This window comes from Seriola aureovittata, chromosome 16 (assembly GCF_021018895.1).
Source record: "Seriola aureovittata isolate HTS-2021-v1 ecotype China chromosome 16, ASM2101889v1, whole genome shotgun sequence".
Classification (NCBI taxonomy): domain Eukaryota; kingdom Metazoa; phylum Chordata; class Actinopteri; order Carangiformes; family Carangidae; genus Seriola; species Seriola aureovittata.
Genome location: NC_079379.1, coordinates 23,106,108 through 23,177,787, shown reverse-complemented (window position 1 = coordinate 23,177,787; position 71,680 = coordinate 23,106,108). Strand labels below are relative to the sequence as shown.

General features: G+C 42.4%; 4 protein-coding genes across 6 annotated transcripts in view; 3 read left to right on the top strand and 1 right to left on the bottom strand.

The window, feature by feature from the left end:
* Positions 1-11,604, bottom strand: part of pkib (protein kinase (cAMP-dependent, catalytic) inhibitor beta) — a 20,569-nt gene extending 8,965 nt beyond the window's left edge. The window contains exon 1 of one of the 2 annotated variants that reach the window (XM_056398489.1): positions 11,186-11,604. The gene's annotated coding sequence lies outside the window, so the exon portion shown is untranslated. Of the gene's footprint in view, positions 1-1,148; positions 1,213-11,185 lie in introns of those variants that run through there. The other variant, XM_056398490.1, reaches the window with a different exon arrangement.
* A 2,913-nt stretch (positions 11,605-14,517) lies between these two features.
* Positions 14,518-22,629, top strand: serinc2 (serine incorporator 2). The gene is made up of 10 exons (XM_056399934.1): positions 14,518-14,663; positions 16,656-16,817; positions 17,200-17,387; positions 17,546-17,625; positions 18,463-18,600; positions 19,002-19,171; positions 20,685-20,775; positions 20,968-21,121; positions 21,450-21,665; positions 21,766-22,629. Exons 1-9 carry the CDS (start codon positions 14,625-14,627, stop codon positions 21,574-21,576), a joined length of 1,149 nt encoding a protein of 382 aa, XP_056255909.1. The 5' UTR covers positions 14,518-14,624; the 3' UTR covers positions 21,577-21,665; positions 21,766-22,629.
* A 3,401-nt stretch (positions 22,630-26,030) lies between these two features.
* On the top strand, positions 26,031-61,667 carry hivep3a (HIVEP zinc finger 3a). 2 transcript variants are annotated; one of them, XM_056399753.1, is made up of 7 exons: positions 26,031-26,095; positions 47,511-51,718; positions 52,208-52,395; positions 54,711-54,880; positions 54,967-55,041; positions 56,842-57,449; positions 60,230-61,667. In XM_056399753.1, exons 2-7 carry the CDS (start codon positions 47,858-47,860, stop codon positions 60,770-60,772), a joined length of 5,445 nt encoding a protein of 1,814 aa, XP_056255728.1. In that variant the 5' UTR covers positions 26,031-26,095; positions 47,511-47,857; the 3' UTR covers positions 60,773-61,667. The 2 variants fall into 2 exon arrangements, with proteins under 2 accessions (XP_056255728.1, XP_056255727.1); XM_056399752.1 differs by lacking the exon at positions 26,031-26,095 and adding an exon at positions 42,887-43,135.
* Positions 61,668-69,405: 7,738 nt separating this feature from the next.
* Positions 69,406-71,680, top strand: part of edn2 (endothelin 2) — a 2,631-nt gene continuing 356 nt past the window's right edge. Inside the window, exons 1-5 of the mRNA XM_056399399.1 lie at positions 69,406-69,602; positions 70,211-70,364; positions 70,471-70,584; positions 71,191-71,274; positions 71,395-71,680. The exon at positions 71,395-71,680 is cut by the window's right edge and continues 356 nt beyond it. Of these exons, the coding sequence (XP_056255374.1) occupies positions 69,536-69,602; positions 70,211-70,364; positions 70,471-70,584; positions 71,191-71,274; positions 71,395-71,494 (519 nt within the window). The 5' untranslated portion in view covers positions 69,406-69,535 and the 3' untranslated portion in view covers positions 71,495-71,680. The remainder of the gene's footprint in view (positions 69,603-70,210; positions 70,365-70,470; positions 70,585-71,190; positions 71,275-71,394) is intronic.

Sequence of the window (71,680 nt, the reverse complement as noted above, 5' to 3'; positions counted from 1 at the left end):
GAGAGAGAGAGAGAGACGTCCACACACTACAGCTCCACTACAGTCCATACAGCACAAACCAGCGCAGATAACACGTGAACCGGCAACCGTTAGATTAAACACTGTCACTTTTTCTGGCGATTTGTGACATGATTTTCAGAGATGTTTAATTACAGATTGGCGAGTTGTCTCATGTTTTGTCTAAATGCTTTTCCTCACCAGACAGTCCGGCAACAGCAAATCCAAACCGTATACATCCATCTGTGGTCTGTGTGTGTTGTCTTTTTGCTGCGACTCCCCCCCCCCCCTCCTATAGTCATGGCATTAGTCAGTCATTAAGACTGGGGCGGGGGTTTAGGTCAGAAAACTGCCTTCCCACCCAAAGAGGAACTGAAGAAATCATGTTTACACAGCTGGCGCAGACACGATAAGTTTTAGATGAATAAATAATGCCTGGGATTAAGTCCCTTGCTATTTTTAGTCCCTCAAACCCTGTGATTATTCCCTGTCCTTCTCCCCACTTTTTTTCACTGTTATCCTAAAGCTTAACATGACTCTAGCTGCCATGGAAACTGCACCATTGTTATAAAGGCAGCTATATAGTGGAGGAGGGGAGCCAAAGGCGATGCAGGACTATCTTTATGCTGCTTTGGTTCTTTTTTCTGCTCACGGAGATGTCTCGATATGTTAACATCTGATTTGATGTTAACATTAAGTGGTGGATTGTTACTGCAGGTAAGCAATGGAAATAATACAGGAGCACAATAAAAAGAGGTTGAGAAAGTGGTTCGCAGGAAGGTATAACGCGAAATAACTGTTCATAACTGTTGAAAAGGATTAAATAGAAAAAAAGGAAATGCATGAGATGAGATGAATTCGGTGCAAAACTATCAAGCTCTATGCAAAATTTAACACCTGAGTAAGAAGTGTGAGGAAAGGAACAGGGCTTCACTCATCATATTCACATTAACAGGTGCACAGAAGGTTAAGCATATGCACAAAAGCTAGAAGGCGAAGTAAGGCTCTGATATCAGAGGCTGATCCCCCCCCCCCAAAAAAAAGCTGTGTTTCTCTTCCTAAGCACTCGCAGAGGAGAGAGAAGCAGAGAGGTGAGACTGATCTAATGAGACAGCGCGATCACAGCCTCCCTTCAGATCTCACAAACATACCAGGCAGATCTTCTCTCGTCTTCCCTCCGCTGATCTGCGCAGATCTTCCCCTCACTATGGCTGCCTGCTTTCATGTTTCAGAAGCCAGGACTTGCAAGACAAAAACACATCGGTGTAGGCTTTTTACTTTGTAGATAATTTGCTGGGTTGAAGGGGAAGGGAGGGGTGTTAAGAGACAGGTCTGGGCATGTACAGTACAAGCCGAAATGTTTGAAAATGAAAGTCTCTTTACTGGAAATCACCAGTTAACATCGGCCCTTTTCTCACAGAATCTGCCTGGTGTGTCTGGTGGAGGTCTAAATTCTGTTTTAAAGGATTTCCAACAAAATAATAATTAAATTCTGGGGGAATCATTCAATTGATTGTTTGCTAAACCAAACTGTCCAATCATGGCGTAGCAACTGTAAACTAAGCACGGCAGGTCGTCTCAAACCAAAGCACCAGGAGAGTTGTCTACTGTCTGTTCCAAAAGTTAGGGTGATGTATTTATCTTTAACTTTTCCAAAAGCAAAAACACATGAGCTAACGTGTGAGAAGGACGCATTGTATTTGCTCTGACTCGAGCTGCAAACGTTAGCATGCCTGGCTAACTTTCTTGCTCGTACTAGTGTTGTTTCCAAGGAACGCTTCATATGTTAACATCGTTCTCCTTGTGCTAACGTAGGTAGAAAAGATATGTTTGAAGAGGTTGTGTTATGTTGGAATCGAACAGTCAAGACCAGAACATCCACGAGTTAAGCTACCGTTAGCAATTTGGTCCCGTTCCTCATTTGGTTTGACAAAGTTGACGCTGCAGCAAATAATGAAACATCAATGTGTTTTTTTTTTTATCCAGGTGTTTCACAATTCAACAATCAATTCACAGTCACATTATAGTTTAATATTACATACGGAGCCATCCGTAGCTCTAAACATTAAGCTGTCAGCTGGAGTTAGCATTAATTAGCTAGCTAGCTACAGCTGATGCAGCAAAATTGATGGTGATCAGCTACAAATGAGAAACATGCTTTTCTTTATTACATGTGAATGTTTTGGTTTTTGTTTTAAATCTGCCACGTTATCACTACAAACAGCATATGTGACCTTCTGCATTAGTTTGAACAGATTAGCAAGTTTAGCGAGGGGCCAGTCTTTCTCTTTTATTTTCAATAGTCTAAATAACAATGAAAAAGATAACAAATATAAATATCGCAGTTGAAAAGTCTCAATCTGCTGAATACTGCGCATTGTTATTGAATTTCGAAAACAGTTTCAGAAACTACCCACAAACAGTAAGAGGAAGTCACAAGCACTCACTGATATCATTCAGCTATATTGTTTACTGGCACAAAGGTCCAAAGGGCACCTCCTGCTACAGTCCTTCGAATAGCATCTGAAAGCAAACCGCCCACTCTGTAATTAACTGCATTTAATGTGCAATAACAACAACAAGCCATTATACGAAATTAGGACGACTGAGTGGCCTCCGCGTTGCCAAATATGAGACAGATTGAGCGGCTTGTCATAAGGGTCAATCACAACAACAAAGCACCCAGCTATTCACAACAATTAGCACACTTGACAGAGACCCGTAAAGAACGGCTGGCAGGCAGCGCTGGCGGAGGCCTCAGGGACGGTCTGAAGCACAGAACATGTGAAGTAAGAACTGTTTTTGGGGCATGTACGACTTTCACACTTCACGTTCTGATTCAACACTGACTATTAACTAATCCTGACCACGAGTGGCTCTCCAGTTCATTCCATAACAAAGGGCAAACATGACAAAATCGCATTGTCCGATAAAGGATGTCCTATTTTTTGCCTGGTGGCGGCTACACACGTGTTGCCATTGATGTAGCTCTACTCTGAGTCTAATTAGATTTAGAGGCTAATTAGATTGATGGCCTTTGTCCACCTTAACTTGTTTGGTTTGAGTCCAGTACTTTACAGAGGACTTCCATAGATGTTACGCATGAATGCAATGTTACTAGTCAATAGAGGCACCGCTCAGCCGGTGGAAACGGCTGCGTAATGTCTTCACTGAGCTTCATTAAGTCAGATAAAATAACCCTGGTGATGTCATCAGGTTGTCTCGGCAACAGTAAAATTTACAACAGAAAACCCAGCCAGTGAGCGTGTAACAACATGACACTATTGAACTGCATTATGGGAAGAGTAGGAAAGTAAAAGTCAAAACTCAAAGTCAGGTTATCTGTCTGTTATCTGCAGTTTGACTGGACTAATAAACTGTTGAGATCAGCACAACTATATTAAACTGTTGTAAAAAGGGAAGTTGTCACTAGCAAGTAAGTATGACACATGTGTGAAGTGTTTCTGTGATGTTGCATGCTGTATTTATCATTTAATAATCAACCAGTTATCTAAATGGGGGGCACTTGACCTTAATTTAATTTAATCAAATTTTATTTCACGAAAATTCACATAAGTATGCATGAGGGGCATGTAATATTAATACAGTTATTTTGAGAAGTTTTCATTCTATGAAAAGGTTTAAACTGCTTTCTAAACTTCTAATAAAAAATCCTCTCTGGTGGAAACAATCAATACTTTTATTCATTGTAAACCTTTTCCACATGAAAGTCTTGAAAATATTGAAACTCAGTTCACAAAAGTTTCAGTCTAGGGCGTAAAAGTTCATATGATACCGAAGTTCAGGCACCGATACAGAATTGACAGTTTTTTAGATATATTACTTCAGATGTTTTCAAACTGTGAGGCTCGCCTCCCCGGGGGGGCGAGCCTCACCAAGAGCTTCAACCACCGTTGTGTTTATAAGACAAGAGGTTATAATACACCCTCCGAGCAGACCGGACACTACAGTGACTCGGTATCGGAAAGTGGTGACATAGGCTGACTGGGCTGGAACTAGCTGGTTAGCATGCTAACTTCAGTAGAAAGAAAAGAAATGATAGAAATAAAGGCAGAACAAGAGGGTCTGTAGAAAGCTCCTGGTGAATAAGGAAATTAAGTTTGATGCTGAACTGAACAGCTGTTAGTGCTAACGTTTATTATGTATATATATATATATATATATATATATATATATATATATATATACATATATATGTATATATATATATATATATATATATACATATATATGTATATATATATATATATATATATATATGTAGCAATGGCGAAACTTTAACATAAAATTGCTGCTTTAAATCTCCTTTAGCATCAAAGTAATCCACTGATTGATGTACATTCTTGGGAGCTTTCAAAGCAGGAACAGCTAATAGCTAATAGCTTTAATAGTGCCTTTGATGCAGTGTCTGACTTTGAAAACCTCAGCATTACTTTGAAAAACAGAAGAATAAACATATTTTCATATTATATATTATATATATATATTATGAATGAGGTTATCAAAGAATAAGATTTACCAAACTGACACACATTCATTGCCAGCTTTTGGGTAATTCACAGTTTGCAATAGACACATTTCCTTGAGCACCAAAAAAAGGAATAAAAAAGTATGGAGCTTTCACAGCCGTCCACTGGGCTGCAAGTAACAATTATTTTCATCACCAATTTATCTGACAATCATTTGGTCTAAGAATATGTCAAAAGATGATGAAAAACACCCATCAGGCTTTCACCTGAGCCCAGAGTGACATCTTCAAAGTGTCTGACCAACTGTCCAAAACACAAAGTTGTTGAATTCATCTTGATATGAAACTGAGAAAAAGCTTAACTTTTCAAATTAGGGAATGTTTGTCATTTTTCTCTTTATAAATGACTGAAAAATGTATTTTAATGTATTCAATTCAGTGCTAGTATCAGTATCAGTAGTATCAGCCTTCGGAGGCCATATATCAGTTGCACCCTTGCAGCAGCCGTAAGGCCAAGAGAATAAATCTACTTTATGCGTCACACATGTCCAATACATGTGTGACACCAGGAGGACAGTGTGTGCTGCCGTCACATCAATATTTCAGCACAAAGCCCGTTGTTTTGAAGAGTGTAACCAAGGCCGTCCTCCACCCCGGGCGCTCTCCGAACTAGACCATCATGTCAACAGCGATGCGGCCGGGGTGGCTGCGGCTGCACGTGCTGCTCCTGCACGCTGGCTACCACCCTTGGGCCTCTGGCACTCTCCGACAACAACCCTGGTAAATGGGACATCGGCTGAAATACACACACACACACACACAAATAAATAAAAAAATAAAAATTCTGCAAAGCCAACATACACACTGCCACCCTGCATCAACAGAAGTGTCAAGCTCTTGTGTTTGTGTTTGTGATTGTGATTAAAGCTGCGCTCAGCAACGGGGATAAAAGAAGAGCCGCGACAGACGAGGATTTCATCTCCACCAGTAGAAACCCTGGGATTTCCACTTATCTATCCATCCTGGTATTTCTCAAGTCCAAACTCAACACAGAAGGAGTGACATCCATTTCCTTTGACGTTTTTCCTCCAGCTCTTCGTGGGAAATCCCAAGTTGTTCAGGGAGGATGCTGATTGATCAGACGCCACATCCACCTCAATTAGCTCCATAGGAGGCAAAAGAAGTAGGAAGAAGGGAACCTGTGATGTTGCCCAAAAATATTCCACTGTAGTTAACGTTCTATTCTCCATCCCCAAATATGAGAACAAATGCCTCATACAAAGACAATTAAACTCACCGACATCAGATCTTCAATTACTCTCTTGATTGATCAATCAATTGATTAATCATTTGGTCCAAAAGATGTAAGACAATCGTGTGTAACGTCACAATTTCCTCACACCCAAGACAACGGCATCAAATCGCTTGTTTTGTCCGACCAACACAAGACTTACAGATATAAGCTTTATCACATAAAACAAAAAATAGCTGCAACCAGAAAATATTTGGCATTTTTGCTTAAAAAAATTAATTGATCACAAATTGTTGCAGTTTATTTTTCTGTCTGCTAATAAATACATTATTAATGTTTATTTCAGCCATAATTCTATAACCATCATGCACCTTTAAAGATGAACTCATTGATTGGGGGTTATTTAGTGGAACAAGCTCAACATTTCACACATTATTATCATGTAAAGTTGCCATGGCGAATGTGTTAGCAAACAGCTAACGGCGGACGCAGAACATCCCCATTCTCGTTTACAGCTGTGTTTCCGGTCAAACCGATGAATTCAAGTCCAACGAAACCGAAAACAATTTGTCGATATAAGACGTGTAAAAGTCGGCGGGTGCAGCTGCTGTAAAGAGACGCTTCCTTCAGTGGAAACCAGCTCGTTGCAAAACGCAATTCAAAACAGCGTCTGCACCTCTCAACCCTCTCACAGCCTCTTCACTTGCACAACGGGCAGGACTGAGCTCTTCACATGGCGGATGTCTGACCGAACGTTTTTTCGAGATGCCGTGCCTGTTTCTGGGGCAGACGGAATTCCACGCGGTAATTATGAGTGGAGGGGGAGAGAGAGAGGAAAGGAAGCAGCTGATTCCATTGTGTTGTCTGATACACTGAAAAAGGTCACTGATCTGTGGACTGAATAGATGCCTTGGGGAATTACAATAAACCCTTTGTCTCTGCAGAGTAACCCTCCCGTCTCACCTACTGTCCCCTTCCCGTCTAATCAGTATTGAGAGGCTGTGGCAGCAGGAGAGATGACATTGGCGAACCACGGTCCTTTTTCCCATAGAGCCGGCGCTTAGGCATGCTGGGGGCTGGGGGGGGGGCATCTACTGAGTTATGCCGCCACCCCCTTTTGGCTCTCGTCAGGCTGTGCTGCTGGGAAAATGGGCACAGAGAGGTTGAGGTCGGGGGAATCTAACGCAGCTTCTGTTCCCCATTATCATCCTCCGTCCTCTATGTCTCTGCTAAACATGTCCGCCGTCTTACACGTCCTCCAGAAACCAGGTGGGGAGGAACTGACTGACATGTTTTAATGGCATAAAGATAAAAGTAGCTGTACCCAAATGGCAGCCAGCTATAGGTGACAGAAAAGGGCAACGGACTTTACAGAAGCACCGGCTCAGAGTAAACGCTTATAGGTCACTGGTCAATACAGCGGCATGATGAAGGGCTAGCTCTTAGCCTGGCAAATTACTGTTTCCATCCTCAAAGTGGCAAGGTCCCCAATCAATGGGAATTGAATTGGGCGCCGGGTGGTAAAAGTGTGACAGGCGACCCTTGGCTGTCATTTATCTCGCCGCAGAGAGGCACATTTCAGAGGTGAGTAGGAGCACTTTCCTTTCCTTCATTGGCGATTTTACAGCGGACAGAAGGTCAAATCAGCGTGTTTTCATCTCAAACACTTCACCGCTCCACCTGACTTCCACGCATATAAATGTGGTTTTCCTCGTCTGAAAACAAGCTGCCGTACGAGACACCTCACTGAAATAAAATGCAGTCAGCCATTTTTTCTTTGTTCCGGTTGACAGGAAACCCGTGGTAGCAGTTGCTGGTAGCAGCTAACTCTGGTTGAAGAATTGGTTGCTAGCTTACAGTAGCCTTTAAAGCAACCACACGCTCATCCAGCAATGAGGGCATTTTGTTTGTCTGGGTTTGTTTAGGTCAGCTGTATATGATTTATTTACATATATTCTTTTTTTTTTTGGATGATTCAGTGGAAGCTGTCAGTACCAGGTGCTACTGTTTTGTTGCTTATTTTTTTTGGATCCTGCAGCTGTAAATGGGAAACGTAGCTCTAAACACCAGACTTATTAAATTAGCTCTGGAAAACTCTGAAATCAGGCAAGAAAAATTTGGATTTACAGTAGAAAACCATCACATTTGCCTTCAGTACTTGACAGTTTTTGATACTGTGTCCGTCAAAACCATCCAAATGAACAGAATCAGAATTTTAATATAAATATTTTTATTTTATTTTAGACAATTACTTAATTAAACTTATGGTTATGCCTTTAAATTGCTCTACAGGCGTGTTTAGACCGAACGTGGAGCAAACTTGAGAGATGAAAGTCAATGTAAAGACATGGATGGACGTAAACTGATGCATAATTGAACCTATGAAAATTGAAAATATTTTTACTTGAGCAAAACATTTGCAGACAATCTCCTCAAGCCTCGAACACAAGGTTGGCGCGTAAATTGCTAACTAGCTACAGCTAACCTCTGTGCTGTCGGCACAATGGATGTTTGAGGTGAACAAACACAAATTCATCCCGATAACGCGAAGAGAAAATCTGCTTTCTGGTTGTTCCAAACCCCCGAAGATATTAGTTGCTGTTTAGGATTTTTACTCATTGAGGTACGTTATTTGATACTGAAGCACTTGAGTGATGATATTTGAATATAAAAATATCAGCCTGTGTACACAGTGGTCAAACTCGACTGGAACAGGCCTGCACCCTGTTTATGTGTCCATCATGGCGTCCTAATGAGGGAAAGTGTGAGATAGGGATGAAGATAAGCTGCTCAGTGTCGAGGCCACTGAAGATTAAACAGATTTTATAGGTAAAGCATTTACCTGTTTACTGATTACAGTGGCAGCCTTTGTTCCCTGTTCAATCTGAAGATAAGGCTGACTTAGGCAGTTCAGGAGGTTAGTGATAAAGGATTGAGCAGCCCGCCACGTCTGGCACCTCTGGGACTCCAGAATAAGAATGGGTGGGCAGGAGGGCGGGTGGAGGGTTGGGGGGGGGGCACAGGGTGCGATGTCATCATCTGTCTGCCATCATCTGTGTTAACGCACAGAGACACGAAGCCTGATTTTCCAAGAAAGAGCAGGATGCGGAAGGAGAGCAGATGATAGGATGTCAGATGATTCACCCGGCGATGACAGAACAGAGCAGGCTGCCTGCGACGGCGGCGTGAGCGACGTACCTTCACGTCCCATGACTAAATATTAACTAAGGGAGTTTAAACATGACTAGAAGTGACTGTAATGCCAAGAATAAAACGCTGCTGTTCCCCCAGGTGCACCATAAAAACTGTTTCACAGGCACATTGGAGAGATTTGTTTCTTTTTTGCTCCTCTCAGAGCTGTTTGTATTTTATTAGCTCAACTTAAAGTTGCACTAACTATTAATTTTGTTAACAATTAATTACTCAGGTCTACAAAACTGTAAGTTATTGATTTGGTTTTCCTTCCCACAAATTTACCATGACATTGCTAATGCTCTCATTAGCCTCGTTAGCTGCAGCAGGCTGCTTCTGCTAAAATAAAAAGGCTAATAAACCAACTGTGCCCTACCTGACTGCTGACCGCACTTTAGCATTTAGCAGCTAAAGAGCCGGATATTTTTCTCTGGGGTTGGTGGAGACAAAATCAGGAGCAAAGTAAATCTGAATATCGGGCTAACACGACTTCTAATGCACGTTAATGTTGCCACGTGCGTCCAGGAATAAGCAGCTGTCTGCGAACACATCCAGCATAACGACCGTGTGAGGGGATCAAACATACGTCAGTGTCGTTGTTCCGCTGCAATCAGGTGACCAAGAGAAATCTTTTACTGCAGCTTTAAAGTAATAAACAACATATTTTTATATATAGATGTAAAACATTGATGGTTGAACCTATAATCAGTTTTATATTTATGTTTCTAGAAGTGTTTTCCAGTAGGTTCGTCCTTAGACGAATCACAGGAAGAAGAACTTGGTAGTTATCATGATCAGAGAGAGTCATCATGGCTGAACAGAAGGACACACTAATCTCAGCTGCAGGAAAAATTAAAAAAGGCCTGGTATTGACCACGCCGTCATATTGACAGGTGATCACTGTGTCCCAGTCGCATCACAGCAGCCAGACCAAGAAATGAGACTGAGCCAACCATGACCTCATGCACATGTAATTAACACAGGATGAGATCATAGAATTTAAAAAGGACGGGCAGAGGAAAAAAAAAAACTACCAGGACAGAGACCCAGGCCTCATTTTCCTCACTTGGCAATAATGATTCACTATAGAGCACGTTCAAGAAGACAAGACCACACACACACACACACACACACACACACACACTGCTTGAAATTCGTTCACCAAAGCAGAAAGACTGCACGCACGCCTTTGCACACATGTGGAACTGGCCTGACTCGTCTGAATGTGAATACACGTTGTCCTCAGGATGATGACATGAAGGGGCTACAACACACACACACACACACAACACACACACACACACACACACACACACACACGTTACATATACATTTAGCACATTTGTATAGACGTTGTAGTCCGGGTTATGAAATATTAGTTCCACAGTAGTTTTCAGCATCTCATTATAACCTAAGTGGTAAATTACGTCTATTTTTAGGAGGATTTCAGGTCCCTTTTAAAACACTGCACACTGGTGCACAAAATGGCCCTCAGCTTTGGCCCTCAGAAACTGACAATGCCTGGACCTGGACTGAACTAAACTACTTCTCAACTGCATTCTGAAAAGTCCTCTGGGTCTTTTAAGGTGAAACCCCCTCCCCCCTCAAAAACAAAACCATATGCTTTCACAGATTCTTCTTGACGGTTTTTTAAGGTTTCACATGTTTGATGCTGGCTTCAGACTGATTGATTTTGACCGTGGTTTCATTTCACACTTCACCATATCACCAGCTGCATCTGAAGGTCACGGTTTACGCACCTTTTTAATAAATCAAGGGAGATAATCCAGCTGCCATCGACCTGATAGGCACACCTCCATATGGAGGTGACAGGCTGCTGGAGTTGACTGGAGATTACTGTCGGCCTGTATTTGACATTTGCTATAGAACACTGTTAAATATTAACAAGCCTGCAGCTGAAGCCTCAGATGATTGATGTTGGCAAGATAAGTTGATCCGGAGGATTTGTTGTTTAAGCTCCTAATGTTGTTGTTTAGATTGTTTTTTATCTTATTTTATTTATCATGTCAGTTTCTGTGCGGATAATGGCTCCAGCATGCCTCATTGACTCTCCCCTGCATGCTCTATATCGCAACCAGCAGCTTCTTCTCCAGCAATCACTCCCCTGTCTGTGTTGGAGGCTGCTCGCTGTGTTAGCGCGCGGCGGCGGCAGCAGCAGCAGCAGAAGCCAGTCTGATGTCCTACCTGTGGAGCAGAACAGGTGACAGTGTATGTGCGCAACGACGGACACTCACCAACTGATTTCAGTGCGCTTCGCCGAGGGGGGGGAGGAAGGAAAAAAAAAAAACAAAAAAAACAACAAAAATAACAAAAAAAAAAAAAAAAAACCACCAAGGACTGGAGTCCGAAGTTGGAACTAGCCGCCAGACACCATCTTCTTCAGCAGGGGCGAAGAGGGGAAAGTGCGGCGTGTCGGGGAGCCCGTCCGGTGCGACACATTACACGGCCTCATCACAGCTGACACGCTGGACCCGCGGCATAGCGGACTGAACAGCGGCGACAGCACACGAACAGCCGAGCGCTTCACTGTGCGCTCGCTCCCGGGCAGCAACAGGGAGGAGCGTCAAGGCGCACGCACTCAGCGCGGAGGATACAGGAAGAGCGGGGATCTGGCCTTCAAAGTAAAAGCTGTCGAGAAAAGCTTTTAGTTATATCCACGAGGAAAATTGAATCATTGCAGAAAAACAAACAAATGCTATAAGGACATGCAGAGAACACAAAATATAAATAAATATATTACATCCCAAGTTATATTGATATATAATCATAAATTAGACTATGTTTATATTTTATACCGCAAATGGCAATCACAACTTAAAGAAAAGAAAATAATCTAATATGTCTGTGAAAGATGAAAGTACTTTTGCCCAAACCTATACATAATATATGGATTTCAAAATAAATTACCTTGACAAAGTTCAATATAATAAATTGTATTGTATGCTGCTCTGTAGGTGTAAAAGATTATATAATTGAATTAATGGATTTTCTATCTGACTTGAAGCTCTGTCTCTCTATATATAATGTGACATTAATATTAATGCCATAGCTAAATAGAACATAAGGTTTTCTATTTTTTCAGCTGGAAATACCGTTTGTATAAGAGGCTACAATTCAGTAAATGTGATATATTTGACCTATTTTTTTTTTCTTTTTTATATACAATGTAATTCCAATTATCTGATAGCTTTTTGGAGTCAACTTTGAAGTCCAATCATTACTATTATTGTTGCCATTAGTAGCATTAGCTATAGTGAAGTAGCCTATAATTTCTATTCATTTTGAGCATTTTCTTTTATTTTGAAGTCATACTGGTACCGTTTCCCGTGTGATTCCCGCCAAACGTGTCTGTTGTGTTTTGCCACTGCTGCTAGAAAGGTTTGTACCATTGTCTTTTTAGTGAGGGTGTGCACCTTGTCTACACAGTCAGATATTCAGAGATGGAATCGCCTTTTCACCTGTCGATAGATCGATTTCAATCACTCAGTCGTTTGTCCCCAGTCCCAAGTTACATGGACAAAGTATTATATCAATCCTTATCTCATTATTGCTGGATGGATAATAAACTAATGCACATGTATTGCAGATAGGCTACTACCACCTTAAAATAGTAACAGAGGATCAGAGCTCCTGTTACAGCAAAGTCAACTGTGTTTTCACCAAAGGCTGTTTGTTCCAATCAACAGGCTCTTTTACATTATCAATATTCTGTGTTCTTCAACCCATTTAGTGTTGTCGAACGACGAAGTACCATTAAGGCACTGATAAATGTGTGAAATGCATGACCATGAACTCACTGCTACCAACAGGCTCAAGAGCCACAGGACATTAACAGTACTCACTACTGAACTGCACATGAACAGAATGAGGTCATTTTAGAAAAATCAAAGATTAGGAACAGAATCACGCCAACATCAGTACCTGGAGGAATATTTGAACACTGACATAATGTAATGAGGCTGTTACCTGATTAACATCAAATCATCTTTTAACCCACTGGAACCGAGATTCTGAAGTCTTTTGAGGATATTATAAATCTGTTGCTCTTTGGATTGTGGGGAAATAAAGACGTGGAGAAGTGGAGGCTCTATTTTTGCACTGAAATCGTTTACTCACAGGAGAAACACCTTCACTGTGTTTCTGAAGGTTAGACACAGACAGATGGCGGTTCGCCCCCTATTGCTTTAAACTCACTGTCTGACCTTCACTGTCGTTCCTGTTTGCTCACTGTGTGCTACCTCTGGTGAAACAAAATCATTATTATTCCTATTTTGCTCCAAGGTGGCAATAAAATGTGGCTAACCAGTGATCTTATTGTGGACGTGGGCTAGAAATGCAATGTATTTGTCATATTGTAGAAAAGCTTATTATTCACGGACTATTAAAAGAGTTTGTTTGGCTGCATTGTAAACAGATACACCAGTTGATCCTCTGACCATTTCAATGACTGTTTGAGGCCAAAGGTCAAATTATCCAACATTTCATAACAAGCAAAGGTTAGACAAAAGTCCAAAAAATAGATATAAATTTGAATATAAACAAACTAATTGTATATAAAGTAGTTAAAACTAGCTCCTCTGGTAGCTACAACAGTAAAAGGCTGCTTATACTTTTATATATTCAAATTAATAATTGCACAGTGCAATAATAATAATATATTTTTGCTATAGTATGGTTACACTGTGGTTTACTTAAGTGAAAGATGTGAATATTACTTCCCCCAGAGGTGTTGGAGCAGGTGGGAAGTGTAACGATGAGGAATAATTGGAAACGCTGCTGAACACTGATCGCTGCTGGACAGGGTGGGAACGGCAGGTTCTGCAATGGCACCACAGGTTCATGACTGGTAGACTGTCAACAGAGCAAAAGACACAAAAAAAAAACTTATGCATTGGCCGTCACCATGACATCTTGTGTTTCCTATTTGTAAACACAGAGAGGATTTCTCCCAGAGACCGAGTCCTCTTTTAGAGGACAAGCAGTAGCCTATTTGTGAATCAGTGTATGAATATTTATTACTGGTGGGAATAAAAGTGGAAATAACATTTTTTACACTAACATGAGTAATAGACAAAATCAATGTCAATATGATTGTTCTTACCATTGTTTACAGCAGATATACCACACATCATAATATTTTATATACATGTGGGGTTTTTTTTCCCTTTTGTTGATTGTTTAAAATTAATATCTTATGTTTTCTTTCAATAGGTGACATTGGTCTACAACAGGCAAAATAAAGGCTCCTGATTGTTAACAGCAACGCCCTGTGTTAACTGAACTCACAGATGTATTTTGTGCAAATTTTACCCAAAAAGTGTCGGAAGTTGAGTGAATTTTCCATTAAAATAAAACTGAGAGCGTCAACACAGACGTTGTCTACAAAGAAAACAACATTTAATCCAAACGCTCCGTGGATTATTTGTATTCCATATTGATATTTAGTCCAAAATGCATAATCAAACAATCTGAAACAACTGACATCACATTAGGATGTATGTCACAAGCAAGTAGTGTACGTAGATACATGCGTTACGTGTTTTATTTTGAAGGGCAAAGACGGATATCCGTCTATTGTGTTTAACTGACTTAACGTCACTATTTTTTAACTTGGTTTCTTCCTGGACTTTTCAAGCGTTTGCGACTTTTATCGGAGTTTTGAATTGAATCAACATGGGTGCTTGTTTGGCACTGAGTTCCCTTGCCAGTTGTGTAAGTATACTTTTATTTTACACGGTTACTTCACGTAATACGTAGACTCGTCATTTTCACACTTTCTTGGTTAGTTTGTGCGTTGTTTTAGCCAAGACATTAGCTTGTTTTGGTTTCGATGGCATGACGTCACGTGAAACTAGCTTAAAAACGGCTAACTATCGGTAAATGTTTGTACACGCCTCGATTGACACAAGATTTTATGATGAATACGTGAATGCTAGTTATAGTTCATTACTGTTAAATGAACAACGTTACACATTCCGTGAAGTTGCTGTAAAGTTTTATAGTTTGTTAACCGTCCTCCCTTCGTTCAACGTAGTGAAATGAAGCGTCCTTTCAACGTTTAAAGTTGACAAACCTCTTTTGAGACATTTAACGTGTAACATTATCAACATGTGAGACGGCAGTGAGTTGCCAGATTTCTGATGACAATGGTTTGGTGTGACAGAAGGGACGTCTCCCTGTTTTTTGTTTTCTTTTTTACAGTTACCTTAAAAGGCAGTTTGTCGATTAAAGTTTCAGAGATTCTTACAGTCAACAAGTAGCTAGGTTAATATGAACAGACTTTAAGACTTCACGCGCTAGATCTGCAAAGTGCTCTCGTGAAGGCGCCATTTCCGGGTTTTACTCAGTATCTTACGCCATGCCTTTGAAAAGGGCGTCACTGTGTTTGTTGTTCTTAACTTGATCTGTCCATTGTAATCATTCTTACCTCGATTTATATTATATGATTTAAATGATTCTTATGTGTCGTGTTTAACTCCATTGGACTGTTTCTCTTTTTATATTTTACAGCATAGAATCACAGTATAAATACATAGTGTATATATATATATATATATATATATATATGAGATTTTTGACTGTGATAAAATGAATCTAAATTAAGAACTAATGAAAAACACATAAAAGCAGTTAGTATTAAAAGTATGGAACAGCTGCAAGAAGAGCTAAGTCAAATTGATTGATAAAGATTATTTTTCATTTTGATATTTTCTGTTTATCCACTATCCACTACTGCAATTCAGTATTAGAGCTGGGCATAAGTTGCAATTTTTTGGTACCAGTGCCATTACAATACCTTTGTTTTAGTACCACAACTAAGACAGTTACTCTTTTTGATTCCTTACTTTGAGGAGTATAAATATGTGTTGCTACAAAGCTTGTTTTGTCTAGCAAGATTTTTTTCAAATGTTAATCGGTGCTTAAACACAAGGAGTTATTGTACAAACTGGCAGAATTCTGACATGAATCACTCACATTTCAGTCTGTACCAGAATAGTACTGAGGTTTAATACCCAGCCCTTTTTCAGTGTTGTGAAATAAAACTTGTGAACAAGCTCTTTATATCGGGCACTGTAATTTTGAACACCCACCGTTATCACTATGAGCTCATTGTTTTATTCTTAACTAAAGTTATTTGTATTTGTGTAGTTTAAGATTAGAGTTTATTGTTGCCAAGGCAGGATGGCAGAGGCCAGCCTGAACCATGGAAACTGGATTCTTCTCGTCAGGGATGCAGTGTTTACACCAGAGGCCTGTGTAGTCACATACTGATGTTTAGTGAAGGATGGCTGATCTCAGCTACAGTCTCTGCCTCAGTGCTTCACACACCTCTCAGCAGTCTGCATCTGAATCATGCAGGAATCCTCTGTGATCCTGTTCGCAGCTCTGGATAAGAAACAGAGAGAGGGAGAGATTTGTTATAGCGGAAGCTCTAATCACAGGCCTGATTACTGCCACTGTGAATCATCATTTATATCTGCTTTTTCTAGAAGCATGCGGAAGGAGGACGATGGTTGCTCCGACAGCAGACACAGTGTTATTTGTTCTGTATTTTTTTTTTTTTTTCCTCCTTCATCCACAGTCATTGCAAGCCATGCATGCATTATGCTGATTATCCCACAACCCAGAGCCCTGTCTCTGAATTTCATAAAATATGAATCAGTACGAACACCCTGCTAATTCTTTCCCTCGCTTCATCTTCAGGCGTCCTGTTTGTGCGGCTCGGCCCCCTGCCTCCTGTCATCATGCTGCCCTTCAACGTACAACTCCACCGTGAGCCGCCTGGCCTTCTCCTTCCTGCTGCTGCTCGGGACTTTTGTGTCTATTATTATGATTCTGCCGGGCATGGAAGAACATCTTAAAAAGGTATATTAGATGAGACTAGATTAGATCAAATTTAATTATCCACATGGGGATGCGGGACTGCTGCATCAGGTACCATTAATCATATCATAAGACCTAAGTTCTATTAAATCTTCTGAACTCGTATATCATTCCCAAATCAAGTAAATACAGGAGAATAATTCAAATTGCATTCATGTGGCTGTAAGCCAGAGAGAGTGATATGGTAGCAGCTGGACTGGATGCTTGGATTATGTGTTTGTTGTTTTTCTACCAGATGTCCAACGGGAATCTTTTTTTTTTTTTTTTTTTTTTAAAGCTATTCCCAAACTACTAAGCTTTCTAGATGAGCCACTGTAATCCTGGCCTGCCCCTTTATTTCCTTTGTATGCTTTCACATTGTCAGATTCCAGGTTTCTGCATGGGTGGGTCAACCATACCTGGCATAGAGAACAAGGTCAACTGTGACATCATCGTGGGCTACAAGTCAGTGTACCGCATGTGCTTCGCCATGGCCTGCTTCTTCTTCCTCTTCTCCATCATCATGATCCGAGTGCGCAGCAGCAAGGACCCCCGAGCTGCCCTCCAAAATGGGTTCGTGCTGCTGCTTCAGTACTTCTTCAGCACAGCGTTGCATGATGAGAGAATGATGCACTCTGGTGGCCAAACATTGGAACTGCACTTCTAAAGATTGTGTTTACACTGAGTAAAAAGTTCCTTTCATTCATACTTGGAATAACTTTCCTTCTCAGTTTCTGGTTCTTCAAATTCCTCATGCTGGTTGGCATAACTGTGGGAGCTTTCTTCATTCCTGATGGCATCTTTACTACAGGTATGAAGCCCGGACATATATTAGAGTTTTTGCCAGTCTGAAGCCAAATATGTTGTTGTATGTTTTTTTTTTTTATTGCCAGATTTGATTTCACTTAAATCCTCCCGCAGCTCACACACCTTTGACAAATAAGATACTTCACTGCTTGTTTCAAGTTCAAATCTTAAGTCAAAATTAGAGCTTGATATGGTTCAACATAAAGTGTGTTTGGGCCAAGTATCAAGCGGTGGCTATGGCTCAGGGGGTAGAGGGGGTCGTCCGCTAATCATCAGTGGTTTGATCGCAGGCTTTTCCAGTCTGCATGTCAAAGTTTTGGGCAAGAAACTGAACCTCAAATTGCCCCTGATGTATCATCAGTTTGTGAAGGCATGGCACAAGCACTATGTGCATGTGTGAGTGAGCGGGTGAAAGTGGCTTGTATTGTAAAGCGCTTTGAGTGGTTGAAGAGACTAGATAGACGCTATCAAAAACTGTTGATACCCAGACCTTGTCACAGTAAGTCTTCAACCAGTTTTTGAGGCTCAATACTTTTGCCCATTTTGAGGGGGGAGGTGAAGGAGGGTGGTCTATGTGTTCTGTGTTCATGGTAAATAACCACTTGTAACCTTCAAGTAAAGACTCACTCCATGTGATTTATAGCAGTGTTGAAGAATTTAAGTCAATTCTGATGTTTGTTATTTTTAAATAAGCTAAACACCAGTTTTTATAAGCAGAACTGATTTGAACTATGATGCTGCGTTCTGTACTGAGGATCCCTCAGCTTTAAGATTGGTGTTGAAAACTGATGCCTCTGGCACTGGATAGTAACTTTGTAAAGATTTTTCCGTCTGCCCTCAGTGTGGTATTACTTCGGCATGGGGGGCTCTTTCATCTTCATCATCATCCAGCTCATCCTGCTGGTGGACTTCGCCCACTCCTGGAACCAGTCTTGGCTGGATAAGGCAGAGAACGGAAACACCAAGTGTTGGTTTGCAGGTAAAAAGGCAACATACTCTCCCTGTAACAATAAACCTGCAAGTTCAAAACTTAAGGTTTTTTGTTTAGGGGCTGCCAGTAAATATTCTCCCCAATTTTTATTACAAAATAACATCCCCTTGCAGTTTTATCACATTACAAGAACCGTTCAGCCTCCAAAACTTAATTATACTGTAAATGAATTATATCCATCTTTGTATGACTGGGCCATTTTGTGCTAGTGTGGTACTGAAAAATTATACAGCAGATATATCATTAATAAAACTACATGAAATAAGCCACATCTGAATTTTCATTGTCTGAAGTGACTTTTTTGGAAACCGTCTGATGCTGTGATCTAACTAACAGTTTCACCCTCAGGTTTCAGCGTGTAGTGATTTTGCTCTTTGCTCGTGTTGCAGCTCTGCTGTCTTTCACCTTCATCAACTATGCCTTGGCTTTCACTGCCGTCGTGCTCTTCTATGTGTTTTACATCCAACCTGACGACTGCACGGAGCACAAGGTCTTCATCAGCCTCAACTTCATTTTCTGCATCATTGTGTCCATCGTGGCCATTCTTCCCAAAGTTCAGGTAATGTAGACTGAAGGTACTAAATGTTGATATTCTGTTCTCTTATCCTTCATGTATAAAGTCCGCCTGTGATGTATGGACTGTACACAACAGCAGGGAGTACACACTATATCAAAATCACTTAAATGTTAAGTAATTACTAATTTAACATGAGTTTATTAGTTTCAGCCAAAACTCAAGTAAAATGAATCAAAGTAATTTGAAAAACAGAAATGACAAATGAAAAGAACAAACTGCTATCAAAGTCAGTCCACCCCTTTATTAGTGAGATTCCACTCTTTTATTTTTGTTTTATATTTTGTGTGTCCGCCATTATTCTTAATGACGGATTAAATCCTCCTGTACATGGATGGTCCCAGTCTTGCACAAATCTGTGGAGAGATGTTCTGTCGTTCTTCACAGAAGATTCTTTTCAGCTGCTCTTTCCTGGAGCAGTTTTCTTGCTCTATGTTCTGTGTTAAAATACTCCAGAGCTGTTCTGTTCTCAGGTCAGGGGACATACTTGGCAAGGTCGTAACTTTCACTTTGACAAACTCTTGTGTCATATCAGCACACTCCCACCTCCATGTTTCACGGTCCGCTCTACGGAGTCACTCTGTTAGTCCTGGCCAGGTCCATGTCAGAAATGCTGGCCACCATCTGATCCAAACAAATTTATTTTGGTTTCATCTGACCAAAGAATGTGCTGCCAGCATTCATCAAGCTTCTTTTCATGTTCTTTGGCAAAGTTTAAACTTGCAGTTTTGTGCCGTTTTTTGAGCAATCATGTTTTTCTTGGACGCCGTCCATAGAGTTCGATTTCATGCAATGTCCTTTAGAACTGTCTGATCAGTCAGTGAAGCACCAGTTTCCACAGAAAAGTCAGAAGCACGTACCGTCTGTTTTTTAATGCAAGGCCGAGTTAACAGAAGATTGTGCCTGGTGTTATTCTGAGGACAGCCACTGCTAACTCTGTTATTAGCAGTATGTCACTTCCTGTACCTCTCAACCACTGCTGCACCTGTGTTTCAGCTTATGCTCAGTCACCGCATCTTTGTGAAGCCGCACAATCTGGTGTCTGACTTGCTGACTGTTGCATTAGATACAACCCAGGTCTAAACCGAGGAGGCTGTGGTGCTCGCAGGTTATTTTATAACCTTGTTCATGCAATTGGCCTGAAATGGAAATCACAGGTGTGATCCCTTTAGTTGCATTGAGGTTTTCAGTGTAACTTAATCTAACCTGTTTGTTTTTGAGTTGACATAGAATCACATACCTCAAACTTAAACTTCATTTAACGACTCATTAAACATTTTAGTGAGATTCTACAGTGAACTCAGTTTCATTGTATACACACCTGCTGTTTAAATTCTAAATGTAGAAGACAAGCTGATAATAAATGATCATTTTGTACCAGCTGTGACCTTTTGTTATCTGTGAGTGGGAACAAAATTAATGAACCTGCAAAGAAAGTTTTGTTTTACTGGCACAAACCTTTTTCTTTTCCAACTCCTCCCACGCCGTGTCTCCACAGGAGGCTCAGCCCAGCTCAGGCCTGCTCCAGGCCTCCCTCATCTCCCTCTACACCATGTACATCACCTGGTCAGCCATGACCAACAACCCCAGTAAGTCTAATCAATCTGAGTCACAACACAACTGCATGTTATTCACAGCTTGAACCAGATTAACTGACTTTAAGAAGGAGTACAAAGGAAACGGTTAAAGGTTAAAACTGTGATTAGAACTGCAAGCTGCTGCTGCTTTAATCACTTGTCATATTGTCAACTGTCTACTTTGTTTTCTGTTTCCAACTTCAGACCGGCAGTGTAACCCGAGTCTGTTGAGTTTGGTCCAGCGCGCCAGTCCAACTCCACCACCGGGACCTGCTCCTGCCCCTGGAAACGTCCAGTGGTGGGACGCGCAAGGCATCGTGGGATTGATGATTTTCTTGTTCTGCACTCTTTATGCCAGGTATTTCATCATCACCGTGGGTGTTTTCTCGTTATCATGACTTGATTTTACAAGAAGTAGACTTGTTTAGAAAGTCAAAACACTTTTAGGTTATGGATACTTCACTGAATGCAAGTTGCATCTTTTTCCTGTTGTCAGAGACCTCACATTACCAGCAGAAGAGTGTGAGTTTTAGTTTAGTATGCAGATTTTGTCGGTGCAGGAAGACTGCAAAAGAAAAGCTTATTTGGAAATGATGTTGCTCAACTTCTGCAACATTAAATACAAATGTCTGAAGCAGATATTTCAGATATGTATTGAATTCCTGTGCTCTCCACCACCACCACAGTATCCGCTCCTCCAACAACACCCAGGTGAACAAGCTAATGCAGACTGAGGAGGGCCAGGGTCTGACCGCTGACGAGGAGGCCGCCACAGGGGAGGACGGAGTCCGACGGGCTGTGGACAACGAATAGGAGGCCGTCACCTACAGCTACTCCTTCTTCCACTTCAGCCTCTTTCTGGCCTCCCTCTACATCATGATGACCCTCACCAACTGGTACAAGTAAGTATCAGTTATTTGTTATTCTTGACTAACTCCTTCAGACCAGGCCGACTTTCCTCCGACACTGACCTTCCCTCTGACTCCGCTCCTGGCTCACCAGGCCCGAGAGCGACTACCAGGCCATGCAGACCACCATGCCGGCCGTCTGGGTGAAGATCGGCTCCAGCTGGCTCGGCTTGGCCCTCTACCTGTGGACCCTGGTGGCTCCGCTGGTGCTCCCCGACAGAGACTTCAACTGAAAACGGTAGAGTCTCTCCACATTGGTCGATAGCCTCTTGCTGTTTGCACCTTAAGGGAAGATAGCTTTAGCTTCAAATCATCCAGCTTGAAATGTTTGATTTTACTCACAACTCCACATTTAAAGTTGCAAACTGAAATGTTAATGTGCTTTTGTTTTTGACCCTAAGCCATTGCACAATTCACAGTTAACGTTAATGTGGGTTCTTGTCTCGATTAAATTTTCATTTTTGCAGAGGCTTAGTTGAGCTTTAATCACACACTGTTTTTTGCCTCAGGTTATTTTTCTATTTTTCTTCCACAGTTACAAATATGAGAATTGAGAGCACTACATGCCTTTATACAACAAGACCAAATCAATCTTAAATTATCTCTGTGGGAAATTCATGTTGTGACTGCGTTCACTACATTTACATTGTATTTGTACTTTAAAAAAAAAAAAAAAAAATCATTGCCTTTAAATCAGTTTAATTTTATGGAAATGTTCTGTCTGAATTATGAGATATACTTTTCTACTTTTGCATTTTTATTGCACAGCTTTGTTTTAGTTCCCCGTTTTATAACAAGAGTGCATTATTATATTATGTACACACAAATTATTCACAGGGACCATTTTTGATATATTTTAAAGTAGTTATGTTCACTTTTCAGTGTAAAGTGTCTTCACCAACATATGTTCACTTTTCTTTATAATCAATAAAGTTGACATTCTGTTTAATGTCTTTAATCAGAGTGTAAACAGTGGTTCTGTCCAGCAGGTGGGTCTGTTGTCCATCAAGTCAGATTTCATTATATACAGTTGATTCTAACATTCAGTATGTGGTGTAAGATTTCTAAACCTCTTGTTTTTTTTTAATATATTCGACCATGTGAATTGGTTTGTTTTCTTCAGAGACGGCAAAGAAAATGTCATCAAGTCTGGTCAGTGTATATTTCCAAGTGCCTCACTGCCCTCCCTCCATGAATCACATGATCCTGCTAAAATGTGATTTATTGTGTTCCCTCTATGCAGGATTCCCCAGTGCAGCAGACACACACACACACACACACACACACACACACACACACACACACACACACACACACACACACACACACACACACTTACACACTTGGCAAGTAATGTAGAGGGAATGTGCTTTACCCCTATCACAAGATCAGCATGAGCGGGGGGGGGGGGGGGGGGACTGGCTGAACACAACACTGTATTATACTTAACAAAATTCATTCAGGGCTTGTGTTGGGGAAGAACGATAAATGGCCAGTGTCTGAAGTCTGACGTCTGAAAGCAAATCCCAGACAACATTACTGTGCACACCTTCACCCACACAGTAACATTAACATTTTTCCTCCTGTTACTTGTGCCTTTCACATTACGAATAAAAACCAGTTTGCCTTCATCACAGTACAACCAGTCCCTTCAGGCGCACAGATAATGTGTTAATATATGCATCCGATGTGTTAATGCAGTTAATTATGTCTTGGCCTTAAGACTGAAATGTATTTGCAATACATCTAATGCACCACATAACAGTCATATTGATGGATTAAACCGATGCTCCAGAAACTCTTCTATACAGTTTGGAGACGCACATGTTGAAATATAAATCATTATAGGGTTAGTCCTTAGTGTGGGTCAAACTCCCAAAACACTAGATCCTACATTTTCTCTGATGACATTATTAAGGGTTTATTTTTTGAGATTTACCCTTTTAGATTTATCTTGATAATCAGTCTGAATCCTCATTTAACTTCATTATACTTTTTGATCACTGTCAATAAAAACGGATCCATCCAAAACATACAGTCCAGACAAAGAAGGTTTTTGGGTGTGAAATTTTCTAATAAACAACGATGAAAATTATTCTTTTTTTACCTTGATCACTGCTTATTTATTCATGAATATATCATGCTATGAAAAACAATAATGAAAAACAAATTAAATGACCTTATTTTTATATTTTTAATTGAGTCCAATTTCTTCAATTTGATTTTTTTTTTATAATAACAGAGAGTTAAAAGTTAAAAGTCCACATTAGCAAGCAATAAGAGCCTCTATGCTGTGACAGGTTTGTTGACATACAGAACATTGTTATGTTAGTAATCTGTCATTGGTCTAATTAATCATGCATGACAAACTTTTTAGTGGCTACTGACATTAGATACAGAGACTCTGACAATCCTGCCGGACTTTGACGCCGTCTCCACCCACTCACACATCATCTATAAAACACTATATTCCTGCCTGAGCTTGTGATTTCGGCCCATATTGCTGTGGGTGACGGGGACAGTGGTAGAACCTGGCTCAGCTGTGAGCAGCAGACTGACCTAACGCTGTTATATAATCCTGAATGAGTCTCTGATCAGTTGCATAAGCAAGTTATCGGGGGCTCACCTCGCTCCGCTTCCTGTTGTGGCTTGTTTATTCTGGGCCCTGCCCGGGGAGACCTGCACATTCGTCATCCTCATCACCATCATCATCAACAGCGATGACACGCCTCCTCCCTGGAGGGGTTTTCAAAACACCTGGCAACCCAGGTGAAAAAAAAAAAAAAACAAGCTAAATGTAGCCCTGCCACATGGAGGGCTTTAATGGGCAGCCCCAATAGTCTTCATTAGATGACTGTATTTTTCACAGCTTTGAGTGTGTGAGGACAAATATTGTCAGGATACATCCCATATTCCTGGAGTATGACGACGGTGTGATTCGAAGGAATGTTTCACGTTTTAAAATTTATTCAAATCAATAAGATATTTTATACAATCAAATATTTGTTGAATAATTGATGAGTACAACTCTCCTGATTTTGAAACCACATTAAGAATGAGATCATGTTCAGCTGATGAAAATAAAAAAAACCCCAAAAACTGTTATTACGATTCATCCTCTACTTGTGCTGCATCTGTCACATATTAATTTTTATGTTTCATTAGATCATTTTACACTGCTAAAACTCTAAATATATGAAATAACTGAAAATAATACTATGAAAAACAATAAAGAACATAATAGTAATAATATTAATAGCAATAAAATGCGTCAATGACTTAAGAAGATACAAAAATACCTGTTAAAGTCTTAAATTCCCCTACAGATTTTGGGGTTTTATATTTATCTTTATTTCTAATGTTACTGTAAGGGGGCGGGGTTTCGCGGTAGTGCGAGATGGTTTGAGGCACCAGCGTGTTTGTCTCGCGCTCCAGCTGTGGCGGGATGCTGACAGTAGTCAAGTTCATATGAATAAGACACATACAAACCGGAAGCTCCTTTGACTTTACCTTCAGAATAATTGCGCAGAAATGTGACAAAAGACACGTTCAGCCATTTTTTAAAATATTAAACAGTATTTTTCATGATTCCTCACATTGTGTATAAAAATAATTAATTTAAGTGAGAAAGCTGACCCGAGTTCTCTAACACGTAAAGATTTTCTGTCATTGTCATGTCTCCCATTTTGTTTAAAACCAACACACTTGACCAAAAATGCTTCCTTTTTTCAGCTCAACAATTGAACGCTACGTAATTAGATTCATTGGTTTAAAAAAAAAAAAAAAAAGTTGTGCCCGGAAATGCTACGTGTTGTGTTTCCCGGGTATTGACAGTGGTGGTGATGATAGCGCTGTGGTAAATTGCGGCATCAACTTTCAGGAGGATTCATTCCCTGTCGCTGCCACCAGAGCATCTGGACCGGACCACTCACGTTATGACCTGGTAACAACTGGACTATTTAAGCAGAAAGCTACAGTGATTGACAGGTTAGGAAGCCAGATATCAGCAGCTAGAGGTGTTATAATATATTAGTATAATTATTATTAACTTGTGTGCTGTATGAGGTGTTGCTGAAGATGATTTTTTTTTTATCAAGCTAGCTTGAATGAAATACGGCGTTTCCGGTCAAAAATGTAACGTGAATAAAGTTCTGATCGAAAACAGTTGAAGCAGCAGTTAAAGCTACATATAAGTTTACAAGTTAACTCAAAGACAGGAATGTATAGTGTATATTGCTTCAGTATTTATTTATTTTTAGCTCCGCTACAAATTTGTCAACATCTAAAGGCTGGTACTTTTCCGCTTTTATTTTGAAGGCCACATTTGAACATTTCCTGCCTGTCGTTAAGGAACCTAGTGTGACTTGACGAAGCTCGTGAAGCCGTGGCCGCACCGCAGAGAAGTGAAGTTGAGCATCCTGCAGGTAATGTAAGCTCATACGTGCTGTCAGCGAAGCGTTGTTGGACATATTATCGCGTATTGTGTGGCTGTGTTTTACTGTGACATTTTACACGGGGGCGGCCTCACGGCTGTTATTATTTAACGTGTTTTTTCTTGTCGCTATTTGATCATAATGGGAAGGTAAAAAAAAAATTGCAGTTAACGTGAAGGTGAACCGGGGCTGAGAGGGGATGTTGTCCTGATTTCTGTACTGCTTTTTGGCTAAAATATTAGACGGGTGTTGGGCTACCTGGAGGGGTCCTGGGCTTGTCCGTTACCCCCCAAACTGGCTTCATTCATTGTCTGTGAGAGGGAGGAGGTGGTGGTGAGCTGCGGCAAGTGAGCCAGAATTGGACATAACGACACAGGAAGTGAAATGATTTAAGGTTTTTAAAATTAAACGCATTGAATTTGTCTTATTGCGTATAAAATAATGAAGTAATTGGACGCGTGGAAGAGCTGATGTGATGTTAAAATATCGCAGTTAAAATACGGAGCGGAACTGTGGCTGAAACACTGGCAGGAGTAGAATTACTCGGTCTTGTGATGCAGTTTTATTTTGAAAACGGCGTACGTGGAGGCTTTGTTATTCCCTGCAGCTTGACGTTGATTGTAGTAGCACAACTGTGAGGTTCAGACTGTGGCTTTATGTAGAACAACTGTAGTAGCCTGCTTCTACTTTACACGAGTGATCTGTTCATCAATACCGTCCGTTACTGTTACTGCTGTGGCTTGAAAACTACGGGGGGGGTGCATGTGTTTTGTGTCTCGGGGTAACAGCAGCTAACGCCTGTTATCCAGTTACTCCATTTTAAAATCCCCAATTTTTTTATTTATTTTTATTTTTTACACAGGTGTATAGGCTATCATCTTTTATTTTTATTTCCGTCGTTGTGTTGTGTTATATTATGTGGCACCGGGCTACATCAGCGCTATGCGACCCGTTTGTAGGAAAAAAAAAAACAGCCTCCATTCAAAAAAATCTGACACTTTAATATTTATTAATTCGCCTGCAAGCGCGCATGCCCGTTAACAACACGGCTCAAGACGTTTTTTTTTTTAAACATAATTTTCAGGCAAATCCACCCTCCACCAACACTATAATTTTCTATTATCCCCATTTTTCACTTCTTGTTAGGTGGGAGATCATTTTGAGAATCGGTGCTAAATGTCGATATTTACTCAATTTACGGATGCCGAACGTACACCCAGTACGTAACTAGACAATGCTGTTATCGGTGTTTTAAAAATATATCACTTAAAACACATTGAGACTAAAATGTGTGATTCTTTGAACGGACTTTGGCGTTGTCGTTCTCCACGCGCAACAGAAAGCGAAACCCATCGGCTCCAGCTCTGCCCCGCACAACAACGCCTTCCTGCTGCTCGGACATTTCTGCGTAACCTGCTTGTAAGGAATCCAACATGACATCATGCGTGAGAAACAGTCCCGTTCAGGGCGTTTTTTTTTTTTTTGTATTTGTTGTTTGGATCAAATCGCCGAGAATATTATATAATCACAACTCAGCTTAAATTGGAGGGGTTGATTTGGATGTCAGTGTAGTGGCCAAAGTGGATAAAAGCTTGAGCGTCCCATGCTGTAGCGGATTTCGGTTAAAAAAAAAATGGTTGTTTTTTCCTATTTGTGTCCCAGTTTAAATAAAATAAAATAAAATAAAAATAATATGAATGAGATGAGGATGTGGCTGCAAAGAGCAAGAAAAACGAGCGCCTGTGCAGATCAACTCTGCAGAAACACTCCTCTTTGCAATGATGCCCGCTGGATTAGAGGGCATCTGAGGACAGCTGTGGCTTGCAACATTGCTCTGCTGCAAAACACTTGATACAAGGCTTTTTTTTTTTTCTCATTTCCCTCAGTGGGAATGCAGCTGATTTATCATGAGATTTAGAATAAGAATAATAGAATAATTCTCCAATGGCACATAACGTTTATGAGCACAAAGTGGTGCAATGACTGCTGACTGGGTATTTGATCCTTATGATAAATTGTCTATTATCAGCTTGGGCACCACTGGAATAATTATTATTTTCATTTGTGAATAATATTTGTTGTTTTACAATGTAGGGAAAAAAATCTAATTTGGGTTTTTCCAACCAAGAGAACAATACAATGATATGATACAGAAAAAAAGCTGAAAATCCTGAAATGAAAGAAGCTGAAACCAGCGACTATTTCACACTTTCTCCTTCAGAAATGTTAAAAAATGTTTCCTTTTTTTATTTTCTACCGACTCTGATAGATTAATCAACTTGATACGAATTTGATTGGTCATTGCTGATGTCTGTTGCAGCCATATGAACATGGTGATAGTGAAAGTACTAATGCTTAACAAACAGATGCACTTAATGACTCAGGCCTGGCTGAGGTGATTTCTCTCTCTTTCCTGTTTTACTGTAAAGACCTTCAGTTGCATTGCGTGATACTGCTGTCATCTTTTCGCTAGAACTGGAGGCTTCCTCTTTTGTGTGTCATGTCATCCTGCTGCTTCGCTCCGTAGTGAAGGGGTCAGACTTTTGTCATTCCCGTGTCACTCGCAGCCTCGACGGGGGAATTTCTCTCCTCAGAGGCCTCCGTGGAGAAGCCAGTGGCGGTTTATTATCATTTTCTCTTCCCCCTCGGCTTTGTCCTTCACCTTACGATGGATGTGCAGACGGGGGGGGGGGGGGGGGGGGGGGGCAATAACAATGTGCACTACTGTGCGTTCCAGCAGTCAGATGTGATGCTGTGTACCTGCATCAATCACTCACTCACAGGAGGCGGAGCCTGTCATTTTGTTGTTGTAGGACTGCTGGTATGGGGAACATTGACCTCGTGAACCTTTTTGAAAGCTCAACCGCAACATTTTTGAAACGGAATATATTTTTCTATGCCATAAATCTGTCTGTAGCACCGTGAATAGAGACGTATTTAAAGGGCAGTATTAGTTTAGTCTTGGTGAGGAGCAGCTCTCCAAAGTCTCTTTTTTAAAAAAAATCTTCCTTTATTGAGAGTTACAGAGCACAACATGACATAAGCATTAATCAGGCAGCAAACGTCTAAAGGAAGCAGTTTTTCTTAACTGATGCTATCGAGTTGCATTGTGGGAATCGTAGGATTCGATGTACAAGGAAGTAAAAGTCAGGATATCTCAGCTTCTGCTGTGTCAATGTTAACTCTTCTTTCTTTAATACGACCCATGAGTCTCTCAACTTCCTGATACCTGATAGTGAACTAAATATCTGATTGGTGGAATTTGGACACGTCACCTTGCTCTAATAGTCGCACCGGTTTTCCTGTTGACGAGTTTGAACCTGAATCCTTAAGTGTTGTTCTCACAACAGACGAGGAGCCTTCAGAAAAACTCGTGTCCTTGGATACAGGTCAAATCTTCTCTGTTTTATATTAGTAAGTGAAGAAAAGTATCAGACTGGATATTTTTTTCAAACAAATATTGTTGTGTTTCGTCAGCGCTTTAATCTGTAACAACTTACCAAACTCTGTGAGTATCAGGCATAAACAAAACCATTATCGTCGCCATTATCATCACTGTGATTCCTAGTTGGTTATCGTTCCCTTGAGGTCAGAGTTACACCTAATGAGCTCTGTGTTTCATGGGAGCATAATGGCCTTATTGTGGCACTGATAGGACCGAGGCCCTAAATGTGTTTGCCACTGGAGCCCGAATGGTGTGTGAGGTTTTCTTGGACACTGGACATGAGCATCGCTGCTCAAAAGGCAGCCAGTCTCAGAGTTAACCCTGCCCGGCTCATAACACATACAGTGGTGGTACGGTAAACATTTATGCGGTGTGCAGAGTCTCAGAGTGTGTCCTGAAGTCCCACGGCGCGCTGTTGCATTATGAAATGGCACACTCTCTCGTTTTTTTGCTGAGGCCCCTGTCAAAGGTCCCTCTGTTCAGTCAAGGGCAGTAGAGCCAGAAAGGACAACATTGATATTCATACAGCTTGTTCTTATGGAGTCACCAGCGGGCGCCTCATCCCTCAGGTGTCAGTCATTACAGTGTCCTTGGTAGCAGGTGAAATGTGAGGGCACTTGTATCTCTGGAGCTTCACTGATGTAGTCCATATCAGTCCTCTCCGGGCACTTAGCAGAGGGAGGAAATACCAGGCCGACATACAGTCTGAACCTGAGTGAAACATAAAGGGAACAGTCTTCCAGGCGAGGGGCGGGAAAACGTATTTACCCAAGAGAAAATGTGGAATCGTCCGTCTTAACTTTGAGCGCGAAGTGAAACGTGTGACAACAGAAACAACGAGTTAAAAGTTCATTTCTCCAAACAAAGCGCTCGTCGGATGGTCGAGCAGTATCTGAAGAGTATCTGATTTTCTTTTTATGGACCGATCGATTAAACTAATATTCGAATGTGTCCGATCATCCTCACGGCCTTAAAGCCAGCTCAGGAAATCACAGTGTTAATCCTGATCATACACTTACAGTACACAATGCTGAACTTGCATTACTCTTATTGGAACAGATCTTCTCCCAGTGCAATATATCATCGAACTCCCATGTTCTTGCCTCGAACATGGAAAACACCTTTTCTCTTTTTCTTTTTTATAAACGCTAAGCGACTGCAGCAGCAATAAATCACAGGTTCCTCGTGCAAAAAACCTTGTGTTTATGATTTAAGATGTGTCATGTAACCGGCATTCACATGCGAGTTAGGATGTGTACGGCGCACGCACACACACGCATCCACGCTTAGGTAAGGGTAAGAACATTCCAGCTCGTCATTGCAGCGGGGGACCCGGGTCATCAATCAGGAGGACTTCCCCCGGCCACGGAGGCTCAGGCTTAAATGTCAAAACTGCCGTAAGCGAACAGATTTCCTCCCCGCCGGCAGCCGGCCTGAGACGACGGGAGCGGAAATTGACTTTCATCCTTGTTAATGAAAGGATACACTCTCTTATGTGTGTGTTTGTGTGTGTGTGTGAGAGTGTGTGCGTGCATACATCCTTGCCTACGCATTTGCTCGCCCATGTGCTTGTACACAGGAAAACGTGTTGGCAGGAAGGCTTGCACGTGTGTTTTGTGAACGCCATATCCTCGGGTGTTAAGTGTCGTTTTTACATGCAGTGTGTGTGTGTGTGTGTGTGTGTGTGTGTAGAGGTGCATGGGAATCGGAGCATGTGGGCGCTCACTGCGAGTTGTTAGGCCCTTGGCTGGGCTGCAGCCCTCTGCTGGAAGGGGTTGGATGCCGTCAGTGACCCTGGAGGCGAGCGTATGGGCCCAGCTTGGGTTGCTCTGCGAGGTGGAAGGGCCTCTGGTTTCTGTGACCCCCGCGGAGAGAGCAGCCTGTCAGGCAGAAGGCCTGTCAGCTGCAGTTCTCATTCACAAATCACCTAGTGAATGCACACACACACACGCACACACACACACACACACACACACACACACGGATAAGTCCAACCCTGCCCCTGCTCCTTTGAACCATTTAATTCAAGCAGTGTTAAAATTTTAATTGGTTGTCATTATCGCAAATCCTTTACGATCTAGTCAGATTCAACAGACATCTGCACGAGTGTTTTACCGCTGCTTTCACGTGACTGAACTGAATGATGTCATAGGTTTCATAGAGGTTAATATCCACAAGGCCTTTTCCAGGTCCATGTCGTTTTAGGAAACACGCTACAGTGACTAAAAATAACAATCCCAGGACCTTGGTAGTGTTCATGCTAACTCACCGGGACGCTTAATGGAGCGCAGCCGTTGATGTTATTAGTGACACCTGCGTTCTACCTCGACAAGTAAAAATATCTGCTGTGGAATCAGTCAAACTGGGCCTCCTCAGTCATCTTGGACTGGTGGGAGTGTGAGTGTGGCTGGTGTTCAGGCAGCTTAGGATTTTTTAACAAGCTGTAAGCACAACATTGAGACATCACCTTATAAAGTTATCACGGTAAAAGTGTTTGCGAATATTTGCTTATTTGTTTACACGTCCAGCGGACGTGAAGCAACATTAGCGTTTATTTGGAGCTTCATTTGTGTCCGTTTAGTCTGGGATAGTCGGACCTAGCGGTGGGCCATCTCACGCTCTTATACAATCTTACTTTGGCATATAAACTTTTCTGATTAAAGTACTTACATATAGCACCTCAAAGACAGGTCTGCTGTGGTCTCCACTAACTACAGAGTAAAGTATCCGTCTCTTAAGCAAATGTTCACCTGCTTGTCGCTTGGCTACATCGTCCACACTTCTACAACTTCATTTTAAAACAGACAACTGTTTAAACTCTGCATCAGCGTACTACATACACTAAACCTGCTGCTTTCACCACGGGTAGTCGAGGCTGATAAGACCCAATCAGGGAGCGACCGCGGGCGTCTACGTCATCGTTTCCAAAGGTCTTCGTTTTTAACCGTCCGGACTAAAAACACAATCCTGAAGTTTTCAAACAGAAACATTTCCAGCAGCGTTTCCTAAAGTCTCCGTTTTAGGTGATCGAGAAACTCCAGAGTAGCGTGGACGCACAGTGATGCTAAAACATAGTAGTGTGTGTTGGGGGTTTGAATCCGACCCGTGGCCCTTTGCTGCATGTCATCCCCTCTCTCGCTCTCTCTCTCTCTCTCTCTCCCTGACTTTCCTGTCACTCTCTCACTTCACTATTTGAATAAAGGCAAAAAAAGAAAAGCCCAAAGAAACATAGTATTGTGGATGCAGCCTTCGTCGATCTGCCATTTGAGGCTTATTTAACTGAAAACAGCTTCCTGCTGCTGGAAACTAGGTCGATTAGAACGGTTTATACGAACCAAAACAGTATTGTTGTTGCTTTTATTCTGTAAAGCACTTTGTTTGTTTGAAAAGTGCTTTACAAATTAAGTCTGATTGATCGATTGATTGAGTAAAGTGACCAAAACAACGAGCTGAGAGATGCTAAAACGCTGAGGAAGAGTGGAGTCGGTGATGATTCTCCGTGGGTCAATAAGAGTGGCGTTCACATTACACACAGTCATCCGATCCACTGCTAATATAAAAGTATTGATCACAACACGGACGTGTGGACATGTGCACTTTCTGTGGAGAAAGTCTGTCGGAGAACGACCGGAGTGATGTCCGCTCCTCTCTGCGCCGCCTCCTCTTCCTCCGTTCACTCCTGTTGACATTGTCATTGTCGATCAAGGTCGGTTTTGTCCGAGCGGGGGGGAGAGGACTCCTGTATGTGGTGCTAGACCGCAGGCTTTTGAATTATGTAACAGCAGTTGTTTGTATTTTTCTGGATTTGTCCCACAGTTGCTCCTTTAGTCCGTGATCCTCCTGTGATGAAGACGGCAGCACCGGCTTCACGCAGAGCTCCTGCTGACTCAGCTGGTTCCCCGGCAGGTAGACCTCGGTATCATTGGCAGCCGCGTCTCAATTATCGCTTTGCATCGTGAGTGTATGTCAAAATATTAGCTTCTCCTCGTCCCTCCGTGTGGACGATATGGATTCATGGACGGGCTGGCTCTTTGGCAGACCGCCTCATCCCTGTCTGTTGATTCACTGGTGGTGAAATAAGAGAACATATGGCTGCTCTCTCCCTGCATTACATCACCTTGAGATCCGAGCAGATTGGTTTGCATTTACAGTCCAACTCAAGGAAGAAAAAAAACAAAAAGAAAAAATTGGACGGGTTTTATCTGAGCAGTGTTTTCCACAGAAATTGGCACGCTGGCCTCAGAAATGAACTGTGTCTTAATGAAGTGGCTGCACAAAAGGTCAGCGACTTTTTTTTTTCTCTCTCTCTCTCTTTTTTATTTATTTTTTTGTGCTTGAAATAAAAGCAGGCTGGGATGTACTTTTGTTCTCTGTATCCCGCTTAACCCAGCGCACAGCTCAGCCAGATGCATCAGGCTCAACAGTGTTAGTATTGATCCATCTGAGTTATATCACATCATGCAGAGTTACTGCCCGCTGCACACATTCAGGCTCCTGTGAAGACTTTGCATGTGGTTGTTATCAGCTATTCACTGGTTTCCATTAGCTTCCTGATCTAAGCTCCTCTCCCCGGCTCTTTTCATGCACTCTCACTGCTCTGATATTGGTAGTGATTTGGTTTGAAACGTCTTTATGGCATCTCAACCTCAGCCACTGTCTCTTCTTACCGAACCAAAGCTTTCTCATCAGACGCCTCTTTACTTTTACTGCTCAATACTTTTGGTTCAGACCAAAATATGTATCCAGAATGACTTTAATCATAATTTTGCACAATTTAGACTCTTGGGTCTTGAATAGCAGCTTCCGTTAAGACTAAGGTTCACTTACATGCTTCTTCTGGGGCTTTCAACTACATCACACAGTCGTCATCAGCAGATGGAGTTTGTCCTGTTGTCGTGGAGATGGACCTGTTGACTAACTAGTTTTTACAACTTTGCTACATGTTGAGCATTAGAGTAAATTCTTGACCTGCATGCACTAGCTTTTATAGAGGTTAGGGCAAGTCCTAAAAGTGCTATGTGTAAAATCAACTCAATCAGTTGTGTTAAAAAACATTAAATATTCAAAGTTGACCCATTGCTTGTCATATTGACCAGTACACTAAGCTAATAAATAAATATGCTAGCCAGCAAAGCCTTGATGTTCGGATAATCACGACACCGAAGCAGCTGAGAAACAAAGTGTGGAAGGATTTTGTGTCGATGCCAAAATTACCCACAAATATGAAGCTGTTTGCTGCTTTTGTTATAAGCAGCTGCCTTACACCACAAACCGCAACGATTCGGAAGAAACACCTCGTCTTACCGTGAACTTTGTCATAAAATAACAACCCTCTCGGCTGCTGAGCCAGCACATTCATCTCTATGACAGCTGTGCAAATTCTAGCCACCGATGAAGACCATGTGATGCAGTCAAAAGCTTTGGTAAAATGCTGATAAGGCTTGGAGTCGGGATTATTTTGTAAAACAACATTTTAAGTGGTTGTTAAATGAAGTTGGGTTTTTTGCAGAGATGCATGTTTTGTTTTTCTTAAAGTATCTGAACCAAAACCAAGATGTTGTGTTAGCACTACTGTAAAAACATTTCTTCATTTCTTCTACAAAACATCTTCACAATGTTCCAGCATCCAGTTCTTGCAATAGATTAAAACCTTTTTATACTAGAGATGCACCAATCAGAAGCGGAGGGGGGGATACAGTCCTGCAACTACTGCAGAGTCATTTAGACCTCATCGTACCCGTTCACACTGGTGACAAAAGCCATATGCTAGCAGGTTTTTTGGGGGGGTGGGGGGGTTATTTTGTTCAAGTACAATCCAAGCAGTTTGTGTTTGTTATAATAGATAAGAAAAAGTCTGGAGCTGCTCAGTGTAACGTGTAAAGTTTTTTAGAGAGAGTGTTATTGCTTTGTCAAAGCAAACACCTTAAACATCAACTCTGTTAGCTTAGCAGCTTTCCCGTATGTTTGGTTGTATGAATCCTTCTTGTTTGCTTTCTGCCTCCAAGAATTAATTGTTCAAGTCCACAAACATTGATCCGCACAGTCTCTAGAGACGTAGGCTTTTTCGTTTGACTGCAGGTGCAGCCTTTAACAGTGTGACTTTGTCATCATAATGGTGGCGAGAGTGTGCAAACAGTGTCATAGTTTCAGCCAGCGGGCCTGTCGAAACCCACACTCACACCCTGAAACCACAAACACTCGCAGAAGCAGCCTAACTTGGATGTGGGGACAGATATAGCAAGCGGATGGTCATCTCTCCTGTATTTAGCATTTCCTCTCAACGTTTTCAACTTGTTTTCTCTGCCTTCGTACAATGCCTCCCTTTCTATGGCTCTTTGTCCCTCTCTCCTTGTTTGCTGCTGCACTAAATATATGATTTCCCCACTTCTCTGTAAATGAACCTTGTTGTCGGTGACTGGCTGTAAATATCAGTATAGCACTATTTTTATTTATAGAGTGATCACCCTTGGTTTAGCCATGGGATGAACATTGGGGATGGTGAAGTTTGAAGAGCAGAAAAGAAATCTGAGGTCCGTGTATGAATGCTGCCAATCAGAAACTCTGTGCCACTATCAGGTGGTCACATGGACAATACGTGGCTGATTATTTGAATCCTCTTCTCTGCTGTTTCTATAATTTAAGGCCGTCAAGTATTGACTTTTATCAGCCTGCACTGCTGACCAAGGAACTGCAGCACCATCATCCGGTGTCTGGCACAGCGTCCAGCGGCCTGTAAGCAGGGTTTTTCCTGGCTCAAAATAGGGCCTTGGTGGTGGACCACCCGTGCGGATCAGTATGCGGAGCATGATTGACTGAAACTGTTAAGGGATTGGTTAACGCTTTGGTGGTCCGCGCTGCACATCTGTCAATGCACATCAGCTTTCTGTACAGTTTGACATGAGTAAGGAGGCATTTTTTCTCTATTTAATGATGATACTAAGGCATGTGGTTGTAAAAAATAATACAAACAGTAATATTCTATAATGTGTATATATAATATTCCTAAAAGCAGCAATAAAAATAAACTGCATAATGTATTATTGACAGAACTCAGAGTCACATGATGTTGTGAATCAATCAATAAACCTCAAAATTCAGTATGACAACTTTGATCATTCCATCTGTTTAGTTTTTTTGGAATAATCTATTTCCTCGCTTGGAGGAAAAAAAAAAAGTGCCAGAGACATGCAGGTTGAGCTGGGTCCAACTCTGGATGTCACGTCTGGTGACCCCCAGGTTAATGAGCCAAGACATGAGGTGGGGCGGGATTGCTCTGTCCACTCTGGATCAATCGAATCCTCTATATTGTGAAAATGCATTAAATCTGATGTATTCAGTTAAATTTCCCTTGAACAAGACCAAAAATAAGACGCTAACGATCACACCTGGGCACAGTGAGAGCAAATAAAAGCTTCGAAATCTAAAGAAAAACAGGCAATTTATCACCATGCAAAGTACTTGACAAACGACTACATACACGGGCCTCTTTGGTCCATAAAGGTACAATTGTACATACGTGGAATTAGTATGTTATTGGAACATTTGGTAGTAGGGTTTGAACCAGCACCACCCAACCACAGCTGAGCTCTGCACAACATCTGTCAGCATGGTCTACTGTAGGGAAGTCAGGTCATCCAGCACGTGGGGCCTTTTTTTGGTTCAGACAGTTTTTAGATGGCTATTTCCCCCCGTGGACTGTGGCGGCGCAGCCTACTACGTGTTGGTTACGCTGCTGATTTCTGTGGCCAGCGGGGCAGGTTGAGGTTGAGAGGGGCATCTGTTCCGTTCTGGTTGGTGGTTGCTCGGTGGTGGTGGGGGTCTCTGGTCTGTCTGTGGCTGGCTGTCTGGAGGGAGGCGAAGGGGACCTGTGGTTATGGTTATATGTTGGGATTTATTGGCTGAGGTTTACACACACATATGCACACTCATGCAAAAAAGGTACACATCAACCTTTTAGATCCAGACGCTGTTATTTTTATAGCACACACACTGTACATGAAAAAGGCCCTCTTCTTCTTCTCTTCTTCTTCTTCTTCTTCTGCTTCTGCAGAAGAAGTAGAATACAAATTACAATATTTGTAATGAGTAACATAATCCATTGGTTTACAAAAAAATCTAATCTAATCTGAATAGTTTTGTATCATTTCAAAATCAAACCCTGAAAATATTGCATCTTGTACTAAAAAGTGGGCGCAGCCACAAATATTCCTTTTCCTCTTGAAACATCTCAAAACGTTTTCAATGTAAATAAAATGCATTTTGCACATTAAGCATCCAATATCCAATAAATTGCTCGGTATTCTACGTTAGCTACTGAGCTAAATCATCACTACCATTATCAACCACACTACTGTGGCAGACGCACATGAACTGATGAGCACTGGGGTGTAAACGGTTGAAATTAAACCCTAAACCCTGTTTTTTCAGTTAACAGCAACCTTATTTTTGTCTTGCACAAACTGCACTGGACATAGACGATCTTGTGCTGCACATTGTTGAAGTCAAAGTGATGGCGATGGTTGCAGAAACGGAGAGCTGTTAGGGAGCTGTATGCTAGATGCACTTTTCATTAGTTAATTACATTTGTTATCATGAACAAAAGATGATGATTTTAAAATTGCTCTATTTTAAAGGAGCTATAAGTTTTGCTATTGGTACATAGCTAGCGTTATCATTAGCAGCTGTTTATTTAAACCAATCTCGAAGAAACTTTATGAGTTCAGCATCAAACTTCATTCCTTCACTCGCCAACAGTCTGTCTCCAGAGGTGGAGAGCAACACCAGTGTTAACTCTTGTCTTTATCACGTCTTTTCTTCTCCTGAAGTTAGCATGCTAACAAGCTAGCCCCAGCCAGTCTTGTCACTTTCTGATACCGAGTCACTGTAGCATCCAGCTGCTCAGAGGACGTATCATAACCTCTTGTCTTGTAAACACAAAGATGGCTGAAGCTCTTGTCAAGCGACATTCACCAGAACCTGCTCCCGGGAAGAAACAACGTTCGGTGGCAGAGAAAACTTGCAAACATATTCATGTAACCCTTGACAATGTAACTATAATCTAACTGCACATTTTTTCAACTATAATCTGGATCGATTATAGTTACTTATTTTTTTTGTAATCTGATTACGTAATCCAGTTTACATGTGATCTGTTACTTCCCAACCCGGTTGGAGCCGACAGTCTGCACTCTCTGTTTTAAACGTGCAGTCTTACGTTATAAACAGACAGTTATAATCAATTTCAGAGGTCATAAAGAAGTACAGGCGGACTCTGTGAAGACCACCCTGTGCTGTCTCAGGCAGCGGCAGTGACAGGTTCTGCCGTCTCTGTGGTGTTTCGGGACCATATGTGAATCCCTGGACTGCTGGGATGCTGCGGAGGACACTGTCTGTGTTTTCTCTCCTCTGACAGGTGGCATGTTGCCCAGAAACTCCCTCTGTGGCACTGCAGGATGGAGCCAGCACTGTCCTAAGCTTGGATGCTGCTGCTGCTGCTGCTGCTGCTGCTGCTGACACTCCACCCCAAACCAACCAGGGTCAGACCAATGTATTTGCCATTATTGGCCTTTCAGGTGAAATCAAATATTGACTGGTCGCTGTCGTTAGCCTCCAGTTTGATGTTGGTTTGTCTCTGACTACAGCAACTCAGTCAGACAGACTAAACCAATGCATTGTGGTGATTTGGGGTTCAACTTAACTGTCATTATATATTAATATATCCGCTACCTTAAAGCTGCAGCTCTGATCATTATTTTTATATTAAAGATGGATTAAATAACTAGATTTAAGTGGAAAGTGCTAATTCTACCTGCAGTTCCCCTCATCTCCTCTCCTGAGATTTTTAGCATCTTTCAGCTGATTGTTTTTGGTTTTACAGCACATAACTTTACCGTCACTCAGTAGCCAGCTTTTCATCGAAAACCCTCTAACAAACCAACGGCCAAGCACCGAAGGACAGACAGACAAAGTTAGCAACTAGTGGAGCACAGACCAAACAATCAACAGCTTTGAGCTTTCCCAGCCAGCGTTATGATATATTCATCCCCCTGGGATCAACGAAATAGCAGGACGAGCCGGGGCTCAATGACACTGCTGTGCAATGATGCTTCCTGATATCCATCGATTGTGCAGTGTATCATACCGTCAGTTTTCAGTATCATCGTGATACAGAGTGTCATGTCCAGAGAACTGAATTTCCTCAACTGTCTCGTAGCTAAGTCAGCGATGGAATGACCACTTGGTGTTGTTCTGTTTAAAGGTCCCGTATTGTATGAAGTGAGATGTTCGTGTCTTTTCTATATCAATACTGTGACAGTATCAAAGCGGTCCAGGAGAGACTCAGAGCCTCCTCTCTTCTGATTGGCTCACGGTTGTTAGAGCTCCAGAGAGAAGCCTGGAGTAAAACTACATCGAGATGGTGTTTGTTTCTTAAAACCACAAATATATCTTCTTATGGATCAACACTTCAAATACAACACAGGAGAAGAGTAAAACATGGGGCCTTAAATAAAGGTGGCTGAGTTAGGGGTGATTGTTAGTTGTGACATCACAAAATTACCTAAGTAAGTGCTTTAAAGTCAAAAAAGACACGAAAATCTCACTTTATAGAATATAGGACCTTTAATATTTACGACTATTTTAATAAGCAAGAGTCTAAGTTTAAGTTCCAAAAAAAAGAGTTTATGATGCAAACTCTCATCTTAACTGTGTCATGAGTACGGAGTACGGTGTGGTCGTGCCTTATTGATTGCAACATAATCAAAAATCAAAAACCCAGATTGATGCAGATTAGCTGATCGATGAGATGGACAACATGAAAACACGAGGCCTCTTCTATAAACCGGTGATAAGAGAGGTAAAGTGCAGGGCCTGTTTTCACTGCGACCTTCCATTAATGCTGATTTTTACATGCACACTTATCTTTTGTTATGTCGCAGTTTTACAGTAGTTACAATAACAAGTGATGTGGTGGATGATAGAAAGATGGATTAGGTGGGATCTTCTGTTGCTGACTGAAAAAAAAAAAAAGGACAACACAAACAAAACACTTGCAGTTTTGTGCTTTTTCCCTTAAAAGACCTTTTCTTCTCCACCACAGGTTTATGTTTAGGGGTAAACGCTGTTCTCCAAATAATAAAAAAAACAAACTAAACTGAAATCAGGGAGAATTACCCTCTGCATCTGCGTCTTTAAAAATAGCCCATCATTTCTATTCAGCCACTGCTAAATGTTAATGTATTGTGTAGCTCGAGGTGCAAAATGAATTCACAGAGCCGGGTTTAGAGAAAAGAGGTCAGTATTATCTTTTTTGTTTTCATCCCCGTCTCGTCCTGCATTCCTAACAAAAAGAAATATTCCTGCTAAGGAAATATGTTTGGTAGCGTGATGTTCGCAGTGTGACAAGGCCATCAGGACGAGCCCCAGCTGCACAGAGGCAAAACTCCCCTGTGAAAGAGCTCAACACTGGCAGCTCTGTCACCTACAGAAAGGCTGACAAGCGGAGTAAGATTTACTGAGCCAATATTAGTCTTCACGTCGCACACTCAGAAAGTACGACAACAAACCAAAATACGTTGAAAGCAATAACCACCTTTATTTTCAGCAGATTTCGGCCTCAGTAAACAGTAATTTGTCATCAATGGCGAGGTTTTACAGATGTTTTTATAAAAAATAAAAATATTTTTCAATCTTGATGTTAAACATCAATATTTGCTGTGAACGACCAGGAACATTCTGCAGCTAGCATGAAATTATTGTTATACTAGTTTCTACCCCAGATAAAATAGCAATTTTCCCGGAAATCAATTCTTCTGCGCTGCTCTGAATCAGTAGCCTACACAGGAAGTTCTGCTGTTGTGAAGCAACTGGCAGCTACTGTTTTTGAGCGATGACGAAGAATTGATTTCCAGGAAATAGTGTAACCTTAGCCGTTAGAAAATGACATCAGCGATCTGGCAGCGTGTTACCCTGGAAAGTCCCACCAGTGAAAGGTCAGCGTGTACGAGCGGGGGCACTAGTGTTCGGAGAACTAGTGTAGGAATTGTTATTTATTTATTTATTTTATGACTGATGGTTAAATGAGATAATGTGGCTTTTGTGTGTTTGTTTATGTTTTACAAACCTGAGCCATGCCAAACAACAATGGTGGCAATCTTATCACTTATCACATCCACACAGGGTTTGTAGTGCACAGCTGGTCCTTTTTTTTTCTCTTTTCTTTTTAATGGTATCGGATCAGTACTCGGTATCAGTCGATACTCAAGTTCAGACATCAGAATGGATATTTGGGAAGGAAAACATGGTTTTGCACTCAGGTTTTATTTTGCACAAATTGAAAACGCAGATAAAACAGGTGTTTTATTTGTGTTTGGAAACGCTCTTGGTATTTGTTGTGTCTGGTTGGATTGATTTTACTGTATATCGTCAGTGATGATGGCGAGTAACTCTTAAAGGAGCTGTTTTTAGCGGTCGGATGTTTGTCTCAATGCTGTTTATTGACGAGGATAAAACCGTCCAATCGGCTGCCTTGATCCAGAACTGTCAGCATCAGAGCTGGCTTTCACATACTGTTTTTAGAACCGGGAGTCCTAGACACAAGGACTCTCTGTTGCCCGGTGCGGGATGGACACCCTGGGCTCTCTTCCATTGACCTCTCAGCTTCCCCTTTTCACGCCCGGCCAGATGAGCGGCTGACCGCCCGCCTTCATCCCCACCGGCTGGTATTCCCTCAATGCTCCACATGTCTGCAAGCTTTCAGCCGGCTGAAGAAAAAAAAAAAAAAAAAAAAAGTCAGTTGGCGGAGGGGGGGAAAAACCCCATGGCATAAAAGAGCAGAGAGTGATGTCAGAGTTGCCTGGACTCGTTTCAGCCGGACCCCTGGCATGAGCATGAACACTTGCACTGTGGTGTGTGGACATTCTCCAGAGCTGCTCTTAAAAACTGAACGCCTCTCTCTCTCTCTCTCTCTCTCTCTCTCTTTTTTTTTTTCCTTATATGTTTTCAGATTTTCCAGGGTTTTCTCAGAAAGCAGCAGCAATAGCTCTCCACCTATGATGGAAAATGAGACTTGAATGGGTAAACTGTGTTTTAAAAATATGAAGTAACCCCCTCCGCCCCCCCCCCCTCCTCTCCCCCAGTCAAATTAAAACATCGACCACTCACCCTGCCCCTCTACCTCTCACCGCTTTGCCAGCTGTGCAGCCCGAGACCGCTGCCAAAAGAAACACAAGCTTACGTCAACTTCCAAATAAGGAGCTGCTACTTCACTTTGACCTGAACGAGAGACACCGAGGGAGGGGGGGTGGTGGTGGTGGGGGGGTGGGGGTGTGTGTGAAAGAGGTGGAGATAGACAGGGAGAGAGAGTGTCCCCTCCTCCTCATTCATACGCATAATATACTCAGCTACCTGTTTGCAGCCCAGTGCACGTAGAGCGGAGACTCGATTACCCCTCTCTCTTCACTGTCACTCTCATTCATCCTTTCTCTCTCTCTCTCTCTCTCTCCTTCCCTTCACCTCTCTCTGCCAGTCCCCGCTCTCCCTTCTTCCAGTCATTCACACAACAGGAGGACAACACCACCTGCTACCAGGTAAAAGAAAAAACAAAGGCAACGATATCTTTTTTGTCATCTGTGGTGATTTTGTTATGTGTGTGAGGTGATGTTAGTGACGTGATGTGAGGGAGGGGTGGGGGGTGGGGGGGGTGTCTCTCGCTTCATTCATGTCTTTGTTATTGCAAAAGGCTGCTACATCAATGAACCAGTGGATGGTGGAAAAAAAAGAAAAGAAACAAGACTCATTTGTGGAATCATACACTGAGACATTTGAAATGAGCTGAATATTTTTGCTGTTTTAAACATATGCAGACAGTGCAGCTCCTGCAGTTAGGGTGTTTATGTGTGTGTGTGCGCGTTGGTGTGTGTGTCTGTGTGTGTGTGTGTGTCTTTGTGTGAATGTGTGTGAATGAAGGAGAGGGAGAGTGCACATAGTGAGTGGTTCGTGGGCTGTGTATGTTTTAAACCACACAGCTCAGACTAGGAGTGAATGAGCTCCCTGTATTGTACATCCAAACCTCCTGTGCTTGGCATGTCCTCCTGTGGACTGGGGAGTTGCTCCCAAGGCGCACACAGACACACACACACACACACACACACACACACACTTGTGCACACACACACACACACACATAGGGATGGCTGTGCATGCACTGACTCCCAGAGGGCTCTCCTCCTCTGTCCCCCAGAGAGCGCCGCTATCAGGCTGCTGATGAAGCTGCGCTCTCTGACTTGACAGCATTGCTAATGCTCAGCTGACATAGCGGTGGAAACACAACAACAGATGAGCACATTCACAGCGTTGGTTAGGTTAGATGAGTCTGCAAGATGATGGGGGAATAAGTCCAGATTAATGTTCTTTTTCATTGCGTTTTTTTATCATAAAAATTCCCACTTTTCACCTCGACATTCGGATGCTTTGCATTCCTTTGTTTCATTGTTTTAGAAATCATTTATATTCGAGGCGATGTGCTTAATTTTACACATAAAATCTGTTGTTCTGGAATACTGCAAACAAATTGTGTTTGTGTCGAGAATAACATAGCATGGTTTTTTCATGGAGACTGGTCCAGTGTTCTTTATCATCCCCACGTATGCATTTTCCTTCCTGCCCCCCCCCCCCCCAAAAGAACGGAGGAGTATTTGTGTAGTACAAATTCAAGAATCCCAAAGTATTGATTTTCTTTTGAGATGTGTACCATTCCCTCTGCAAAAAGCCATAGCTTCTAGGAGGGGAGGCACCTTCGCCTGCCTCGCTCTCTCTCTCTCTCCCTCTCTCTCTCTCTCCCTCTCTCTCTCTCTGTAGTCGGTGAGGATGCTGGAAGATAAATTTAGCCCTCCAGCTCTCCTTCCATCTGCTACCACATGGTTTAGGGCCGTTACCATAGGAACCACCGCTGGGTGCCCATTAGTGTGAGAAGAGGAAATTGACAAGATTTTTAAAAAGCCATTTATACAATATTCTCTTTCTGTGTGGTGTGTGAATGGATGCAGCTTTTCATACATTTATAAAGGAGTTGTAATTAACTTCACTTGAGCCACACTATGGATTGTAACTGTAACCGTATGCCTGACCTACATATATTTGCAGATCTATATTGTTTACACTAAATACAGTATATATTTACATTGCACACATTGTTCCTATCGCTGCCTGATGCCTGATGAGACCCAGCCAACTCTTTATAGCGTAATGTTCATAACCGACATTAGCAGGTAACGCTGAAGTTATAATTCGTTTAAGCTAATGATGGCTGCATTCCATTAAAGTGCCCCACTGCCATGAGCGTGCTGTTGTGCACTCTGACTCACTGGCACAGCTTACTGGAAGACTTAAATGGAACACAGACATTTTTTATATGTGAAAAGGAACCGACGGAAGGAGAGAGCTCTGCCTGTTTAGCATTACGCACTATTGTGACAACTGAGATGGAAAAGAAAAATCTACAATTCAGGTGTGTTATGCTAGTAGCAGCTAATGAAGCATCAAAATGCTACCCACAAAAAGCTTTATACAACTTTTTCACATATGCAGTGGAACTCCTCAACGCCTTTAAACACACTTTGATGTGTAGAATTTGAGTTTCCCCTTTAAAGGTCCCATATTTTTCTCTTCTCCTGTGTTTTTATTTGAAGTGTTGATCCATAAGAAGATATACATGTGGTTTTAAGAACCAAAAAACATCTCAGTGTAGTTTTACATTGTGGCTCTGAGCCTCCCTTCTGATTGGCTGACTGTTTTCTGAGCGATCAAACTAAAAATGTAGCAGATTTCAGGTAAAAACACTAATCCTGCAAGGTTTGGATGGTGGGTCCAGGTGGGTAGGGCTTGGTGACTGCTTCGTTGTGACATCACAAAGTTACAGGAAGTCCTGACGGCTGGTTTTAAGGCTCAGTTTCTGAATACAGGCTGTGTGCATTTCTCTGGACTGAGGCTTTGATACTTTCACAGTATTAATATAGAAGCTAGAGCTGATCTATAATCAAACTACACATCTACCTTTAGACTGTATGGGACTTTTAAGCGGACATGTAGTGATTTTTGATAAATTGTTTCTATAGTAAGACGTTGATATTCAGTTCTTACTGAATATGTAGTAATTTGCCTTAGCAGCAGCAGTCTGACTTTAACACTGAGAACATTACACCTCGATGTGTGTTTTCTAGCAAACCTTTGCAACGGTTCACCCAGTGAGAATCACAGAGGCTGAGAGCCAAGGACAGAAGGGGGGGGGGCAGGATCCATGTAGAGAGAAGGGTTGAAGGGGGAAAAAACCTGCCCGCTAGCTTCATTTGCACCATGAGAGGTGCAAATCAACAGTCTGTAGTTCGCTCTGGAGCAAGTGTGATACATGTAAATGAGCAGATGCATCGCATGAGTTTAAAATTGTCGCTTGGTTTTAGACACCACTTCCGTACTTCAAGTGCTCCATCTGAAATTTCACTCCAGTCATTGTCACCCTCGTGCACAGTGCGTCTCACAGTCTGAGCTCTTATTTTCAGCCAGTCTCTCCTGTAAAAGCTCTTAGTGCAGTTACACTACCTGTATGACCTACATTTAGCATTACTAGTCTCCCTGCAAGAGATTCAGGGCTGTGACATCTGAATGGTCTTCTGCAAACTAAGGAAATCGTATCTTCTATGTTATGCCTGCTTTTTTTTAAATAGGTTTAACATTCATCCAGCACTGGCATATATAATGTTCGCACAAGTTAAAGCAAAGATGGTTATCAACCTGTTATCAGTAATTTGGATATAATCCAGCATCTTTGCCGTCTTCCACCAGAACGTGGGTGTAGAAACCAGCTGGTCAGTGTGTGGGATGCCTTGTTTACTGTTTCAGTATGCTGGCACAAAAAAAAACAAAAAACACTGGGAGTTTTCTTCAGTATCTCTACAGAGTCACCTTGTCTATGCGCTCACAGCTAACAGCCATCTCTCGCCTACTTTTGGCTTGTCCTTCTTAAGCATCTAAAATCACAGTTAATCAGTAAAAAAATGATCCACATGCTATAAAATGAAGACGCAGGTAGAGCCACTCACATGTGCTCTAATGCTGTGTGGTATTGCACTGCAGCGCTGTCTGATGATCATCTTTTTTGAAGGAAGCACGGTGTGACATTGGATGACACAACACGTCAAATATGCAGCATTAATTAGAGCATGTTACACTGTGTTGCCACAGTCCCTCAGTTAGGAGTAATTAATTAAATTATGCAAAGAAAACTTGAAGTGAAGAAATTTCATTAGGATGTAAGAAGAAAAAGGTGTTTTTATGACAACTCATTTTAATATGAATAAGGAGGTATCACTGAAGTAATTTTCATTTACTGCTGGGAGTGATGTAACTCCCTCCTCAACCAGGAGGATCTTGTATTTCCATCTGAAAATGACAAACTCTTCATTGGACATTTTTTGTTTTTTTTTGGTCTATTTTGCAGAAAGGAAGACGTGAGTCATTTTATGGGAGTGGGTGTGATATGTAATGTGGTTCTGTCCAACAGAAAGACATTGTGGTCTGTCGCTTTGAAATAAGTAACACGCGGTTGATTAGGAGTCACTGAAGACCGTGACAATTTCAAATGATGCCGTTACTGAAATGTTCCTGTCACAGTCGTTGGACATGTTTCCTCTCTTGGGGAGAGAAGTTAAAAAGAATCATCATTTCTACTTGCTGCATGCGTATGTCTTTTTATATAAAAGACATTACATAAACCTATCTAATTTAAACGTATTCGGCAGTGACCGGGGGGGGGGAAGCGAAAGCTGAATGTTATGACACATACAGTGGATTGTGTAACACATGAAACATAAATATCTATATTTAGCAAGAGGGGGGTCAGAGGGTTATCTGTGTTTCAAAACTGAATTGTACGCACTGTTCTATATAACGAGTTGTTTGTCTTCACAGATCTTGATGTTGAGAAGAGAGAAGAATCATATATTCCACTGACCGCTTCATGATGGGATACTTTAGGTTGGCACGGCAGGGGACTTCCTCCACGGCGCAGGACATATCAGAGCTGCGTTGTTTGTTGCCGCTGTTCTACGTTTGATGGTATAATTCTGATGTCAAGCAATAAAGTTGTAGTAACTCAAGTGGACATTATGAGGCCTCACCGTCAACTAAAGTGGATATAATTTGATAGAATTCACCCACATTAAACTGATTAACCAGTTAATGATTTGGCTCAAACTCGATAGCCTGGCACAGGCAGACGCACCCCACGTGTCTACCTGAGGCTGTCTTTCCATTTTATGGAGACCTTGCATAGTCGCCTGACGACTGGGGAGCAGTCCGGAGATCAAGAACACTGTCAACTGGAGTCTCCTCAACGGGACCTGCAGCCTAAGTCTCCCTCCCAGCCCCGTCAGCAACAGCAAACCGGCTCCCCAAAGCCCCATGGCGCGCTACAGCAACCCAAACAGTCCAGAAGACAGCATCCTGAACGAAAGCGTCTCAGGCATCAGCGGCAGAGCATTGACTCAGATACGGTGCTGGAAGACAAAAATGAACCATCGAAAGCAACCACGGTTTCTAGTTTGTCACCAGGAGTCCCGCCGCCCTCGGCAGGTAGCCCGACCCAATCCAAACCAGAAACCCAAGAGGGCACCCCAAAACAGAAACGAGAGCGTAAGCCTCAGAGACCAGGAAAATATGTTTGCACTTACTGTGGCCGTGCATGTGCAAAACCTAGCGTCCTACAGAAACATATTCGCTCCCACACAGGTGAAAGACCCTACCCCTGCGCCCCATGTGGCTTCTCTTTTAAGACCAAGAGTAACCTGTACAAACACCGCAAATCGCATACCCACAGGGTGAAAGCGGGTCTGGCGCTTGGGGAGCCAAGATCTCTAGAGGAGCAAGTCACTGAGTCGGAAGACGAAACCCGACAGCTGTCATCGGCCTCTTCCCACACAGAAAGACAAAGCAGTGTAGCCTCAATCAAGAGTCATGAAACAGACAAGGCCAAAGGTAACACTGCAGGAAACGATGACTCCTACGCGGTGAAAAAGAGATTGGCCTTGCGTCTAAGTAGAGGGAAACATGCTCCCCAAGATTCATCAGATGAAAAGTCCTCATCTCTAATATTAGGCAGCAAAGGCAGTACAGAATCCGGCTATTTCTCTCGCTCTGAAAGTACTGAGCAATCACAGGACAGTCCCCCGAACACAAGTGCCAAAAGCTATGCAGAGATCATCCTCGGCAAATATGGACGTCTCGGACACCTACAGAGGATGTCCCGTCATCAAAACCAGCAGCCCTCTGGTCAGAAGGACAAAAGCATCCCATTCACAGTGCCCAAGAAGCAGGTCATTGACCATATTACCAAACTCATCACCATCAATGAGGCAGTGGTAGACACAAGTAAAATCGACAGTGTAAAACCAAGGAGGTTCTCGCTCTCTAGAAAGAATAGTTCAGAGTCTCAAAAGGGTTCCTCTACAAAGGAACCGCTAATTCATAGCCCTAAAACTGGAGATCTGAGCTATAAAAACAGTGGCTCCATCACCATGGGAGTTCCATGTGAAAAATTTCATCATCAGTCCCTAAATGTGGAGCAGCCAGCTGGCCAAACATGCACCGCCCCTCTGGTGAGAAGTCACTCAATGCCATCTGCAGCTAGTTCATTTGATACCTCCGGTGGTGGCCCCAGCAAATTCCGCCTAAGTCAGTCCTTCGATGAACGGCCACCTTCGGAAATAGCGGCGTCCCGTCGTTATGGGATGCTAAGACGGCAGCCAGCTATTGAAATCCCGCTCGGTGCCGAACTTACAAAAGAGGAACAGGATGGTTCCCATCCATTTTACCCCGACAGCGTAACCACTGTGCCTGACCACAAGCAGAGTCAACCCCAGCCATACGAGTGTGAGGCCTGTGGCACTGGATGCAAGGATTGGGAAGGTTATAAGAAACACAAGCAAAGCCTGTGCATAGCGCATCATCCCAGAAACGAGGTGGTGATTAGTCAAATGGAGTTCTCACAGTTAATTAACCATGCAGTCAAAACGGGAGCTTCAGCGGTGCGCAAGAGGAGGAAAGAGGAGAGTTTTGAATTTAATGACCCCTCTTCTCCTTCGTTACCCTCTCCTGCCCTCTTGTCAGGACAGTGTAAAGATGAAAGCAGCGTACCTTATGAGGGCACCAGAAGACCTACACTGCAAACCTGTTCAGTTATTCAACATACTAGTTCATTTGAAAAACAGGAATCTTTGTGCAACGAGAGTCAAGGCTCCGAGGCGACAAAGAACTCTCCACCTCATGACGAACATCAACTAGTGCCTCAGAAACAGCCTCAACAGCAGCCGACGAAACTAGCAACCCGGAAGCTGGTCCGTCAACACAATGTGCAAGTTCCAGAAATACTGGTGACGGAGGACTCCAACATGAGCACGGAGATCTCAGTAGATCCAACCTCCACAGCAAAACATTCAGAGAAACCTGATGAATTCCAGTGGCCTCAGAGAAGCCCCTCTCTGGCTCAGCTCCCTATTGAAAAACTGCCTCCAAAGAAGAAGCGCTTACGTCTAGCTGAGGCTGCCCAGTCCTCAGGGGAATCCAGTTTCGACTCAATATCTCTGCCCCGTAGCCCTAGTCAGGACAGTAGTGCCTCCTATGCATCCAGTCGTTCCACATCCTTTGAGGAGTCGAACAGGCCGGACATGGAGATAGCAACATCATCACCACTGAGGAGATCGAGAGCTCCCCACATGCTAACAGTGCCTGGGGTGCATCAGCACAGAGAGATGAGGCGGTCAGCATCTGAGCAGGCGCCTCATGACCCGCAACTAAGTGTCCTAATGGCCGAGACCCGCAGTAAGTCTTTTGACTACAGTTGTCTGTCACCGGAGCGCTCTGCGGTCGGCTGGAGGGAAAGAAGAAAATGTCTCCTTATGAGACACACTGCTATCAGAGATCCAGATGAGGAGGAGGAAGACCAGTGTGCCATATCAAGTCGCAGTCCTGAACACGTCGCAACTAGCACATCCTCTCAAGTAACCCCAACCTCTGTGTGCTGCACTAGGTCCCCATCTTCTCCTTTATCAGGTGACACAGTCTTGCGTAATCCAGTTAGATCGCAATGCAAAGAGATCTTCTCTCAGTGGAAACTTAGTCAAAATATTCAGTTAACTGGCAGCACAGAACTCTCTCGTACTCATGGTCCATCCGTAGATCCTGTAAAAGACGAGGCCTTGCGCATCCATACAGGACAGCCCCCTCCTCAAGCACCACAGCCCTATCCTTCACATGGACCATCAGGGGCAGCCAGGGCTCGCTACCTCCCCATGTCCACAGGGTTGAAGCTGGAGATTCCCCTACAACATGATGATTATTCAGACATTCGAGTAAGTCACTCCCACATCCAACAGTCCGTCCCTCACATCACGTCCAGTCTGGAGTTACTGCGGCCGGTCACATCTCCTTCAGTGGCGGTGCGTCTCCAAACGGACACCCTCACCCCAGCATGTGCCATATACACCATGATGTCTCAGGCCACCTCCCCTAGACCCCAGGAGGCAGTCGATGCTGTTTCACACAACGTAGGTGTTCTGACATCTGAATACAGAAACCACAGGAGTCCAGACTTTGAGTTGTGGTCTGATGATGGCATGAGGTTATCGGGCTCAGGGGGCAACAAGCGCATGCTTTCCCCTTCAAACAGTATAGAGATCCCCCCTGAGTCACAACAGCAGCAGAAACGAGTCAAAGAAGAAGAAGAGAGGGAGGTGGGATGTGTTGACAAGGTGTCAGTGGACCCATGCAATCAGGAACTGAAACGGGAGAATCAGTCGTGTCTACCGGGTGTTTGTTCTCCCGTCACACATGTTGGACCTTCATTCCCCAGTCTGCTGTCCAGCACCTGTAACAGCTGGTGCTATTTGAACTACATTAAACCAAACCCTTCAGCTCTGGATGAACAGAAACCCTCGGTGTATTCATCGTGGTCCACTAGCAGCTATGACCCCAACCCACCTGGCCTCTCCAGCAAGACGGCTCTCTCTCTGCTGCACTGTAAGCAGAGGCTCAGTCCCTCCATCTACACTCTATCCCCCATGTCAGTCAGGACAACTGAGTCAATGGAGCAAGACGACAACAAAAGAGCATGCTCCACTGAGGTAATTACAGCACTAACTAGTGATTACGATTTTCTTTTGATCTATATTGTAATGTATTATTAAAAACATATAGAGAAACAGTGAAGACATGACTACCAACACTGTTAAGTGAACCTGTAGCCCCAAAATTCAACTTGAATAGAGTCGGAGGTGTCCCAGGCATTGTATACAGTCTTGGTAGGTTAGCATAGCCTGTTAGCTTTTTGCTCTGATGAACTAAATATAAAGACTTGGAGAAATGGTGGATTGGTATGGTAAGATTGTGTCTCTGCAATCTCCAAAAAAGACAAATATTTACTTTGACAGAACTAAATTTGTTGACAAGGTGATTATAAAAACAGTCAATCGTGACACGCAAAGGGAAAATAAAATATGTGCTTCAACAAATGGTATAAAACACAATGTTCAATGAGAATTCCCAATTTTTGTCTCCTCTCGGGCATGCTGGAGCAGGATTGGTGAATTTGCCCATGTCTCTTTCGAGTGTAGGTCTACAACAGCCAGTCGTACTGCAGAGATCACGAGGGAGCGAGGAAGGGACAGACGTCGTCAGAGGACAACGGATCAAACAGAGAAGAGGGGAAGGAGGAAGAGAAGAAGGAGGCGGAGGAGGAGGAGGAAGTCCAGCCATGCTCCAGAAATGAACAACCTCCTGAAGTTTGGATCTCTGAGTCGGGGTGAGTCGGTTTACATGTGACGTATCGTCTAATATTTATATTGATGAACCTCGTTACTTACAGCGCTGAGGGGATTGCGTCACCTAGTGTGGCGTGTTTTGGAAACTGTTTGTCTGTCCGACATGTTGGGAGAGGCCAGGGGTCGGCTGTCTGCACCAGCAGAGCCCGTCTGTCGAGGGGCTGAAGCCAGGAAACTACCCAGCTTCCTCCGCTCCTGCAGAGATTCATTTATACAACCCCGTCACAGCCATTCAGATGGAGCGACAGCATGTCTCATTCTCTCACACTGACACCGGTGGAATGAGTAGAACATCTACATATGCACCTGTACATGTAGCATTAGTCATAAAAGGCAGCCTGCCATGTGGAATAGGGTCGGGCGGAAAACACTGGGGTCAGTCTCCTGATTGGATTAACCGATGATGTCGTTCAGTCTATAAAACAGCAGGAAGCGGTGAAAACTTTCCCTCAAAATTTCATCAAATGTCTTGTTTTGTCAGACCAACAGTTCAAAATCCAAGACAAGGATGAGCAGAAAATGCTCACATTTAATTGATTTCTGTGACTCAGATTAGATCACTCACTTTATTTTGATGGTCTTTTTGGAGCTGTGGAACTGTACTGGGTCATACTGAGAGGTGTTCCTAATATTTTGTCCACCCTTTTTATGTGATTTGAGGTCGAGAAAATATTAGTAAACACCTCTCAGCCATGTGAGTGTAGACTAATTTAATCACTGTGTGTCACAGGAACCATTTACCTGAACTGGAGAATCAGCATATAGATCCGGTGCAGGTTCTGTAGCTGCAGCTTGCACGCTTTGACTGAGCTCATGATGCGTCGCCCCGGCCCAAACCTATTGTCTTTCTTTGTTTCTCTTTTTATGTTTCTCAAGAACCGCTTGTCCAAAAGTCAACACTGCACTTCCTTCTGTCTCTCAGCGCTCCGCACGCAAAGTTTAATGTCGGAAATGAGTCGCTGAAGCCATTACGAAGTTCACAATAATGTGACTCATATTTTACTGACACTCTAAAATGCTGTGTGAAAACATGCAAGGTTTGAATTTGCTTGGACAGCTCTGTTTTTTATGTGTCTTAGCTGAAGCGCGCACACACACAAACACACACACACACACACACACACACACACACGTCTTGTCAAATTAATTTGGAGTGAGGTTAAAGCAGACACACTCAGGACTTTTGATAACCATCAGAAATAAACACTGCAGCAAAGCGGTGCAGGAGAGGGGGAGGTTGGGGGTGCAGAGAGGTGCCATCTGTGTGTCTCTTTTCTGGTTTGGGAGTGTGTCTGTGAACAAATCCCTGTTGTGACTCATGTTGACGCTCATCACAACCTTCCCTAAAAGAGTGAGTCATCCTCACGCCTGCTCGCTTTCTCCTTCTCCGTCTGTTCGCTCTGTCTGAACCGCGAAAAGACAAAACGCGGCCGTCGAACACTGACATTTTTTTTATCACAGGCATGGGGGAAGACGAGGGTATGTTCGTTCAGTCAATGGGTCCTGCAAGAAAAAGCCTGTGAATATAGCTGCTTTTACAGTGTAGGAGTGTTTGTGTCCAGGCAGAAGTGTTTCTCCCTCTCTAAACTGAAACTTCTGTTTCTCTAAACTGAACGTTTTTCTGCGACCGTAAAAAGCCACCGTTTATGATACCTGCAGAGTTTATCCAGCCGTGAAGCCCGTAGTGAAAATAGAAGAAAAAACAGCAGATTATAATCAGAACGATTGTTTGTCGTAGGAATGTGTTTTCATTTTCTGTGTTTTTTCATGCTTATTTGGGGCAGCAGCTGGTCTGGGCCAGGGTTTCCCTCCCTCTTGGAGCTGTTTTTATTGGCTGGCTGCAGCAAACCCCCCCCGGACCTTGGGCCACATCGTAGGCTCCCCCTTGTTTGGACTCAGTGGTGGCGCGAGAAGCTGTGATGGGGGTTATAAGGCAGTGGGAGGAGGTGGGGGGGGGGGTCTGGTTTTGGCTTATGAAAGCAGCTCTGTTGAAGCTGAAGTGGGTGCCTCGCTGAGAGACCCTCAGTGTACATGCAGGGTTGGACCCCAGACCCGGCTGCCACAGTGTGAGCTCACTGTGTAGTAAAGGCCAAACAGATAGCGTACTTACACTGGATAAATACAGGCACTAAAAAGCTGCTTACAGGTGCTAAAGTGCCTGCTGCCTGCCTGTCAGCTCCAGTTACACTCATATTGATTGCCACTATCATCCAGAGAGGAGCAGCATCAATAGACCACTGACAGGGAAACGCTCTGAGGACCAAACTGAGCCCTCTCGCTCTCTTCACACCCACAGATCAAATGAGAAGTATGGCGTCCTGCATGGCGGAGGTGGAGGGAAGTGCCAACGTGAGGATTGTGGATTCCACCTCAAGAGCACCAGTGTGCTGCAGAAGTGCACCGGCCGCTCCACAGGGTCGTCTCCGTGTAACTGCAGTCAGTGTAACGTTGCTTTCAAAGCCAAAGGTAAAGGTCGACAATGAAACGTACTAAAACAGGTTCGTGATGCTTCTGTTCTGTCAGTTTTCTCACTTTCTCTTTTGTATTTACAGGGAGCCTCGCCGAGCACCTGAGGTCTGAGCCCCGCGGAAAAGAAACCTGTTGTTACCCAGACGACACAGATGAAGGTACACGATGTTGTTTATCTCTTTTTAATGCTTAAAACAGTCTAAGTCCAGCTGACCTCCACCGCCGTAGATTTGTCGTTTCACTTCCTGTCTACACCAGAAGTGTTAGTACGGTGGCCCTGAGAGGTCAACACGCTGCGACTTAACAAAACACATTTAAATTGACAAAACACAAACAAATGCAGAAAACATCTTGATCAATTTGATAAACACACGTGCTGCAAAATACTAACAACGCAACGGAGGTGTTTCCATGGAAACGCTTCTGTTGTCGTCTGTGCTACTTTGCAGTGCATTTTCGGTATTGTGCTTTGTGTTGTGAGTATTTTCCAGCACATGTTTTCTCAAATTGATGAAGATGTCTTCTGAATTTGTGTGTGTGTGTGTTTACTTAAATTGCAGTGAGTTGAACTCTCAGAGCCGCCATAGGATTACGTTTGCTGACTGTGACGACCGCGTGCCCACGTTTTATCAAATAGTCGAGCAGGTTCGCAGTATAACAATGTGAAGGACAGAGCTGGAAGAACATACGTTAACATTGTGCCTCGGTGTCCTTGAAGGCGTAGCTGTCAATCAAACACGCACACTGGCACAGCCACTCGAGGCTAACGGAGCATGTCTGATGTATCACCTTCCTCTTTGTGATGAAAAATATTAACACTACATTTAGAATAAATTTTTCTGCAGATTTTTGTTCTGTTGGACGGTTAGAAAATGTTTCTCATTGCCTTCAACACAGTAGAGGGAGTACATTCAATTATTGGCTTTATTAAATTGATTGGTTGGAAGATGATCGGTGACCTATGGGTCACATTTAAACCCTCTGCTTTGAACCTGAGAATTCTGATGAATTCTCTTGTTTGAAAACTGATTCTGTCAACTTACACGATTTGTGTCGCTCTGTTTGAACTTCACCACTTGACGTTTGTTTGAAGAAAAAGTGTAAATATCAGTTGGCGGCGTATCAAGATCTTGGGCGTACAAGTTATGAGATAGAAGATATATATGTGAGAACATGGGAGAGGCTCTCATACGTTACACCCAGGGAAAGAATGTACTCAGCTGGGAGGAACTGGCCACAGCGCAGCTCAATAATGTCTGTGCAGTTTGATTTTATTCCCTGGACATTTGTGCACATTGGTGCAGTGAGGAAATGTAAGATTTTAATTTAAAACATTTTTTATTTCAAGCGTTTCCTTCAGAATTTTAAGCTCAACAGGGTAGAAAAAAGCAGAAATTAGGGAAATAGCCCACTACACTTGATATTGAATAGTTTTAAAGGTCCCATATAGTATAAAGGCAGATGTACATGTGTAGTTTGATTATAGATCAGGTCCAGGTTCTATATTAATACAGTGAAAGTATCAAAGCCTCAGTCCACAGAGAAATGCACACAGCCTGTATTCAGAAACTGAGCCGTCAGGACTTCCTGTAACTTTGTGATGTCACAGCAAGCCCAAGCCCCGCCCACCTGGACCCACCATCCAAACCTTGCAGGATTTGGTTTCTCTGGAGTGTTTTTACCTGAAATCTGCTTTATTTTTATTGGATCTCTCAGAAAATCTCTCAGCCAATCAGAAGAGAGGCTCAGAGCCTCTTCTTTTCTGATTGGCTCACCAACCTGTTGTTACTAGGACTCCACAGAGAAGCCTGAGAGAGGAGATGTATATTTATAGATCAACACTTCAGATAAAACACAGGAGAAGAAGAAAATATGGAGCTTTAAGTAAAGAACGAAGTTGGTTGGTGGAGTAAGAAAAAGAGAAAATGTGTTGAACAGTGGATTTTTTTCTGTCCTAGGAGTCTGTGAGGACCAATCAGTTCACCCTGACAAGCAATGCCAGTCCTCTGATCTGGGAGGCGGTGGACACGATGGGGACGACGGTGCAAAGGACAAGGATGGTAGATGTGAAGACAGCTGGTCCAAGGTGGCCGAAAGCTCCCTCTCCTCCGACAGTGAGAAACCTTGTTCGGGAAGTTCGCCGATGGAGCCTGAACCCAGCCGACCACTCGCACTCGACCCCAAGGATTCTACCCAGAAGACCTCGGCCAGGACCAGGAGGGCCCTGTTTGCCCGCAGGCGCCTCGACGCTTCAGCCTCCGTATCTTCCAGAGGCTCCCATTCTCCCACTGCTCGGTCCCTGACTCCGCGGAGGGAGCCGTCTCCCCCGTGTAGCCCATCGCCCGGGCCTCAGCGGCCCCCTGCTCCTCCTCCCTCCCTCTCCCCGTCCAGTTGTCATGTCTCCACCTCCCCACTGAGACCAGTCTCCCCCGTTAGAGGTCTTTCTCCCATAATAGTCCAGCCCCACGGATCGGAGTCCTCTGGGCCTCCGGGTTCCCTGGCAGACAGCTCTGCTCAGTGTCAAACCTGTCTTCACCCGCGGGACCGAGCGTCTGCAGCGAGACTGGTGAGTCACTTCAGCTCGTGCTTCAAAAAACACGCTGACATAACATCTGTTTACAGCATGTTGATGGATTGATAATCATTTTTTTGTTTGTTTGCTTGTGTTATAGTCCGGATTCTGCCGTGTTTATGTCGTTTGTTTATAATTAACACTGGTCAAAACGTGGCTTTTGTTCAAACCACCGTCTTCACTAACCTGTGACTTGATCCATTTCTGTTAGTTTAGCCTACAGTTTTAAATAAATCAGCTTTTGGCTCACAAAGCTAATCTTGTGTGGCTCAGTTAAATCCCAGTAAGTCAACATCTAGAGCAAATATAGATAGGCTGGTACATATGAGGTTATTTAAAAGTCGCACATTTATTGGAAAAGGAAGGAAAGGCAACTCTTCTTGTTTTATATCACTCAAACCGAGCCTGCAGCTCCCGGCCTTAAAATAATGCAGGAGAGCTCCCAAATAGACACAACATGTTTTCCCTGGGCAGCCGCTGATAAAACGAGACGAGAGGCCGATCGTTAAATACCAAAGATTGGAACCACATGTCGACGACGAAAACAACATGGGCGAATATCTCAGTTCAGGCTAATAAAATAAAATAAAAAAAACATGTCTACTCCAAACTTGTGGTTATGTTATGGTGTAACCTCACCACTTCCTCTTCACACTAATATAGGTCCCATAGGAGCAGATTCCAATTCACAGTTTCTGGTTTTCACATCTGACCAAGACCTTTCTGTTCACGGGAGTTTGACTTTCTTCTTGTCCTCTCGCTCTCGTAGATTTTCTTACTGCACATATTATTTTTTTTACTAATTTTATTATTTGACTATGTTTCAATATTATTTTATAAATTATGATAATACTGTAATTTAAGCTGCAAAATGTCTCACTCATTATGTAAAATAATATCACCTGATTTATCAAGATTGTCAGGCACTAATTAATTCATTTAAACTATTAAAGACATGTTGTAATTGTTACTTTTAAAGTGACACTATATAACTTTTAAAAGAGGAAATAATCAAAATTTAAACTTACATTCATAAGCACTAAAACACGTCATGTTAATTAAATTTAGTTCCCTCTGATATTTCGCTGCTACAGCTTAACGCGGTCCGGTGTGACCGGTAGCTAACGGCGGCTAACGTTAGCTAACGCTCACCAGATACAGTTACACTGTGATTTAACATGTCGCAGAGAAACGCTGTTTTCTATTGATTTTTATGTGAAACTGAGACAAAGACAATCTGTAAACTAACACTTATTCATTCAGTGTACGTCACTTAAAGTAGCTTGATGCAGGTACGTGTCTATAGAGGCACCTGGCACGATTAAATAGGACTTCCTCAACTGTTTCCATGGCTGCGATTTAAAGGTCCCATGTGTTTTTTGAGGGGTTATTAACAGTGCTGACACCGGTCGTTCGTAGACGAGACAAGACACATAACATAATGTAACAGCTGGTATTCACAGTCAGACTTGTTTGGACATTAATACATTAAATCATCAACAGAGGATGCTCATATTGCAGGTGGTGCCGTTTCTTCTCAAGTTGGTTGTTGTGGAGGAAAGTCTAGTGGAGTTTGTGTCTTAAGTGGATTCTCTGGAAGTCCACAGGAAGTGCACTTAAGGCTGCATGTGAAACTTGATGAATTTTGTATTCTGCCGTCAGAGACTTCCCGGGAATGTGCTCATTACTTCAATAAATCTGCACGTGTGGGAAAATCCGGACTTTTGTTTGCAACCGCAGAACCTCACCGGGAGACGTGTTTGTTGTTTCCTGTCTGTGGTCACATTCCTCCCGCGCTCAGGCAGGTAGCGTTATAATGATGTCTTTAAAATATAACGTAACAACAACTCTCGCTGGTTGTTTCACCTCGGACCACAGGGCTGGGTGTTGCACCTGTCACCGCTCATTTCTCCCGAATCGACTCAGTTCCCATTCAACAGGGTCCCGAATCGATTTGATGTGATTTAATATCGATTCAGGGAAAGATATTTCAGGTGCAATACCAGTTTTGCTTCGATGTGAATGAGATGCTCAGTGGATTAATGCTGCAGTGTGTACCAACAGGATTCTTCTTGCACATCTTGCACATAGCTTTACTTTTGTCCGGCTCTTCACGTCTTAGTTTTGAAATCTGAAATACAACCACACATCTGCGTTTAGACCGGAGCGTTCAGTGGAGCCACGTCTGCCATGGTTTTGTCTCTCACGTGACCAGATCTCGTTACAGCTTCACACATCAACAGGAAAAGACTGTAAAAGGCAAAAATTAAAAGGTTTTTTTTAACGCAGCCTTAGTAACCACACACAACAGTGATGTCACATGGTCCTGGAGTTACACCTGTACATCACTGCAGCGAGGTGAGACATTAAAATTCAGAAGTAGTCTGTAGTCACTACTAATGGCCAGAGTGGCCACTATTTAGCAAAGGTTACACAGTCTAAGGGAATTTAGTATCTCTCATCAATTTTGACACTCCAACATGATAAAAGTTCTTTATGTAATACCCATTATCTGCTTCTGTTGTGTAACATTGAGGCTTTTTAACCTCCAGAGATAAAAATATCTTCCACAGCTGGTCAGTAACTCATCGCAGCTCTCAGGAGCTCGGCTTTTAGCACCGAGGCGGAGTAATCGTTGAGTCGCTGTTATTGATGCGCAACACTTTAACTCAGATCCGCCTCACTGGCATTGTGTCACTACTGCGTCCTGTGTAAGCTGCCGGTGTCGTGACCTAATTTCCATTCAACTTTCATTTCATCTTGTTTCGTTGCAGTCTGTGGACGAGGTCGGTCTGACCCACATCACCCCACATCCCACGCGGCTTCGGGGAGCCCACAACCTCCTGAGTCACCTCCCTCTGCACTCCCAGCAGCCGAGCAGGGCCCCGAGCCTCCTGATTCCCATCGGGGGGATTCACATGATTCAGCCCAGGTCCCCCCTCCCGCTTTACAGGCTGGTGAGCAGCCCCGCAGCAGCCACAGTTAACCCCACAGGTACAGGGACATCCTGGAGGCCGGGGGGCTCTTTGAAGGGGAGGTTTCCTCAACTGCCGCGACAAGATACTCTCAAAGAGACGTCGCCCAGCAGCCGAGGCAGCCCGGCGCACCCCGAGGCGTTAGGGGAAATGTCCGGGAGCAGCCGCCCGGACGCTCTGTTAAACAGAAAGAGTCAGGGATGTTTCAGCGTCCAGCGAGCGCCCAGCCCCAGGACAGAGACGAGGCACCCGGAGGTGAGCACAGACGCACATGTTACAGGGAGGTGTGTTTACCACGAGAGCGCCCAAGGCCAAAACGAGACTCCTTCCTCCCAGACATAACTCTGATAGGAGGGAGAGTCTGAAGGGACAGTGCAAAAGACTGAGGACGGGAGTCTGCGTGTGAAAATCCTGCACCGCACTCCGGTTCACAGTCCGAGGACAAAAAAGGCAAGAGCACTTGAGCACCGCTTTTGAATGACGCTATTATGTAATTATATGAATAAAATATATATAGACACTATGTTAGATATGCAGTATGTTTTGTAAATCTTTTTTTACCTTCTTGTTTGATGTCATTGGTGTTAATTTATTTATGTGCTATTATGCAAATTCTGTACTATATGCAAAAGCAGCTGGAATGAAAATAGACAAAGTTTTAATCAGTTTCCCTATTAACCCTTTGACAGCTCTAATATACTATTGCTGTGTTATTGTACTGTATTACCAAAATGGATATAGAAAGGTACTACAAATATTTATTCACCCCGACCAGTATTTTGAAGTGCAATTTTACGTCAAGATTGTGGTTTGAATTGTCATTCTTAAAGGCTGTGATTATTCTTATTATTGTTTGTCAGTTTTTGTTTGTTTTGGGGTTTTTTGTTTTTTTTTTGTTTTGTTTTTTTTTGTTGTTGTTCTTGTTGTTGTTGTCGTCTTTGTGTTTTGAAGAAGCAGGGTTACGATCACCTCCTTTTCTAAGATCATTAAGAAAAGAAGTTTGTGGGATCGAGACGTTCGGAGTGCACTGACAAATGATTTGATATCCAGAGGAAAACCTGTTTCGCGTACATGGTAGCTACGGTACAGTTTTTTTCATAAACAGATACATGTATTTTTGTGTTGTTGCTTTTATAAATGATACAATCACACTGTCATTTTCATGTTTACCATTAAACTTCTCATTTTTACAGATTTATATTAAAACTGTGGTGCGGTGTGTGTGGTTTTTTATTTGAGTCGGTTACAATGACTGGTAAGTTTCCAACATGTCAGGACGTGAATGAAAGTCTGTGGATGGAGAAAACTATCAGGAATGCAAATATATATGATTTATAGTGAAAGGGTCAGGTCAACCAAATTACACCAATTACTCACCTGTTACAGTTTCTAGTCATGGAGGGAGTTTTGGTCTTATTTGCAAATATTCTGCGAGACTCAAAGTGATAATTCAGGTAATTGTGTGAGGTAATTATCTGTAGTCAGTAGATTTAGAGAAGCAGCAGGAGGAAGCTTGAGTGATCAGCTGCTGTGTCATCCACAAAAATGTGCTTCAACTTTAGCCACCGACATTAAAAAAGCTAATATCAGTTTAAGTGTACGTTTTATTTTGAAAATTTTCACCACTTTATCTTGCCGTCAACCGGAGATGAACTCAAAATGGCTGATGGATGTTCAGGGTTCGTGTCCTGCGTGTGATCTTTCTTTGCATAAGAAGCGCTGAAAATGAATTAAGATGCGATATACCATCAAACAACTGTACGTATCAAACATCCTCCTGGTCCGCTGATTAATTTTATAACAAGAAAGTAACATTATTAGCTTTATTAGCTGTTTTAGAAACTAAAACTTGGGTTGTGCTACTTCCATACAGCAGCTTTACCGTCTGTAACTTCAGGCTGGCTGTGAACCTTTTGTATTTTTAATAAACTGACTTTAGGGTGTCTGTCGCCTTCATTTTATTAATCTGATATTTAAGGAGACAGTGTCAGGTGGAAATGTTTATTGTGTATTTAAAATCCAGTGCACATAAGACTGAAAAATATCTGACCTTAGATTTTATTCATCCAATAAATGCAACACTCCCAGTATTATTTTCACAAATTTCTGTTGCTGCTCTTTATACTCTAGTGTTGTTCTTAGTGTTTGTAACCTTTACATAACTAAATAATTACTTTTAAATTAATGAATTTCCCAAATGGAATCAATAATTTCATTGTGGTGTTCTGGCTTTGCTCCTGTTGTTGTTGTTGTTGTTGTTGTTGTTGTTGTTGCATATTACTGGATGTTTGAACCTGCATCTTTCATGTGCACAAGCTCATAGTTAAAATGCTAAAGAACTTGCAGAAACAGTCCTCATGAAAACTTTTCATTGCGTGTCCTGTGGATTATCGGGACTGTGATGCTGCTGATGTCGGACTGGGACGTGCTGCTGTAATTAAGTTTTTGCTCGGCTGCTCTGCCGACCCTTTAACGAGCTCACACATGCAACACCTCTGTTACATCACACATACATATTCAGCAAATTATAACAGCTCCCTTTTCAGTGCATGTCCACTGCAACAGCGGGGTTATGACAAGTCTTTTTTCTTATGATACTGTGTTTTCTTTCATAATGTCTTGACAGTTTTCATTTTGCTTTTCTTTAAAATTCAACACCAGTTAGAGTGAATACTGTAGAAAAGGCTAATCTTGTTTCCTGGTGTTGATGAATGTGGCACCACCCTGTGGCTGTGGTAAGGTCATACCTAATGTTGAAAAATTAACAGATTATAACAATCTCTTATTACTTACAACCCATTTCATGCGCTGCTTCGATGTTGTATTTTCTATTGTTTTTGTACACGTGGTAACAGACATCTGATCTTCCTGTTGTCCTCTGTGCTGTCACCAAGGCGGCTCGTCTTTGTTCCCCCAGCGCTGAAGATGACCCGTGTCACCACTGGGTGGCAGGAGAAAGCAACTTAACGGGTTCTTGCTGCCAGAGGACTGAAGATGATGACATCACACCCCGATGATACAGAAACCTTCTCCTGCACTAAATTATCCAAGAGATAACACACATGCAGCTGGAATAATCAGAGGGAGTGTAGGAAGCAGGGAGGGAGTTATTACAGTTTTATTTTGAAAGTGCACAGTAATAGAAACCACAGACAACAAAGGTGTGGGGAAAGGACAGATTGTGTTTTATATCCAGCAGTGTGATTCAGCTGTTGCTTTTCCTTTTTGACAATATGATTAAAACAAACATTGACCAGATATTATGATGTGTTTCCGAAGGAGAGGCGCTATGATGAAGTTCCTTGGAAGAAAAAAAAAAAAAAAGGCGTGGGAATTCATAATGGGAAACATTTCTTCCTCTGGATGCAAAATGAAATGAACAGTGAGCAGAGGATTTCTGTCACTGATGGAAACGCAACAGAACAGAGTGACCCAGGAGTCACCACAGCACCTGATAACAATGAGCAAATATCCTTGACTTTTATTTCACGTCAGCAAAACAAGAAATGACCAGAATGTGCAAACACTTCAGATGCACTTGTATTTGGCCTTGTCGTTGTCATATTATAATTTATGACAACAAACTGTAAGTGTACAGGCTGTAACTTTATAAGATCCTTAACATTCATCATAACTATTGTTATTTTTAATCTCAGGTTCTGCTGCGATTGTACCACGTTTACCGTATTGCATCATATTTTCTGCCAAAATGTCTTTGAAATAGGACAACACCAAATAATATAACTAAATGATAAGTCATTTTCGTTTTCTCCAACATGTTCCATTCGCAATGATTGCAATGAGTCAGCTGAAGTTCAAGGGCGCATTAAAGCTCTTACTAAACAGCTGTTTACTTATCAGCCTTGGAGAGAGCCTCAGCCGTTGCTTTAACAGTACAAGAGGTTATAATATGTCCTTTAATATGTATGTATGTAAATAATATATCTGCTCCAGTGACTCGGTATCGGAAAGTGAGGAGACGGACAGACCTGGCCGGAGCTAGCTGGTTAGCATGCTAACCTCAGCAGATGAAAAGTAGTGATATAAATAAAAGCAAAACAAGAGCGTTGCTTTACACCTCTGGAGACAGCTCTTGAGTAGAAGAATGAAGTTTGATGCGGAAGTTTCTCCTAGCCTAAATAGCTGTTAATGCTAACGTTAGCTGTGTAGAAATAGAAAAACTTATACCTAAACTTAAACCTCTGCACCTGCAGAACTTTTGACCGTACCACATGGCCTTCCTCAGTGAGCTCTCACCATGTGACCTACAATAAGTACAGACCTTCAGTCATAATGACACATGACTTAGAGCTTCCATCATCTACTGTATGTCCTTATATGTATGTACCTGCAGGTGACTGGTGGTTGCAGACAGGTGAAGCAGAAACCCACATTACACACACCCTCACCACCTCACACTGAAACTGTGTCAGTGTCGCTGGTTGTGTAGTTTCCGTCTGTGTACAGTGTCTGACATGCTGACAGTGATGCTGCTATCAAAACCTCCATCTACTCTCAAAGGCGTTTGGCCCACATCGTTCCAGAAACTCACATCAGGACTCGTCTCTCTCTCTCTCTCTCTCTCTCGCACGACTGTGAGTCACTGTTCAATGCTCTTCTCTTACCTCAGACTCCACTGACCGTTGCCAAGGCTAGCTTCCTGTCTCCGATGAATATTTTGTCCCCAAAAGGAAATAGAAAGAAAAAAGGATGGTTTCTGTCTGATGTGGTGTCACATTACTAACAGTGGTAATGAGTCATGTTGGTCTCACATAGAAAGTGTGTTGAAGCTAACTGACAGTTAGTCAGGAAGACACCAAACCATTTCCTCCTCACGCTTCATTCACACAATGTCGGCGCAGAATGGAAAGAAGAAGAAAACCCAGCTACCTTCTAGAAACAACGTCAGAAACAGCCGAAATTAGCTGTTTTATGTATTTTGAGGGATTTATTAAGAAGAAAAAGCAGCTACAGCTCATCAGAAATTCACTGAATTGACTGTAACAAGTCACCTGTCGCTACACTGACCAATCAGAGGCTAGAAGGACTTAGCTTGAGGTAAACAGGAGGAAAACAACACAGGTGCATTTAGCAGCTTATTACAACAAAGGTGCAGGTGGAAATAGTTAAACTTGTAAATAATAATTGTTTAAACATAAACATAAATATATAAATAATTAACTTTGGAAATATAAATGTGTAAATATATATAAACACTGCACATTTATTTTTAGTAAACTAACTAAAATATGTAATATGAATTAACATCTAAACTTCTTAGAGCACCACCTGTTTTTAAACCTAGTTTGCCACTATTTGCATATGTAAATGTAATAAGCTCATAACAGAAGAACTGCAAGGCCAAAATACATTTATGAGAACTCATTTGAAAGGTAACATATTTGAAAATGTGCTTTCTGAAATTATTTTGCATGTGACTACAACCCAACCTAATCTACATCAGCTCAAAAATGACATAACTACCAATAGGATATACTTTAAAGTATCTTTCACTGTAAAACTTACTTGCATAATTCTCAGATAATACTATATAATACTGTGCCTTTTTTACACCACAAGATGTACTTAGCTAATGATACGCTAACTGTTAGCCCTGAAAGTAATGCTGGATGCAGTTGCTACTGAAGATAGTACGCTAGTTAGCTGGACATGCTACGCGGCTAACATCAGAGCAGATACACTTCTCCAGTCTGCCCTGAGCGCAGGGACCAGTTTCTGTGTTATTGTGTCACATATGTTCGACCTCATTTGGGAGGAATTTCAGATGATTCTACAATCATGGCTCCGCTATTTGTTTGTCATCTCACATTCCTCTGTCGCCCTCTGCAGCAGCCGGAAGTGGGATATAGATAAGGGCACATTTTTTAACACTGCAACTGCCTTGTCTGGAGAAAACAGCAGGGGAAAGGGACAGGGGGAAGGGGAAATGAGGGGGTGGGGGGACGGCGGGTGGGGTGGGGGGTACCTTTAGATTGAGCCCATTCCTCCAGTCTGCCCCATGAACAAATATTTGCTCTAGATGAGTTTTTTTTTTCCTTCACTGTAACAAATTGTTGGTGGGATGCCAGTCTTTCCTCATTGTCACATCGTTTTGGCATTTCCGCTTCACCCCTGTAAACTGTGACTACACACAAACACACACAAACACACACAAACATGTGCGTTTCAGCAGTGTTTTTTCCTGTTTCTGTTGATGTCTCCTTTTATCTGCTGCAGCTCTGATGTAAAAGTCTTCGACATTTGTAAGATTTTCCGCACCTAAACCATTGTATTCCTTCCTGTTTTCAACTGTGGCTTCTTGGTGCGGCCTCTACTTGAGTCGGACTTGAAACCATTTATGGTATTTTGAATACATGAAAAATGACCCATTGAAATTAAACTGAAACTTTGTCTTTGACTCCCACAGGCAATGCAGTAGTTACCTGAATTTTCCTGCATGAAATTAATTTAATTTTAATTTTTTTAATTACCCTGCGAACAATTACTTTCACAATTTTAAAATATTGAAATTCTAGTAATGTTTAATAAATAAATGCTTGCTATCACTGGGAATATGACTTGAATTGTGCATGTATTATTATTTTTATTTTATTTATTCATTTTGCAACAGTTGCATAAAACGATTACGTAAGAAAGTGATGTTGCAGATGAGTGATGTTTAAATATAAAGGTTACTAAAATTCAATGTTAGATACCTGTAACAATAACTAATACTAACATCGAGAATGATAACAGTAAGAATATATTAATGTATTAAGGTTAAAATTTTGAAATGAGAAAGAGAAATGCGGGTAATGTGGTAAATCCCGTCCATGCAATGTGTGTCATTTGGCATATGAAATGCAAGTAGAAAATTTTTGTAAACAAGTGTCTTTTCGTCTCATGACTGGCTCCCCTGATAAGAAGCCTTTAACGTCAGTGTAATAGAAGCTTGTCAGCTGATGCTGAATTGTGCGAATATTTAAATAACATGTGGATGTGAGATTTGTGCTTTACTTTGTCCGAGTTTCATAAGTCTCATTCCGACTGCATCTTAATCCATACATTCTTCACTGTTATCCTGTTATCAGCTGCACACTCTGTATTGGGTTCTTATGCTGCCTGTGTATTTGCATTATATAATCCATTCTGTAGTTATAGAGGAGGGTGTTTGCAAGACACACTGTGACTGTTAGGACCCTGTGGGCTGTGGTCAAATCCATGTTGTCTGTTTTTGTCACTGGAAAGAGATAGAGTGTGTGTGTGTGTGTGTGTGTGTGTGTGTGTGTGTGTGTGTGTGTGTGTGTGTGTGTGTGTGTGCGGGCAGCTGTATATCTCTTGCGGAAGGTTAAAGCATGTTACACACTGAGATTGCCGTGACCTCACCTTTTCGAAGGGAGGATGGTGGGGTGAGGGTGGGGGTGGGGGGGTGGGGGGGGGGTGCTGACAGCCCTCCTTGACTTCATCATCCTCATATCAAATGGGTGGCACATGCAAACACTCTGTCTGTTCCTATGATGTCTTCTTCTGCCGCCTCCGACCTCGTGTCCAACGCCTCTGGAAAAAAGGAAAGATGCCATGGCCTCATAAAACCTGCTGTCGCTTCTGAGCGGTTGATATCTTGTTGTTTTAAGTCGTATTGCACTTTAACTCCTCAACGTGTCTCCATGAGTTCTGAACATTTGTTAACAGTTTTAAACCTGCCTGATATTTTGACTCGTCATAGCAGCAGCAGTTCAAGCGAATCAAAACATTTAGTTAGCGATGGCCCGGTTCCATCGATTGTCCCGGTAAGGCGGCACAGTGAGACAGCATGTCGGATACCTGGATACTGGAACCGTAGCTCACCTGAATGGAATGCAGGTGTTTATTAATGTCGTGAATCACACCTGCGATTTTTCTGTTATGACAAAAGAGAAATGTCTGCAGCGAAAAAACCTGAATATAACAGGTACATGCATGTGAACCGATAAATTCACACACTGTAAAGATTCATCATGTGTGTTTCTTCATATCTCAGTATATTTGATTGCAGCTTCATTATACATCAGTTAGTTCAAAGGATTGTTCATAAAAGTAAAACCACATCACAGTCTGTTATTAACCTTTATTAAATGTTGCCTATAAATGCGAAATAGAGGGATTAAAGTAAAGTGTTACCACCTTCTGTTGCCAGGCAGACTGTCTAATAAATTCACACTTTGTTATTATTAGATCTTCTTCTTTTTATTTTTTTAATGGGAGAAATCATTAGCGTGAGGTGAAACTTCACCAAGCAGTTTTTTCCAATTACCTCATTTGTTTTGTCTTTTTTTTTTTTTTTACCTTGCCATAATTTGCTTCGCATTCCTTTGCTTTTCTCACCTCACCCTCAGACATGTCCACACAGACTGGCAGACTACACACACGCCCAGTGTGATACACCAACGGTTGCAAGCCAACTAAATTCCCTTTTTTGGTAACCGTCTAGATTTTTTTGTTTTGTTTACTCCTTCTTGTCTCTTTACGTCCAAAATCACAAATTTCCCGACCATGAACACCTGACCTCAAGTCTGACACACCAGTTGAGTTTGTGTTTTAATGTCCCACATGTGCTGCTTAGATACTTTTGTATTCTGTCAATAAAAGCATTAGAATATGGAGTGAAAAACTGTTTAATGGCATAAAAATAAAAATAAAAATAAAAATCCACTTTAAAGACACTGAAAAATCAGCATGCAACACAATGCTCCGGCTCTTCAGTTACATTACACCCTCCTCACATGTTTCTCTCTGTCCCTCTTGACCAGTTGGAGGCGCTGGCGGCGCCGTGACTTAAGGTCAGTGCAGGAATGCGAGGAGGGCAGGTGGAGTATGTGCGAGTTGTGTAACAGCGCCTGTTCTGCATAGACAGATGAGTACACAGAGGTGGGAGGGGCCATGGCGGTATCACCCACAGGAGGGGGGTATAAGTAGACGTCCTGGCAGGGACATGAACACAAAGCACCTGCTGCTGTTCTCCAGCCTCCGACACGCACGAGACCTTTTAACACCCGTCTGCACCTCTTGGAGAGTGTTAACTGACTGCTGCTGCCTCTTTACACATCTGAACTTCAGACAGCGAGGATGATGATGGATTCCTTCATGTGCAAGGCTCTGACTTTAGTCGTCATCTGCATGTATCTGCAAGAGGGTGAGCAACTTTTTCTTTTATGTCTTTCTTTATTTCTAGGATTTTAGACTGTTTGTAACTACATTTGTGTATTTTTTCAAAATTTTATTTGAGTGAAATCCAATTAAAAATGATTAACTTACCTTTATAACATGTTCCTTGTGGATATTTACCTACTACCTTAATTACAGGTTTTCAGGGTATTAAAATAAGCAATCTTACAAAATTAAGATCCTTGTGTCCTGCAAACTACATGATTTATAGCTGCAGCCTTTGGTCATTAGCCAGTCACCACAGATACAATACAATAGCTGGGTTCAGCCATGCAGTTAGATAAGGAACTCACCTTTTATTAAAGAGTAACCGCATTATTTCCACAGAATTATTGATATAACCACCTCTGGCAGGACTGTTTGACTTGGATTAAATTCCTTGACTTTATAATATGATGAATAGGTTCCACTATAATCACTACTACATTTGTTTAACCGCACTGATGGGTGTGAGCCTGCCGAGTGCATTTGTTTGCATTTACACCTGATAACCACCAACTTACGAAGTGACACTGCAAAAGGATTAGTAGGCGCTTTTTAATCTCGGGCTGCTTTTGTGTTTTGTTTTTTTTCCAGGTTGTGGACACCCCTTATCAGACCGGGCAGAGCTGCCAGCTCATGCTCCACATTCACAACATGTCAGGACCAAACGCTGCTCCTGTAACAGCTGGGATGATAAAGAATGCATCTACTTCTGCCACTTGGATATTATCTGGGTCAACACGCCGAGGTGAGGCTGCTGAGCACTTCAGACCTCAACACCGAGCCCCACAACCCAAACATTTCTACACCCTTTGACCGGTGTTGTCCTAATAAACTTTCATTTTCTTTTACAGTAAACTCCTTCCATACGGTCTGGGAAGTCCCCTGTCTCGCCGCCGCCGTTCAGCCGACCGTTGCAGATGCCTCAACCCAGCCGATATAACTTGTTCCAGCTTCTGTCATAAAAGGTGAGCGCCCTGCCCTCCCCAATTTTTTCATTCCTCCATCAGCCAAGACTCACAGAAAAGAAACTCCTTCCCATCACGTACCATCCTCCTCGGGATTCCAGATCGTATCAAACTAGCTTTTTTGTCTCGTTCCAGTGTCGGTCGAGTGTGACAGGCCTCGAGCAGTGAAATGATTCAGTCTGTGATAGTGGTATAACTGTATGAGGGCAGAACGATAGGGTGGCCCCGCATTTTTTTCTCCGTAGGCCTTGAAAGAAATCACAAAGTGTTATTAGCTGTGCGGCTATTTTTGGAATTCGTAGATTTCTGCTTTTGCTCAAGGGAATGTTTTGTTTCGCCTGAGAGTTATTGCGGTCTTGAGACTGCCAGAATGGATTAGTCACCATCTCTAGATCTTATCCAAGGTGGTGTTTTATAAGGCACACCCTTGCGTTTCTGCCCATAAGGCATCTAAAAACATATTGGCTTGGAATTCCAAGATAATTGTATGGTTGACCCTGAACTAATTTTGCTTCAAGTAATGAGATAATGCAAAACTTCAGTTTGTGAAGTTCAACCCCCTTTATTATGTCATTGTGTTAATGTTTTTGTTGTATCTGTCCACAGATCTCAGAACCCAGGGACTGATGTCGTGGGCCCATTGGGAAAATCTGAAAACATCAACAGCGACAAATTGCTTGCATCTTACAGGTAAATGAAGACGAATTTACGGCTCAACCTTTAAATCCATTCTTTGTTGTGGTTTGATGGTCAGTTCTAACACATGTTAAACACTTCTGACCTGTATTACCTTGTTTCCCCCCCCCGCAGATCTGTGGTCAAGTCCAACGCGGCCATCGCAAAAGAGGTTCTCTCAACAAACAAGAAAGCGGTTCGAGTCAACAGGCTCAAGAGCCGAACGAGGAGGTAGAAGACTTAACGAAAATAAAACCAGAGGTGGTTCAATCACTGTGGGTTCAACCCCACGGTCAGGAGACTCCTCCGGCGTCCAGAGTCTTACCAACTCTGGGAATGCAGAGATGGAAAGGTGGTTGGCACGGGAATCACGCAACTGATCAACAAAACAGCGCTTTTGAAGACTGGCAGCTTCCCAAGA

What these genes read in the sequence shown, in the direction of transcription:
- serinc2 (XM_056399934.1), top strand. Translation starts at nt 14,625, where the DNA reads ATGGGTGCTTGTTTGGCACTGAGTTCCCTTGCCAGTTGT. An exon ending in TGAGTTCCCTTGCCAGTTGT is followed by an intron (nt 14,664 to 16,655) that starts GTAAGTATACTT and finishes CTTCATCTTCAG; the next exon opens with GCGTCCTGTTTGTGCGGCTC. An exon ending in TGGAAGAACATCTTAAAAAG is followed by an intron (nt 16,818 to 17,199) that starts GTATATTAGATG and finishes TCACATTGTCAG; the next exon opens with ATTCCAGGTTTCTGCATGGG.
- hivep3a (XM_056399753.1), top strand. Translation starts at nt 47,858, where the DNA reads ATGGAGACCTTGCATAGTCGCCTGACGACTGGGGAGCAGTCCGGAGAT. An exon ending in GTTTGGATCTCTGAGTCGGG is followed by an intron (nt 52,396 to 54,710) that starts GTGAGTCGGTTT and finishes TCACACCCACAG; the next exon opens with ATCAAATGAGAAGTATGGCG. An exon ending in CCCAGACGACACAGATGAAG is followed by an intron (nt 55,042 to 56,841) that starts GTACACGATGTT and finishes TTTCTGTCCTAG; the next exon opens with GAGTCTGTGAGGACCAATCA.